Here is a 72,089-nt window from a genome sequence, read left to right as displayed (position 1 = left end):
CGAGATTCTTGTTGCTTCTATCTTGGATTGAGTGCTGGGGACTTCTATCGTAGCCTTCTGCCTTCCAATGGGTTGCGGCTTGACTTTGAACGATGTTCCGCTGTTCTACAGGCGGACCCCTAACTTCTTCAATCTTCGGCGTACAACAACCTCCGCTCTATAGGCAGGCTCCTGACAACCAAAACAAACAACACAAATGAAATTTCCTAACCCAGTTTGCACTGGGAAGGTTTGTGAGTCGTTAGCAAAATCGTAGCCCACTGATACTACTGATGCAGTGCTGAGAGTGAACTAAAGACTAGGCTAGGATGTGCATCTCCTGTGAGTAAAACCAAAACTCTTGCTAGCAAATGTGTCTGCTAAAATAAAAACCTCCATGACTCAAACTAGAAAGTGTGTCTTCTATGGTTGAATCGGAGTGAGCTAAACTAGGAAGTGCGTCTCCTAAGAGTGAAAACTTCAGTGACTAGAACTAGGAAGTGAGTCTCCTATGAATAAAATCTCGATTAGGAAGTGCGTCTCCTACGGGTAAACTTCAAAAAACTGGACTAGGAATTGTGTCTCCTATGGTCGAACTTAAAATAAATCAAACTAGGAAGTGCATCTCCTAGGGGTGAAGTCTCAATTCCGGAAGTGCGTCTCCTGAAATAAAATATAATCTAAAAAGCCAAACTAGGGAGTGCGTCTCCTAAAGCAAAAGTATAACCTGAGTGAACCAGACTAGGAAGTGTGTCTCCTATGAGTAAAATAGTCTTAGGAAGTGCGTCTCCTATGGGTGAAACCTTAATGATTTTGAACTAGGAAGTGCGTCTCCTATGAATGAAAATAATTTAGGAAGTGTGTCTCCTATGGGTGAAATCTTAATTTAGGAGGTGCGTCTCCTATGGGGTAAAAGTAAACTTAGGAAATGCATCTCCTATGGGCAAAACTAAACTTTAAGGAAGTGCGTCTCCTATTGGGTACAATAAACTTAGGAAGTGCATCTCCTGTGGGTACAATAAACTTAGGAAGTGCGTCTCCTATTGGGAAAAACTGTTCTTAGGAAGTGCGTCTCCTACTGGGTGAAACTATTCTTAGGAAGTGCGTCTCCTACTGGGTAAAACTTGCTTAGGATGTGCGTCTCCTTAGGAAGTGCGTCTCCTATGGTAAAACTGAACTTTAGGAAGTGCGTCTCCTATTGTAAAACTGAACTTAGGAAGTACGTCTCCTACTGGGTACAATAAACTTAGGAAGTGCGTCTCCTATTGGTAGAACTGAACTTAGGAAGTGCGTCTCCTATGGTAAAACTGAATTTTAGGAAGTGCGTCTCCTATGGCAAAACTGAACTTAGGAAGTGCGTCTCCTATTGGTAGAACTGAACTTAGGAAGTGCGTCTCCTATGGTAAAACTGAATTTTAGGAAGTGCGTCTCCTATGGCAAAACTGAACTTAGGAAGTGCGTCTCCTATTGGTAGAACTGAACTTAGGAAGTGCGTCTCCTATGGTAAAACTGAATTTTAGGAAGTGCGTCTCCTATGGCAAAACTGAACTTAGGAAGTGCGTCTCCTATTGGTAGAACTAAACTTAGGAAGTGCGTCTCCTATTGGGTACAATAAACTTAGGAAGTGCGTCTCCTATTGGTAGAACTGAACTTAGGAAGTGCGTCTCCTATGGTAAAACTGAATTTTAGGAAGTGCGTCTCCTATGGCAAAACTGAACTTAGGAAGTGCGTCTCCTATTGGTAGAACTGAACTTAGGAAGTGCGTCTCCTATTGGGTACAATAAACTTAGGAAGTGCGTCTCCTATTGGTAGAACTGAACTTAGGAAGTGCGTCTCCTATGGTAAAACTGAATTTTAGGAAGTGCGTCTCCTAGGGCAAAACTGAACTTAGGAAGTGCGTCTCCTATTGGTAGAACTGAACTTAGGAAGTGCGTCTCCTATTGGGTACAATAAACTTAGGAAGTGCGTCTCCTATTGGTAGAACTGAACTTAGGAAGTGCGTCTCCTATTGGGTGAAATAACTTAGGAAGTGCGTCTCCTATTGGTGAAACTTGGCTTAGGAAGTGCGTCTCCTACTGGTGAAACTATTCTTAGGATGTGCGTCTCCTTAGGATGTGCGTCTCCTTAGGAAGTGCGTCTCCTATGGTAAAACTAACTTAGGATGTGCGTCTCCTCTTGGTGAAACTAACTTAGGATGTGCGTCTCCTCTTGGTGAAACTAACTTAGGAAGTGCGTCTCCTACTGGTGAAACTTCTCTTAGGAAGTGCGTCTCCTATTGATGAAATAATCTTAGGAAGTGCGTCTCCTATTGGTACAATGGATCTAGGAAGTGCGTCTCCTATTGGTAGAACTGAACTTAGGAAGTGCGTCTCCTATTGGGTGAAATAAGCTTAGGAAGTGCGTCTCCTACTGGTAAAACTTATCTTAGGAAGTGCGTATCCTATTGGTAAAACTTAACTTTAGGAGGAAATGCATCTCCTATGGGTAAAGACGTGGAATGTATGCCTCTGTTATCTGGGCGGGCTCCCAACTCCAATACTTGAAACGTAAAGACTGAATGTATGCCTCTGTTATTATGGGCGGGCTCCCAACTTCAACACCTAAAAGTAAAAAGACTAAATGTATGCCTCTGTTGTTATGGGCGGGCTCCCAACTTCAACTCTGGAAATATAAAGACTGAAACCAACATATCCTATTTGAGGGCGGATGAACTCAACATATCCTATTTGAGGGCGGATGAACCCAACATATCCTATTTGAAGGCGGATGAACCCAACATATCCTATTTGAGGGCGGATGAACCCGACATATCCTATTTGAGGGCTGATGAACCCAACATATCCTATTTGAAGGCGGATGAACCCAACATATCCTATTTGAGGGCGGATGAACCCAACATATCCTATTTGAGGGCGGATGAACCCAACATATCCTGTTTGAGGGCGGATGATCCCAACATATCCTATTTGAGGGCGGATGAACCCGACATATCCTATTTGAGGGCGGATGAACCCGACATATCCTATTTGAGGGCGGATGAACCCGACATATCCTATTTGAGGGCGGATGAACCCGACATATCCTATTTGAGGGCGGATGAACCCAACATATCCTATTTGAGGGCGGATGAACCCAACATATCCTATTTGAGGGCGGATGAACCCAACATATCCTATTTGAGGGCGGATGAACCCAACATATCCTATTTGAAGGCGAATGAACCCAACATATCCTATTTGAGGGCGGATGAACCCGACATATCCTATTTGAGGGCGGATGAACCCGACATATCCTATTTGAGGGCGGATGAACCCGACATATCCTATTTGAGGGCGGATGAACCCGACATATCCTATTTGAGGGCGGATGAACCCGACATATCCTATTTGAGGGCGGATGAACCCGACATATCCTATTTGAGGGCGGATGAACCCAACATATCCTATTTGAGGGCGGATGAACCCGACATATCCTATTTGAGGGCGGATGAACCCGACATATCCTATTTGAGGGCGGATGAACCCGACATATCCTATTTGAGGGCGGATGAACCCGACATATCCTATTTGAGGGCGGATGAACCCGACATATCCTATTTGAGGGCGGATGAACCCAACATATCCTATTTGAGGGCGGATGAACCCAACATATCCTATTTGAGGGCGGATGAACCCAACATATCCTATTTGAGGGCGGATGAACCCAACATATCCTATTTGAAGGCGGATGAACCCAACATATCCTATTTGAGGGCGGATGAACCCAACATATCCTATTTGAGGGCGGATGAACCCAACATATCCTGTTTGAGGGCGGATGAACCCGACATATCCTATTTGAGGGCGGATGAACCCGACATATCCTATTTGAGGGCGGATGAACCCGACATATCCTATTTGAGGGCGGATGAACCCGACATATCCTATTTGAGGGCGGATGAACCCGACATATCCTATTTGAGGGCGGATGAACCCGACATATCCTATTTGAGGGCGGATGAACCCGACATATCCTATTTGAGGGCGGATGAACCCGACATATCCTATTTGAGGGCGGATGAACCCGACATATCCTATTTGAGGGCGGATGAACCCGACATATCCTATTTGAGGGCGGATGAACCCGACATATCCTATTTGAGGGCGGATGAACCCGACATATCCTATTTGAGGGCGGATGAACCCGACATATCCTATTTGAGGGCGGATGAACCCGACATATCCTATTTGAGGGCGGATGAACCCAACATATCCTATTTGAGGGCGGATGAACCCCACATATCCTATTTGAGGGCGGATGAACCCGACATATCCTATTTGAGGGCGGATGAACCCGACATATCCTGTTTTGCGGGCGGATGAACCCCACATATCCTATTTGAGGGCGGATGAACCCGACATATCCTATTTGAGGGCGGATGAACCCAACATATCCTATTTGAGGGCGGATGAACCCAATATATCCTTAAGACTTGAAAATGTCTTATCTGGAAAACTTGGTGGGGATTATTTACTTACCTGTTGGGGGTTAAATGTTATCAGCTGGGGGTACCTGACTTCCAGAAAATTTTCTAAATGGAAGGAAAATTTTCTGCCCCAGTTTGATAATATCCCTTGTGGCATGCAGTTTTGGCATCAATGCCATTTCCGTTACCTTCTTCAAATCAAACAAAATTTTGTTAGTTTAAAACGCGGTGGTTGGTTGTGATACTCCTGCTGGGATGGTTTTCCCTTTCTCCCTCCTTGCTCTGTGCTCCATAACTTGTTGGGGATGATATTATGTGCTGGGGATAATCCCTTCCTGCTGGGGATATCCCTCTTCTTTTGTGGCATAGCTCGAAAATTGGCATTTTCCCGACCTTTTAGTCTAGTATGGATTTCGCCAAATCATGCTCACTGCTCTCCTTGCTCTGTTAATGGGCCTTGGCCTTTGAGGTTTATAACCTTGGTTTTGGCAAGGATACCTCTCTTGACGCTCGTCAATCCTTTTGTCAATTCCCTTTGCTGGGGATATCTTTTTTGACACTGGCCTCGCGCTTGCTCCTCGCTGACTATACCATTTGGATATACTAGTCAGATCTCATCTTGGAAAGCTGATGGCATATTTCGAAGTCATTTCATACTTGTTCTGACCGGACAGACTCTATTGGGGAAAATTTTTTATGAAAGGAGAAAGATAACAGAAACAAAATAAAAGACAAAGGAAACGATGACTCTTTTACAAAAGAAACTATAAATAAAAACCTATCAAACGCAGATACCGACTCTAATGGCCATGACATGCATATGGGGCCTATCCTTTACCGTCAATCATCTTTCAAGATCCTCAATTGGTGATTCCCCATCTGATTCTTAATCTTATTCGACTTGCAGTGCCCGAAGGGTTTTCACTATCAAGTCTCTCTCATTTTTGGCTTTTCTCTCAGCTTTCATCGCCTTATGGTGCCTGTGAAGGTTTTCACCGATAAGACTCTCTCATTTGTATCACTTTCCAGCTGGGGATTTGGAGTGTCGCCGGTATGACTCTTTCTGCTGGAGATTAGAGTCCTTTCTGCTGTGGAACAGAATGTTATGTTCGCCGGTAAGACTCTTCATTTGTCTGACTTGGCATCTTTTGAAGACTGATCGGAAGGTCTTTCTTTGGACCATAATGTGGGTTTTGGATAGGGCTAGAAAGAAAGGGTATTAAAGGCTCAAAAAATGCATTAATTTTGGGTTATTAGTTACAACCTTCGGAATTAGATTTATTCACAATAAACGCAACCTTTGCCCCAGTTTCTTGCTTGTTGACATTTTACTTAATTTTTTTCATTTTTCAAAACTATGACCGAGCCGTGAAGCGCCTACGTATCTTCTTTGAGGAATCAGGTCAAACGTAGTTCCCAATTCCTCTTTTTCATTTAATTTTCTCTTTTTTTTTCCTTTGTTATCAATTTTCTTTTCTTTTTTTTTTCTCTTTTTTTTCGTTGTTGTTTTCTTTCTTTCTCTTTTTTTTTCGTTGTTACTGATTCCGAACGAGGGGTATGAAAGAAAAATAAATAAGGCTCAAAAGGGGTAACGAAGGATAAAGTATTTAGGTAGCAGAACAAAATGTCTTCGTCATTCCAGTCTTCAAAGTATGCCAAGTGCAAACAACACAATTTAAATTTGTAGTTTCTTCTGATGGTGCTGGACTTTGACAATTATATTCAACATTTGCTTTTTCATTTGTCCTTTCTAAAGCACCGTTGGGCGATACTCTCATTATCATGAACGCCCCTCATGCCAATTTGGCGAATCTTGCTTTTAACGGTTTTTCTTCATATTTTACTTCCCCCAGTTCCATATGACTCGAGCTCTGAATAATCTCAACCGTCCTTATTTCCTTTAAATGGTCTGATCACCTTTTTGGGGTTTTATGATTAACTTTTAAGATTAGGCCCAAACTGGGTGCGCATGTCATGTCCCTAGAATCGGCATCGAACAAAAAATGGTAAAAGGACTAAACAAAAAGATGAATGGAAATAATAAAAGACCGGACTTTGTATTAGACTACCGGTGAAATGGTTTAAATAACAAAACAAACAAAACAATCCAGAACAAAATCCTAAAAACAAACTGGACAAGACAACATCCGACTCATAACCCTAATAATCCGAACAACAGAAATGACAACAAAATGAGCCACCACAAGCTTCTCTCTTGCTGACCAAGGAACAAAACGTCCTCCCACTTTATCAAAATTGGCATTTTAGCCACTGAGCTTTGCATCAATACTGCCGAGACCATTACCAGCTTCAACCTCATCAACCTCCGTCGGCAAATTCTCGAGGAGGTTCGAGTGCTCCATGTCACTGTTATTAATCGCAACCCGCCCTTCTCGGATCATTTTCTCTACTTCCCTTCTCCAGCTATGACAGCTCTCAATGTTGTGCCCTATGACATTGGAGTGGTAGGCGCATCGTGCTGCCGGATCAAAGCTCCTTGCAAGCGGATTTATAGTACATGCGGGGAGTGGCTCAATCGAACCAGCATGCCTTAGCCTTTCAAACAGACTGGCATAAGATACCCCGATGGGGGTGAGAGCCTTTCCTCGTTTCAGCAACCTCTTCATTCTTGCATGTTGACAGGGCCGGAAACCTGATCCAGATGGCTTTTGATGGGCTTGTATGGGTGGGTAAGCATTTCGTGGAGTCGGGTCCCTGGGAAGTGAGGTATGGCTTTTGAGGTCACGGGGAAAGAAATGGTGTTGGGGAGCGGAGAAGCATTGAGGAGTGATGGAGCTACTCGGGTAGCTGGGAAAGCTGCCATAAGTGGGTTGGGATGGAGAGTATGGGGGATCTTCCATTATGGTGTTGGGTGCTTGGGAAATGACCGAGCTCAAGAGACTTGGCGGTGGAGGGGGTGGTGCTTTTCCCGTTATCCATGCCTGATACATGTCTGCCACATGCTGTCTCAGCATTCTCACTTCTTCTACCAACCCGCTGTTCCGTTCGATCAATTGTTGTCGGTCATCAATACCGACCCACTCGGTTCTGCGGTTCTGAGCCATTGTCCTTTGATTTTGCTTTGCAGGGAGGAGTTACCACAACCAACCACTTTTCTATATATGAACACAGCAAAGGGAAGCCATCAACGTTAGTGTTAGGGCATTTGACAGACAATCATATATCAGAGATGCAATGCGCCTAAGCAGTCAGACAATTGTGCCCTTCTGAAAATTTCCCACACTTTCCTTTATTTATTTATTTATATATTTTTTTATTGTTATTATTATTATTTTTTTTTTTTTTAGTGGTGGTCGAATCTTATGGAGATTGCCTACGTATCATGTCCCCGCATGAATCAGACCTTGCGTAGTTCGGACCAATAAAAGCTAAACAATAATACACATTTTTCAATTTTAAAACAAACTAGGTTTCAAAGGTTTGAAGATGACCTGCAAACTTGAAAATCAAACAACCCACATATTCTAATCAAAAGATTTACAAACTCAAAAACAAAAGGCTGACCCCCTTTCTCTGTTTGACAAATGCAACCGAACGGTTATTTTTGCAAACGTGGCCCCTTCCAAATTCCACATGAATTCGAGGCCGAGGAGGATTATTTTATGACACTTTTACAAACTTGTTCGTTCTTTTACGAAAATAACCTTTCGACAACTGAAAGATACTCTAAGGCTATTTCGGCAAGACGGTTTAAGACGCGGCCGAAGCTGGGTCGGCTTATTTTGACCAAAAATCCGAACGGTATTCACCTAACTGCTGACTCTTTGTTTTTTTTTTCAAATTACAATGAAAACGTGGAGTTGCAAACACGGCCCTTCAGCGCCTCGGGGACGAAGTTTTTTAAGGCTGTGCGGGTCAACTGGACCAAACCTTAAATATGACCCAAAAGTGGCTGTTTATGCAAAGTCAGCCTTCCGGCGTCCCTTTCGGGAACATTCGGCTATTTCTGACAAAACAGCATCACCCGACTTATTTATGACTCTTTTTATCGTTTTTCGAATTAGAAAAGTCAATATTGAAAACACGGCCTTTCAACGCCTCGGGGACGAAGATTTTTAAGGCTGTGTGGGTCAACTGGACCAAATCTTAAAAAAATGACCCAAAGGTGGCTGTTTATGCAAAGTCAGCCTTCCGGCGTCCCTCTCGGGAACATTCGGCTATGTCTTGATAAAACAACGTCACCCGACTTCTTTATGACAAAATTAAAATTTGACATATTATTCTTTTATTATTATTTATTTGTTTTTGGCTTTTTAGCAAAAGGTGGGGTTGGACCCGATGAGGGTTGCCTACGTATCTCACATCCGGTGAGAATCAAACCCGCGTAGTTCGGGCCATCAGGAATAAGTAGATGAACTAACTCCTCTTTTTTGTGAATTTGTGAAAGAACTACTTTAAAAGAAGAAATGAAGTATATTTTTTGGATTTTTGATTAATCTTTTTTGAAAGAAATACTTCTAAGATATATTTTTTGAATTTCATTTGCTTTTTTTTTTCTTTATTCTAAAAAAGAAGAAGAAAATATTTTTCGGAATTTTGCTTTTAATAAAAGAAATGTTTCTCAAAATGTTTTTTTGAATTTTGAATTTTCTTTTCAATTTTGAAAAAAGAATCAAAATATTTTCGGATCTGTTTATTTTTTTTATATATTTTTTTTATATATATTATATTATTTTTTGAAAACAATTAGAAAGACTTCCTAAAGAAGTCAATAATGAAGAAAATATTTTTGGATTATTTTAATTTTGTCAATTTCATAACACAAATTTTAAAAACAAGACTCTTTTTTCATTTTTATGGCAAGACAAACTATTTTCTTTTCTATTAATGTTTTTTTTTAAAAAAAAAAGAAAATTTTATGGTAAGAAAAAAAAGAAGACAAAACAATGATTATTTTTTCTACTTTTCCTTTGCTTTAATAAAACAAACTAATAAGACATATTTTTTTTATTTTATGTCCTCAAAATTTCGGCAGAGTTTCGACACTACTTGGACATTTGTTTTTTTTTTTCTAACAATAAGTAGTTATATCTCTACGCTGTTATTTTCTCCTATTTTCCACTATTTTCTAATTTGTGGATGATGATGAAAACATACACAATCTTTTTTTTCGAATTTTCAATGTTTTTTTTATATATATACATATATATTTTATTTTTTATATTTATTATATTTTCAAAAATGTGGCATGGGGGACATAGGGAATTTCAAGACTTCTTGGATTCCGCAAATGTTCCCCATGTGCTTTTTCCCAAAAATGAAGCGTGGGGGACATAGGGAATTCCAAGACTTCTTGGATTCCACAAATGTTCCCTAGGTGCTTTTCCCAAAAATGAAGCGTGAGGGACATAGGGAATTCCAAGGCTCCTTGGATTCCACAAGTGTTCCCCATGCTTTGATTAAAATAACACCATTCTGGAAATGAACAAATGACCCATTCGCCCATGACTAAATACAACATGTAGCACATAGGATGCCAAAAGCTGGTCTATTATTTTCAGGTTGCTTGTCCTAGACGGACCCAACCCCTGTGTTGAGAACCCTAAGTCAAATGCACATGATGCAAATAAACGTTCCTACTAGGGATCCGGCATGTGGCTTTGTTATACTAGGTTCAGAACCTGGGTGTTTGTTCTAGACCTGGCTTACCCGAGCAGACAGCTCGAGCCGAGGGGGGCAGCGTACCGGGAATACAGAAGCTTCACCGGCTTAGCAACTTGTCCGAACCTCGTTCTAAATTGGGATTTGACACTATACAGAAAAGAAGTCATACGAAGTACACCCTTCTTCATGATTTAGAAGACTCAGGGAGGATAGGGGTTTCGGCACAGTTTATATACAGTTCACGTAATATCAAAGCAGTAAAAGCAGCATTTAGCACATTAGGCTCAAAACATGTAAAAATCAGATAATAAATAAAGCCAAATAATAACAATTATTTTAAGCTCGAATTCTTAACCCTGAACCGGTGGTTCTGGGTCTAGTCCCCAGCAGAGTCGCCAGAGCTGTCACACCTCCTTTTTCCGCACCCGCTAGGGCGCGAGGGAGTTTTTTCCAATTAAAGGACAATCGAGACGGGATTGGTTTAATTATTTCAGAGTCGCCACTTGGGAGATTTAGGGTGTCCCAAGTCACCAATTTTAATCCCGAATCGAGGAAAAGAATGACTCCATATTACAGTCTGCGTACCAGAAAATCCGGATAAGGAATTCTGTTAACCCGGGAGAAGGTGTTAGGCATTCCCGAGTTCCGTGGTTCTAGCACGGTCGCTCAACTGTTATATTCGGCTTATTTATCTGATTTTAAATACAATTATGAACCACGTGCAAATTTTATCTTTTACCGCTTTATTATCATTATTTTAAGGAATGTGAACATCGCTTAAAACATGTCTCTGGACTGCGTCACATGAAATGCACCCACAATCCGGAACATATTTTATTTGACGTTTTGGGATTTGGATTTGGGTCGCATGAAATGCACACCAAAGTTTAAGAAAGTAGATTATTAAACACGCGCCTAAAGAGACTATCGTGTTATTATTTTGGGAAGGCCATGAAATTCGCTGAGCGGCCCTCCTGAATTCTAAGTAAATTTAAAACAAGTATTTACTGAGGGCCCCGCAATTTGCATTTTTTGTTTGTCGAGGCTCGTCCCATTTATTATTTTAAAAATGAATTTGCAACGTCATGGAAATGCATCTCAGACCACGTCACAGTCAATGTACCCGTGATTAGAGACACATTTCGATTTCGCTGAGATTTGGATTTGGGTCACATAAATGTGCACCCGAGTTTAGGGAGATAATATCATTAAAGGCGCGCCTAAAGCAACTAGCGCATTATTATTTTTGGGGTAGGGCCGTGAGATTTGCTAAACGACCCGTCCCAGAATCTAAATATTTCATACATATATTTTGTGAGGGCTTCGCAATCTGTACATTTTTATTTGGCGAAGCTAGTCTCGTTTTCTATTTATTTATTTTTTCCTCTTTTTTTTTCTTTTAGAAAAAGGACAAGACTAAAATAACTACGTTTTTCGCTACTTCACGAGATCATGGGTTATAAATTGAACTCATTTGATGAAGCGGTTTTTTTTCTGCGGAATTAAAATTGCTACTAAAATTTTAACATTACTACCACATGTATAAACAACTATTAAGACAAACTAAGCAATTAACACCTTTCAGAATAGGAAATCCGATATTCAACAAATCCGATACACAAACAGTGCATAGGAAATCCATATCATTTCATTCCATTTAAGCAAATATAACAAGTTTGGAAATGTGTATGCACCTGTTTGAAGCAAGAACAACAACCAAACTGTCCCGACAACCATCGGAAACCTCTCCAATGACGGAACGACGGAACCTCGACGTCAAGCTCAACATACCGGACCTCGACGAACCAAAGTCGACCTCGACGGAAAACAGAACGCTCGGCCAAGCAGGCTCGCAGCAAACCCAGCTGCTCGCGAAAGATGAAACAACGTCGACAACAGTAAGGTCAACGCGAGGGGGCTGCTGACGGGCGTTTGAACGGCGTCGACGCGAGGAGGATGAAGCAGAAAAAGGGGTCGTTTGGACGCGAGGAAGGAGCAGCTGTGTGTTGCTTGGAAGCGCAGCAACGACTGCTTGTTGGACTAACAATGGCGGAAGTGCTGGGTTTTGTTCGGGCTGTGCGTGGGGGTGGTGTTCGGACGATCGAGCTGGGTCAGTGGTGGTGGGTCGTTGATGCTGCAGCTGTTCCGGCGAGGAAGCAACAGCAGCTGCTGCGTGATAGCGGCGGACGTGGGGGGTCGTTTGACTTGAAGAAGTCGGAAATGGTGGTTTTACGTGAGGGTTTTGGGAGTAGGGTAGTGTACGCCGGTGGTCGACGAGGGGAAGGTGATGGGTCCGACGATGACAGTGGAAGGGTCTGTTTGCTCGTCGACTGGTTAGTGATGATGGTAGAGCTGGGAGGAGGAGGGTGGTTGGTTTGTTGATGGAGGTGGAGTTTGGGCGTGACAGTAGAGTTGGACGTGAGGATGGGGGAGTCCTGCTAGGGTTTCCTCTTCTTCTTCTCTTGAAGAAGATGCTCGAACAGTGGAAGGGTCGACGGGAGGAAATAAGGTTCAGTAGGTTTTTTTGGTTTTCAAAGGAGGAAGAAGAAGCATCAACAGTGATTTTTTCGGATCAAAAGTCCCCCTTTCTCCAAATGTTTGTCCGTGTATTTGACATGGCTTTGCCCAGGGAAATGAGCCCACGCGTGGTGGGGTTCGAGACTTGTGTCCCCCACACGTGGTGGGGTTCCCCATGTGTCCTGGACTCGGTTTATTATGGGCTAGGTCCGAAATTAAGCCTAAAACCGGGTAGTTTGAACCCGAATATTATTCTTTTGCCCGGACTCGAGAAATAGGAACACGTTGCTTAACTAGTCCTATGTAAGCAAAATAACTACCAAAAATAAGACTAGTATTTAAACAAAACTATATCTTTTTAAATATTTTTCAAGATTTAAAATAGCTACAAAATATTAATAAAACTATTTTTTGTAATTTTCGTTTTTTTTAAATATTAAGATAAAATATGAGGTAATATTTTTGTATTTTTCAAAGTTAAAAATGACTATAAAACCTTAATATAACTATATTTTTTTTGTAATTTTCGAAATTATATAAAGTACAAAGATAAAGTGCAATTTTTGTATTTTTCAAGTTTATGAGAGATACATAAACTAAAATTTATATATATATTTTTTGTGATTTTTTTCTTTTGCGAGAAAAATAAAGTAAAAATAGTCAAAATAGCTATATTAGTCATAAATTAAATATTTAAGCTAAGAATGTAAAAATTCCCGAGGAGGGTCAAAAATCACGTGCTTACACTACTCATATTTTCTTTTTCTTTATATTTACCACTTTGATAAGCACATATTTTTTCTGTGCTCTTATCACTATATTTATTTGGTTTTGCTTTTAGAACTGCTCCCCATCCTTCAAAACTACCGTCTGTTTCTATTATCAAGTAGTCTGTTTCTAGTGGCATATTTAAATCAGGAATATTTTTTATTCTTTCTTTAATATTTTGTGCTAATTTAATATCTTATGTATTAAAATGTTTTTGTCTTGTAGATCCTGTCTTAACATATAATGGTCCTGCTATTTTTCCTAAGTCTTTTATAAAATTTCTCGCATAATTTACTATACCCAAAAACTTTTGTAGCTCTTTGGTACTATCTAATTTATCTGGCATTTCTAGGGCCTTTTTAGCTATATGGGGTTGTAATTTAATTTTTTCATCCCCTGAGATTACTCCTAGAAAATTTATATAATTTTTACATAGTTCCATCTTCTTTTTACTAATTATTATTCCATTATCTACAAATAATCTAAATACTGTCTGTAAATGTCCTAAATGTTCTTTAATATCTTTATTAAATACTAATATATCATCTACATATACTAAAACAAATCTCTTATATTCTCCAAATATACTATCCATTTTTCGTTGAAAAATTGGTGGAGCTATTTTTAGTCCGAACGACATTACTAACCATTCGAAGTGTCCTTCTGGACAAGTAAATGCAGTCCACTCAATGCTTTCTTCATGTATTTTTACTTGTCAATACCCTAATTTACAGTCAAACTTGTTGAATATCCTTTTTCCTTGTATTCTATTTATTAGTTCTGTTTTATCAAGTAACTTATATCCATCTGTTCTAGTGTTATCATTAAGTCTTTTGTAGTTTATTACCATTCTTGTTTTTCCTCTTACTATCTCACTATGGTTTCTAACCATAAAGGCTGCTGACCTTTGTTTAGAAGTGGATCTTCTTATTACTCTTAAATTATAAGTTCTTTAATTTGAATTTTGAAGTCTTCTAGATCTTGATTTGTAGCTTCTATTGAGGCTATTTTAATTATATATTCTGGATTAATTATATCTAGTTTACACATGACTTTATTGTTTTCCCAATGTTTTAAAGGTTATTCTCCTATTATTTCTATCTCATCTAATATTTTTATTATATTATATAGATCCTTTTCGTTCTTTATTATTCCTATTTTTTGTAGTCCTATTTTAAAATTGTATAATTCTGTTTCAATATCTATTAAAGTATAGTCTTTTTCTAATATATCTCTATCTTCATTTTCTTCTAGTATTAAGGTTTTAGATTCTTCTTTAATCTTACAGCATGTATTTTTATCTTTACACTCTTTACAACATTCTTTTTGATCTTCTTTCAGGTTTTTCTGGCTTACGTTTAGTCGTGTTCTTATCCTGGTTGCAGTTTCTATTGTTTGTACGGGTGTTTGTGTAATGTTTTTAAAGAATATTACTCCATCTCTACTGAGTAGGCAGCTACTATTATTGTCATGACCCAAACCCCGCTCCGGTCGTGATGGCGCCTCTCGTGAAGACAAGGCTAACCAACAAACCCATACCGCCTTTTCAAAAGCATTGTCAAGTTTAGCCTTACTCTGGTATCTAGTGGTAGGGCACTTGGGAACATAGTCCTTTTTGGCTTTCCCTCCACCCGTAGCAGCCAAATAATTAATCATAGGTAGGTCATCAAGATCATCCTCACTCTCAGCAGAGTTACACTCAGACACAAACATCATTGCAAGATACTCAATCTCCAAAGGAACAGGAATAGAAGAATCAAATAGGGGTGTCAGCACTGTCCAGGGGAGGTTTTGTAGAACCTGGAGTTTCATCTTAAGTAGGAGCAGAACACTCTAGGCAGATAAACGAGGTCCCTCTATAGGTTCCCCTGTAGTTGTGACGACCTGATAGGTATTTTTGAGTATTAGCCTTTATTTCCGTGTTCCGGAACCTCCATTGGCCTTATTTGATGTTTCCTGGTTTATGTGCGTAGTCCGTGTAGTTTTTCGTAAAGTTTTTAGGAAAAATATTTGAAGAAAATATGATATTAAAAACAACTTGAGTTGACTATGGTCAACATTTTGTGTAAACGACTATCACGACCTAGAATCTCACTCTCGGAACCGTGATGACACCTAACATTTCACTTGCTAGGCAAGCCAACATTAGCTAAATTACTTAACCATTTTTAATAGTTCAAATAAAAATTTTAATAATAAAAACTGTAAAAGTCTGTAATAGAGTGATATAATACTGAATAACGTAATCTAAGCATATCCCAAAATCTAGAATCAGGAATACATGAGCATCTAGAGTGCTGCAGATAAAGTCTGAACGAAATATAACTATTTTGAAGCTAAAATAAACATTAATGATGGAATAGAAGGGGACTTTAGGGCTGTGGACGCCATGCAACTGTAGCTCAAGTCTCCACAAGTAGTTGAATCCGAGCAGTTTCGCTACGCACCACTAGGATCAACTCTGGTATCTACACAAGAAGTGTAGTAGTATAGTATGAGTACAACTGATTCCATGTACTCTATAAGTGCCAAGCCTAACCTCAACGAAGTAATGACAAGGTTGTGGCAAGTCACTCAAAAATAACCTGTATGAGATAATAACAAAAGAAAGTAGGGATAGAAATAAAGCAACAACTCATATGAACGGACCTGAAGGTCAACTACCAGAGAGCCTAGAATAACAAAGTCTCAAGTCTCATATCATAATACTGAGGATAACTCAACAATCATAAACAATTATAACATATCCATTCTGTTGCGGCGCACCACTGTCGACACCCCTTTTTTCTCTAACCGTGGGGTCAGAAATCGGGTGTACGACATTGGGAAGGACAACTCTATTCCCTTTTGAGAATTGGGTTTCGGAATTTGAAGAGCCGCCACCTAATAATTATAGTGCATTAGGACACTTTTTTAGAAGGGTTTGAGTTGGAAAGCCAGAGTTCGGGTAAGGGCTAGAAATTATCTCGAGGGGAAGGTGTTAGGCACCCCTCAAGATCCACTAGTGTGGTTCCCGGCCATGTTACAATTGTGACTTTACAAGTAAACAATCAAGGCTCAAATAAGGACTCGCATATAACATTGCAATTAGGTTGAAAACTTTCGAAGGTAAGTAGAGAGGGCAAAAATTTATGAAAAAAAGATTTGAATAGTTTTACAAGAAGAGATGAAAGCACATAAAGGGAAGGGGGGGGGGGTCCTAGGTTTATAATTAATATGGATCACTTCAATGCAATATCCAGCAATCACTCCTCGGAAGAGGGGTCGCACGTGATATTAGCGCACCGGTCATCATATCCATATTCTACCCTTCCCACCCGTTAAGGTATTAAAGCGTGGAATGGTATCGTTACTTATTGCATGCTACTACCCGCCCCCAATCCTATCAGTCCCGGAGGCATTTAGGACTACTAATCCTAAAAGGGAAGGGATTTGGGGCCTTTGGAGAATTTCAAAGGACAAAATACTAAGGCGCCAATCAAAACACATAATACAAGTAAAAGTGGAGGCAGATAAGCAAGTAAGGCTCAAGTAAACCTCCTTAAATTAGATAAGCCATAGAGTTTAACATGTCTCGCATGTACTAGTTTGGTCTTTAAAATTAAAGCGATAAGCGGACTAATTCAACGCATACTTTTAGACAGGAAGTCCGCATTAGGCTCAGTCGAATACAGTTGTCAAAGACTGAATCACTTTAATTAGTCAACTTTACCTTAAATGCGGGACAGAACTACTGATTGTAAAGGAGTTGCAGAATAAGTTAAGTTTCAGAAAAGATTGCAGACTTAATACAAAGAAAATGTTTTAAAACGAGTTTCAGAAAACATACTTATTTAAGAAAAAGAATTGCCGAATTTTAACAAAATAACTGAATTGCAGACTGATTCAAAAGGTTTATCAGATAAGTATAAAGAAGTGAATTCAGATTGATTTGAAAAATGTTTGTCAAATTATGAGGAAAGCAGTAAGTTTCCAGAAAATATGCATTGATTTGAGAATATTTATCAAGAAGGAAAAAGATGCACTAGTCTGGTTGCAAGAAAAGTTTTAAGGGTTCAGAAAACGTGCAGAAAGTCGCTTGTTTTAGCAAGAAGGGGCAGTACTGTTTTAGACGAGTGAAATAATTCCGATTTGAAGTTCCTATAGGCATGATCTCTACAAGTTACTGATTTTAATACTTTTCAAACGTTAACAGCCTTACAAACATGATATCTATATGCTGGCTTATCGTTAAACCTAACGGTTTGCCTAATGTCATTATAAATGCAGAAATGCAAATCCCTATAGGCGTGGTATCTATATGCATTGTTGCAGAAATCAGAAAGTTAGATCCTATAAGCATGGTTTCTACTTGTGAGATTGCATAGATCAAAAATTAAATCCTATAGGCATGATCTCTACCCTTTGTGCATAAAGTAACCCCCTCCCTTTTCACTAAATCCCCATGAGTTTATACAAATTATTACAGGCCAATAAAAACAAGACAGAAATTAAAAGTACATCAGAAATCATCAACTACATCCGAGCAGCCTAAGTCAGACTTAGTGTCTAACAATATGAAATTGAACCATTTCCGAAATCCAGATTTCCAAAGCCCTCTCTTATCTGGGGTGTTTTGATCCAAGGAGTTTCAGGAACTCCAGGCAGTACTTACACCCCAAATATATTGCTGATTTAGATTATAGTGCAGTGTGGAAATGCCAGCTCTCAGATGTCCAAGTTCAGAGGGAACTCAAGGTCCCAAAGCAAGGCTCAAGAGAGAGGGCAGAACTTAAGATTCTAGGAATAGGTGTAAGTGCACAAGGGGGAAAGGGAATCAAAGAGAGACAGGGCAAGCTAGTGGTCATGCCCAGCAATTGGGATGCTGGCACACCCCTGACCATCCTGCTAGTCAAGCATTGAGAGTTAGGATCTATTGTGGATCAAGCCAAGGCCTGGACAGTAATTAGGATACTGTCAGGCCAAGAACTTAACTCAGCACATAGAAGGGGATAGGGGTAGAGGATTCATAACAGAAATAGAAGCAAGGAAGGAAAATATTTAACACAAATTACTGAACATAGGCAGTACAGTAAACAACAGTCTGAAGCACATAAGGGTGAGACAGAAGATTAAATAAAGGACATACCAGTTTCAAAGAAAATAAGTAAGCAAAAGTAGCCTTGAGAGAACCAAGTTGTAAACAGCAGTTCCAAAAGATCTCAAGCAAAGCCGAATTTAAAATAGTATTGCAAGAAAGTGTTTTTGTTCGTGTGTACTTCAGTGTCTGTCTGTGTATTTCTGATTTCTGAGAATTGATTCATGATAGAAAGAGGGAGGACTAGGTCCTTATATAGTTTTTGAAAGCAAGTAAGGCAGGCAAAGAGTGCACAAACATAGAAACCAAATCAATTAGTATCAATTAAGACAACTAGACTCCTTTAATTAAGGGGTCTAGGTCAAACGGCTAGTCAAGATGGAATAAGGAGGGAAAAAATCAATTTACTAAGGCTTGATTAAGGTAAGGAAACCATATAGTGCACAATTAAGGTCAAGTACAGAGTTGGTAATTAAGAAAAGATGGAATAGTGGTGTTCTATATAAAGTAAAAATAAGGTATCAGTTTGAAAATCAGTCAAAAAAATCTCCGATCCAATTGTAATCATAAAGAACCTCAGGTAAATAAGGAAAGAATAATTCAAACGTTGGTAAGGAATCACAGAAGAGATACACAAGACCAAGTATTTAAGGAAATCATCTCAAGCCTAGGATTTTACACGCAAAAGGATCAAAATAAACAGCTAGTAGGGTAAAAAGGATTTAGTCGAAAGAAATCAGGGATGAATCACTAGCATGATTAAAGGGATTTCAAAATCAATTCTGGGTGAAATCTTTGAAAGGGAAATTTTCCTCATATATGAAGCATACAGTCCAAACAAAAGAAAAGCTTAACAATGAAAATTTCATAATCACAAGCAAGTAGGATTCCGAATTCAGTTCCAGGCTCACAGCGAGTCTGAAACCGAGGGTTCCAAAGTGAAACCTTAGTGCCATCTACTCGAAGGGAAACCCCCAAATTTTAAGGTTTCAAATAGAAACATAGGTGAGAAATCGTTCAAAGTCATTGAGAGAGGCAGACATACACAAACAGAAGCAAGAGAAACTATGAGTTTTAAGACAAAAGGTAGGCAAGAACATGCTGAGCAGGAATATCAACGAAACTTAGTAAAGTGAAACAAAATCAAAGCATGAACTTAAAAATACATAGCAAAGAGTGAGAAGCAATGACCTAAGTTAGCACGTGAACAAAGAACAGAAAAGAATCTTGCAAAATCAGTAAGGAAATAAGAGAACAATCTTGAACATAACAAGAAATAAACAGGTGAGCATAAACACACATAGGAGAGAGCAAAAAAGTCAAAAAACCTTTAAAGAAGTTTTTTTCCAGAAACCCTAAAATTGGATTCAAACAAATTTTGAAAAGAAAATTTGGGGAAAAGCCCTAAAACGTCTATTAAAGACCTTACACGTCACAGGTCTGAGAGAGATAGATGAGTACATAACCTTAGAAGGCTTAAAAATGGCAGAGAAGACCCTAGGATGAGAAGGTCTCGAGGAAAGTCGTATCTTTAGTCGGAGAGACTCATATTGCTTCGAACATTTCGGAAAATAGCCGGAGAGGCCATGGATCTTGCAGATCTGAGATAGATCTAAAGGAGACCATAGAAGTCAGGCCTCCAATCTTCGAATAACTTAAGCTAGTGGTGAGGGAGAGTGAGCACAGGCCACCTATGGCATGGGCTTCCATGGATTTCGGTGGGAATGAGACGGAGATCAGTGGAATAGGGTTAGGGTTTTAGAGGGATAGAGAGGTTTTGGGAGACGAAGGGAGTTTGGAGGCGACTGTCTTTGGGTAAATGAACTGGGGTTAGGGGGTTAGGGATTTAAAAAGGAAATGATAGGTTATGGTCGTTGATCAAAAATGATCAACGACCAGGATTTAAAAGAAAAAATCGAACGGGTTTAGCAATTGGGTCAAGGGGTCGGGTAAAAAATGAAATTGGGTCGTTTAATTGGGTGGTATTGGGGTTTAATTTTGGGCTAAAATTGAAATGACAATGGCTATGTGTTAAATAACCAATTTCTCCCCTTTTTAATTTATATAGAATAGTTAAAATGATTTGAAAAACAAATTAAAAGCACTGAACTAATTAATAATATATAAACATTAATCTAAAAATATTGGGAATGATTTTATAATTGTGAAACGCTATTAATCGTAATATAGGCTATAATTACAATTTTATGCAATTTAGCTTAAAAATATCAAATAAATTTGTAAAAAATATGCAAAAATCACATTAATTATATTTTGGTGTAAATATGAGGATGGAAATAAATTATTCACAAAAATAATAATTTTGGAAATAATTATTGGATTTTGTACCGTTAAAATAGACAATAAATTGGTTTAAAAATCATTAAAAAATACCAAACTCTTGGGTGTGCTGATATATGCACATATATGCTATTTTGAAAGTATTTTGAGTGTAAAAAATACTTAGAGAAAAATTGGGTATCAACAGCTGCCCCTCTTTACCCGGGAAGGATGAAAGAGTTGTTGGGTAAAGATAAGATGGCCAATTTTGACCGAAAGAAACGATTTGAAAAGAATTCTGACCGAGCTATAGCTCTTGAGCTGCCTACATATTCCTGGTCTTACAGGAATCAGGCCATATGTAGTTCAGGATCCATCGGCGGAATATGCCGATGGAGATTTGAAACGGACGGACGCGATGTTTTAGATTGAGAGAGGTTTTTCTGAAAACCCGATAGACTGTGGGAACCGGAGCGGGATCGCTCCTGCTGAGACGGTCATTGCCAGCCGGTGCACCTGCAAGTAAGCAATACGAGTGCCTATTGTGCGTAAATTTAAACGTGATGCAAATTCCCATTGGACCATGAATGCTGTCCTCGGACGGTTACGATGACGTCTTCGAACCATGACGTCCTGGGCCATGAGGCGTATGGTAAAGGATTCGCAGGCTATGAAATGATGTTCTCGGGCTATGAGAATGGTGCCTCTGAACCATGATGCCTTTGAATAATGATGTGCAAAAGATAAAATGGGGTCCTCAGGCCATGGCATGGCATTCTCGGGCTATGAAAATGGTGCTTCCGAACAATGACGCCCTTGGACAATTTGGCGATCTTTCAGCCCATGAAATGCAGCAGGTGGCGATCTTTAAGTCGATGCAAGACGTAAATAAAAGGTGGCGATATTTCAGCCGTGCAAGAAAAAATAAAGTGGCGATAATTTAGCCATGCAGGATGGAGACAGAGCTTAGTATCGGAAGGCAGAAAGGAAGCCTTATGTAGATGATGATGGAGGTAGAGCTTAACCTCGAAAGGCAGAAAAGTAGCCTTATGCAATGCAAAAAAATGCAGATGGAGACAATGCTTAGTCTCGGAAGGCAGAAAGGTAGCCTTATGCAGAATGCAGATAGAGACAGAGCTTAGTCTTGAAAGGCAGAAAGGTAGCCTTATGCAATGCAGGAAATGCAGATGGAGACAGAGCTTAACCTCTGAAGGCAGAAAGGTAGCCTTATGCAATGCAGAAAAATGCAGGATGGAGACAATGCTTAGTCTCGGAAGGTAGAAAGGTAGCCTTATGCAACACAGGAAATGCAGATGGAGGTAGAGCTTAACCTCGGAAGGCAGAAAGGTAGCCTTATGCAGTGCAAGAATGTAAAAGGATGATTAGTAGTAAGATATCTTAGCTGATAGCCGATTACGACAATATGACTGCTGGGGAGATTGTGTACGGATAACAATTACGGGCAAGTGATGATTCTGAGAAGTTGCATTCTTGGGAAAGTGTGCGTACATAAATATACCTGACGATATTGCAAGTCGAGTGCCTGCATCCAAAGAAAATTGTGAGTTCTGTGAGGGGAAAGGTTAGTTCGTCTTTCCCGGCTCTTGACGTTGTGTGTCATTGGGGTAGCGTCGCTAAACAACAACAATTCAGATAATAGTTATGCATGCTTTAGTAAATATATAATCAAAAATAGTTTTCTTTAGATGAACCAACGACTGCGACGTGGTTCAAGACATTACAACCTCTTTTGCTCCGAAATTTTGAGGGTCCTCCTCAAAATTCCGTCCCAGTTTACTGGCCTGGCGCTTCTGGCGATGCATGGACTAAAATCAACTTCGGAATTTTGAGGGTCCTCCTCAAAATTCTGCCCCAGTTCCAATAATGGGGAAAAATGGAATTTTTATTGAATTGTGACCGAACCCATAGAGCTGCCTACATATCCCCTCTTAAACGGGAATCAGGTCAGGCGTAGTTCAAATTACAACATAAAAGAAAGCATAAAGGTTACACATAGTATCGCTTGACTGCGTCTGAATTGATTGGCTTTGGCCAGACTTCTCCGTCCATTTCTGTGAGTATGAGGGCTCCTCATATTAGAACCCGATGACTCTTTTGTTGAAGGCTCTGAACATCCTGTTCTGATAAAGTTGACCACGGCAAACCGCATTCATCCTTTTCCCATATATAAGGGCTAACTGCTCGTAGCGACCTTTTACCCATTCTGCATCATCCAATTCTACTTCTTGTATGATCCTTAAGGAGGGAATTTCTACCTCGGTGGGGATGACCGCCTCTATACCATAAACCAGCATGTAGGGAGTTGCTCCGGTCGATGTGCGGACTGTAGTGCGGTATCCCAATAAGGCGAATGATAACTTCTCATGCCATTGTTTGTGCCTTTCGACCATCTTCCTTAGTATCTTCTTGATATTCTTGTTGGCCGCTTCCACAACTCCATTCATCTGAGGCCTGTAGGCTATAGAATTCTTGTGTTTGATCTTGAAAGTTTCACACATTGATTTCATCAAGTCGCTGTTGAGATTGGAACCATTATCGATGATGATTGATTCTGGAACTCCGAACCGACAAACACTGTGGTCGCGGACAAAACCCGCCACAACCTTCTTAGTGACCGCCTTGTATGATGTTGCTTCGACCCATTTGGTAAAATAATCGATTGTCACTAAGATGAACCTATTCCCATTTGATGTGGCAGGCTTGATAGGTCCGATAACATCCATTCCCCAAGCGGCGAATGGCCATGGTGAGCTTGTTGCAGTAAGCTCGTTTGGAGGCGCCTTTATCATATCTGCATGTATCTGACAGCGATGACATTTACGAACATACTGGATACAGTCTATTTCCATAGTCATCCAAAAATACCCTGCTCAGAGTATCTTCTTTGTTAAGACAAAACCATTCATGTGCAGCCCGCAGGTCCCTGCATGCACTTCGTCCAATAGCCTGGATGCTTCTTTTGCTTCGACACACTTTAGTAAACCCAAATCGGGAGTTCTCCTGTACAGGATTCCTCCACTGTGAAAAAAGTTGCTGGATAGCCTACGAAGTATACGCTTCTGAGTAGTGTTGGCAAGTCCTGGATATTCCCCTGTTGTCAAGTGCTCCTTGATGTCATGGAACCATGGTTTTCCATCCGCTTCTTCCTCAATGTGGGCAAAATAAGCTGGCTGATCATGAATCTTTACTGGGATGGGATCAATGAAATCTGTATCTGGATGCTGGATCATGGACGATGAAGTAGCTAATACATTAGCAAACTCGTTCTGGACTCTGGGGACGTGCTAAAATTTTGTCTTTGTGAACCTTTTCCTCAACTTCTGTATATGATGCAAGTAGGGAAGTATCTTAGAGTTCTTGGTTGCCCACTCTCCTCGAACCTGATGTATGAGGAAGTCTGAAGTCCCGATCACTAGCAACTCCTGAACGTTCATGTCAATGGCCATTTTGAGCCCCAAGATGCAGGCTTCATATTCGGCCATATTATTGGTGCAAGGGAACCTGAGCTTGGCGGATACCGGGTAGTGCTGGCCGGTTTTTGATACTAGGACTGCTCCTATGTCAACTCCTTTGAAATTTGCAGCTCCGTCGAAAAACAACCTCCAACCATCATAGGATTCTGCAATATCTTCTCCTATGAAAGATACCTCTTCATCGGGAAAATACATTTTTAGGGGCTCGTATTCTCCGTCCACGGGATTCTTGGCGAGATGGTCCGCCAAGGCTTGCCCTTTGATTGCTTTCTGGGTCACGTAAACAATGTTGAATTCACTTAGCAGGATCTGCCACTTGGCGAGCTTGCCAGTGGGCATGGGCTTCTGGAAGATATATTTCAGAGGGTCCATTCTGGATATGAGATAAGTAGTGTAAGCACATAAGTAATGCCTCAACTTCTGCGCGACCCAAGTCAGAGCACAACAAGTGCGTTCTAAAAGAGAATATCGGGCCTCGTATGGTGTGAACTTCTTACTGAGATAGTAGATGGCTTGCTCCTTTCTCCATGTTTCATCAAATTGTCCTAGAACACAACCGAATGCTCTATCCAATACCGCAAGGTAAAGCAATAGGGGTCTTCATGGCTCAGGCAGAACCAAGACCGGCGGCGTTGACAGGTATTTCTTAATTCTGTCAAAAGCTTTCTGATAACCATCAGTCCATTTGGTAGCAGCGTCCTTCTTCAACATTTTGAATATAGGTTCACAAATGGCCGTGGATTGGGCTATGAACTGGCTGATATAGTTGAGTCTTCCTAGGAAACTCATCACGTCCTTCTTGTTCTTTGGCGGCGGCAATTCTTGGATAGCTTTGACCTTTGATAGATCCAATTCTATTCCTTGATGACTCACGATGAAACCCAATAATTTTCCAGCAGGAACCCCGAATGCACACTTGGTGAGATTCAGTTTCAGATTGTACCTCCTCAGTCTATTGAAGAACTTTCTTAGATCTGCCATGTGATCCCTGGCTTTCTTGGATTTGATGATGACATCATCCATATATACCTCGATCTCCTTGTGTATCATGTCATGAAAGATGGTAGTCATGGCTCTCATGTAGGTGGCACCAGCATTCTTCAAACTGAATGGCATCATTTTGTAACAGTACATTCCCCACGACGTGATGAAAGCTGTTTTCTCTGCATCTTCCTCATCCATCCATATCTGATGATACCCAGCGAAACAATCAACAAAAGACTGCAACTCATGCTTGGCGCAATTGTCGATAAGAATGTGTATGTTAGGCAAGGGGAAGTCGTCTTTAGGACTGGCTCGATTAAGATCCCGGTAGTCAACACAAACTCTAACTTTCCCATCCTTTTTTGGCACTGGCACGATGTTGGCTAACCATGCCGGATACTCTACTACCCTGAGAACTTTGGCTTTGACTTGCTTGGTAACCTCTTCTTTGATTTTCAAACTCATGTCGGGTTTGAATTTCCTGAGCTTCTGCTTTACCGGCGGGTATGTTGGATCTGTTGGTAGTTTGTAAGCTACAATGGATGTGCTGAGACCAGTTATATCATCATATGACCAGGCGAATATGTCTTCATATTCCTTTAGGAACTCCGTGTACTCTTTCTTTTCTGATGGTGACAGGTGAATACTGATGCGTGTTTCTTTGACATTCCCTATATCTCCCAGATTAATGACCTCAGTTTCGTCCAAGTTAGACTTAGGCCTATTTTCAAAATTCTCAACTCCTCTGAGACCTCTTCTGGTATATCATCCTCTTCTGAGTCCGTATCGGTTTGTTGCGTTGTCTCGTTGCAAGTCACAATCGTTGGTTCATCATCAAGGCAAGTAATAGTAATGTTGTGTAAAATAAAGTGAATGATAGAAAAATAATAAGAGCGAGATATATAATAAACTGAAATGCTTCGATTAAATTCGTAATTGTTTTGAATATCAGAGCTCTTTTCAGAATTAAAGACAATGCGGAAATAAAATTAGCTAGTAAAAAGTAAAATGTGATGCATGGTGCTTTTGTTTAGCCTTGCTACCCCGAAGCTTTCGGGCCCTAGTGGTTCTGATTGACCAATTGCTAAGGCGCTCTCCTCGGTTCACAACTTGTATAGAAGGGCCTTCCTCCCCTTCCTCCTCGAAAATAACACAACAGTCCATATCATCATCCTCCAGGAACAGATTCTTCACGGCTGCCAATGCTTCATCTTCCTCCGACCCATATATAGTATCTGCCGGCTGGAAAGTCTGCTCCAGGTGAGGTATCAGATGCTCAAGTGGGTAGTAGGGACCGCACCATGGTGGCGACCAGTGATTGAACTCCTCCCAAGTGTACTCATACCCCAAACCAAATGTAGTTCCATGTTTCTTCAGCTTGATGGGTTTGGCGATTCCCTGGAGGTTTTTGCAGAGTCCCTTTACAGGTTTGTATCCATACAAATTCAGGCTACTTTCAATCTTGTTATCCCACCATTTATCTTTGTCTACAGCGTTGACTCTTTCAATGTGGTAGTATGTTTCTCTGCCTATTCTCCTTCTACCTCCAATCATCGGGATGGTCTGGCGACTATATATGGGGTTGCTACCATCGCCATGAATGATCACCTCTTGGTGATTCTATTCAAACTTCACTACCTGATGCAGGGTCGATGCTACAGCTCCAGCGGCATAGATCCATAGTCGTCCCAACAGCAAATTGTAGGATGCTGGGACATCTATCACTTGAAAGTCAACGTCGAACTAGGTTGGCCCCATTTGCAAGCATAGGCTGATCTCTCCGATAATAGACCTTTGGGACCCATCAAAGGCTTTGACATTGATGGCCCCATCTTTGATCTCGTGCAGGTTCTTTCCCAATGTTCTAAGAGTTATCAACGGACAGATATTGAGGCTGGAGCCTCCATCGATCAAGACTCTAGTGATGAAGTAATCCTTGCATTGCACGGTGATGTGTAGGTCCATGTTGTGACTCAGTCCTTCCGGCGGCAGCTCATCTTCGTGGAAGGTGATTTTGTGGCTTTCCAGTATTTGTCCTACCATATTTCCCATTTCACCCCCATTTATGTTGTTGGGCACATAAGTTTCGCTCAATATCTTCATCAAGGCATTTTTGTGTGCGTCAGAGCTCTGTAGAAGAGCTAGGATGGAGATCTGTGCTGGTGTTTTGTTCAACTGCTCAACGACCGAATACTCCTTAGCTTGTATTTTCCTCCAAAGATCATTGGGACCAGTTTTAGTAGTCCGTCCCGAGGCTTGCTTACTGGACTCAGCTAGGTGCTCTGGAGTGTAAACCCTGCCTATTCTGGTCATACCCTGCGCAGCAATTGCTTCTCCCATCTTGGTCTTTCCTTTCCTCCTTGCTTCAGCTTTGTAATCCCATGGTATGGCATTTGAGTGGAACGATGTTATGTCTGACATTGCTACAGGAATGGGTACCCTCGGTGGTAACACAACAACTTCAAAGAGTACAGGTGCCTTTGGAGCCCCAAACTCAACCTCAATTGGCCCGGTCACCTTCGTAGAAGAAGGTGCTTCAAATTCGAGAGGTATAGACATGTTTACTTCATTGCCCCTGGAGGGCTGGTTCTGCACAACAATCGGGTTAAGTGTGACTGCCGGTTTCTTTGGCTCATCATCCTCAGCAATTAGTCCTATCGACCCCTTGGGGTCCCGGTCATCTTCGATCTCGATCATGTGAATGTCCCCACCTCTGTGATCAGGTAGAGGGTTGCTGCGGACATTAGGAGTAGGCTCCTTTGCTACAATAACCTTATTATCGATCAGAGTTTGAATCTTGTCCTTCAACGAGCGGCACTTATCAATGGTATGTCCCTTCATGCCGGAGTGGTAAGCATAGATCTTATTAGGGTTGACCCAATGGGAAGGATTTTCTGGAGTTATGGCAGGGATAGGGGAGACGTAACTAGCAGCTTTAAGCTTCTCATACAGCTGGTCAATTGGCTCAGCGATGGTTGTATATTGTCTGGGAGGTCTGTGGTCAAAATTTGGTCTGGGTCTAGGGAAATTTTGGCGAGTGGGAGGTGATTGGTAGTGAGAGGGTTGGGCATTTTAAGCTTGGTAAACAGGTGCAGGTTGAGAGTATCGGGTGAAGTGGGTTGATATGTGAGAGGTGGAGATGATTGGTAAACGGGTGGTGGATTTTGGTAAGAGGGTACGGGTGCTTGGTAATTCAGGATAGGCTGATATGTAAGTGGAGGTGACGGGTAAGTGTGGTATTTTAGTGGTGATTTGGCTCCCTGTGCGACTATCACAACATTGACATCCTTCTTCTTGGACGTGCCACCAGAATGTAAAGCCTTGTTGGTGGCCTGTAATGCTTCAAGATTAGTAACCATACCATTCTTAATGCCTTCCTCAATTCTTTCTCCCAGCTTGATGATATCGGAGAATTTCTGGCCCTCGATCAGCATCAACCTCTCATAATATTGTGGGTCCTGAGCCTGAACGAAGAATTTGTTCATTTGTTCCTCTTCTAAGGCCGGCCTGACCTTAGCAGCCTCTGATCTCCAATGAGTAGCATACTCGCGGAATGTCTCGGTAGAATTTTTTTTTAAGATTCTGGATGTAGAATACATCCGGTGCATTCTCTGTATTGAATCAGAACCTATCCATGAAATCCGATGTCATACCTACCCAGCTTGTCCATTTCTTGGGGTCCTGACTGATGTACCAGGATAAAGCATCCCCCTTCAGGCTTCTCATGAGGAGTTTCATACAGATTTTCTCATTCCTTCCGACTCCGACCAGCTTATCACAATATGTCCTCAAATGGACTCTGGGATCTCCTGTGCCATCGAACATTTCGAACTTGGGAGGTTTGTATCCATCCGACAGTTCAACATCTGGCTGAATGTAGAGGTCCTCATAATTCAGCCCCTTTATGCCTTTGTTTCCTTCCATGCCCTGGACTCGGCTGGTCAACTTCTTGAGTTCTGCTGCCAAGTTTCTGATAAGAGAGTCCTTGTCATCAGACTTAGGTGCACTTGAGATTGGTTGAGTGTAGTGGGGTATGGTATCTACATAGATGGGAGTGTTGTGGCGGTGGTCGTTTGTGGTGTTCAGTGGTTCAGGAATGAGTAGTGGAGTGTGGCATGTGTTGCAGTGTTGAGCATGAGTGGGTTGCATCTGTGGTTGTGGGATGTTCTGTGGAGGTGCAGAATTTTGAGCATTTGGAAAGTTGACATCAGGAGCGGTGAGAGTTAACGATAAATTTGCCAAGTTCCGAACTTGATCCAGTTCTTCTTGGAACTTCAACAGTTTCTGCTCAAGTTGGGCAACAGTTTCCTTAGCAACCGGGGTACCCTGAGGAATCTCAATTCTTTCAATTTCCTTTCTGGCGCTTAAATCTCCCATTCTACCTTTGTTCTTGTTCCGGATAGGACTCGGGGGAGGAGGAGGAGGAGGGCCCTTGGATCTCTTACTGTGTGATGATGGTGCCAGAATGCACGAACTAACCTTTGGGGAGGGGAATAAAAATAAAGAAAAACAAAAAAAGGTAACAAGTTAGTGCGGGTTATGAGAAGAAAATGTTGCAATATTTAAACACATCGTGCAAGAATATAAATCGCGTCCTAATTTGGGTGCCTCGTTGTGCCTGAGGTAGGCCTAGCGACAAATTAACTTGGAGAACTTATAATGCTAAATGCCTCATTTTATTGATAAAAATAAGACGAATCCAAAACGACGCTAAATAATAGAAAATAAAATGTCACTAGTGGCCATCAGCCTTATTACATCATTAAAAGCAAAATAAAAGACTCCTAACTACTTGGTCTCAGAAGGACCTTCCCCAGATTCGGTATCTTTATCCCCCTCGAACAGCTTCACCAGCTCGTGCAGTCCTAACAACAGATAAGCTTGGGCCAAATGTCCGCCTACATTCCCTTCAGCGTTTCGACAATCTTCAATCCTTTTGAGGAACTTTCCTTCTAGCTCCAGTAGACCCCGCTCCAAATACCCTAGTCGCTTGTTGGCGCTGACAGCCATATCCTTCCATTCCTCGATCAATTTCTGATGGGCTTCTTGTATTTCTTGATGCTTACTTTCACACTCTCGAATCCTCTTGCGCAGTTGATTGTACTTAACCCGTGCTTTAGCTTTCTCGTCGATGATTCTGTGTCCGTGAATGAACCCGGGTTGACCCATACCATTGTGATTATCTTCCAACCAACCCGAATAGTGCGGCACGCAACCAGCGTGATACATGTCTGGCTCAATAGATTCTTTCCCCAAAATGAGCTTGCAATGCCACATGTGTTGAGCTTGGCATTTGTGAGGGCTATCATCGTCCTGGAAATCAGCCCTAAAGTGACTCATTTTGTCGACCCTTGGTATGATTTGCTTTCTTCCCGCCTGCCTCATGGCTCGGAGGGGAACGTAGGGATAAGTTCCTCTTAGACCAATGAGTATGAGAAATGGTACGTCTCGGGATCGAATAATGAATTCTTCCGTAGGGAACCATTCGACCATCCACTGTACCTGGTCTTCTTTTAGATTCTCAAATAACTCCACCCATCTTCCAGCGTCCTCTGGCTGAGCGAACATATTAGGCATATAATTCATACGCCTTGGCTGGTGGAAGGCAATGTGATCATCCCAGTCTCTGCGTAAGATCTCTCATTGGTATTCTCCTTTCTGGAGGTGCTCCATGAGCCAGAGCTGAAGTAATAAATTGCATCCCTCAAAATGACTGGCTTTTCGCCGACAGTTGTCCAGAGCCCGGTATATCTCAGCAACAATCATGGGCACTATACTGAAAGGCTGTCCGCCAATTCCTTCCATCAGAGTCTTGGTTACCATGGCCAGTCTGGTGTGGATCCTAGCCTTCTTCATAGGGAACACTATCATCCCCAGGAAACAAAACATGAATACAAAGACCCTTCTGTGAATATGCCCCAATGAGGTGAGGGCAAATTCATCTGAGTAGGTGCAGTATGACTTGTTGTGGCCGTACCTCTCATACAGATAGTCGAATGGGATGTAGGAGTCTTTCAAACAGGTCAAGTCTGGGTTCTTCTTCAGTCCCATCATCTTAAGGAAACCCCTACCCTTGCGATTCTCTGGCATAAGCAAACCCAGAGTCTCCCAAGGAATACCAGCTAAGCCTCCTATTTCTTCGAGCAAAGGAGTCATTTCAAGGTCCCCAAAGCGGAACACGGACCTGTCACTATCCCAGAACAGAGTTGCAGCCTCTATGATTTTGTTGTGAGGCTGGATTTCTAGAAGAGAAGGCAGATTCCCTAAGTATTTGCGGACGAGTGTCTGATCACTGGAGTGGAGATCTTCCCACCAATTTAGCAGCCTTGGATGAATGTTGGTTACCATGCCAAATCTGGGGACTTCGTGCCTCATTTTCTGCAAAACAGAGTATTAGACCCTTACCCCGCCAGACTCGACTATTTAAACCAATAATTAGCATAAAAAGCATTTAGTTCTCCAAATAAATGCACAGAACATGTAGGTGTCTGTTTGGGTTTCAGGGAAACCCAATGGACTTTGGACAAGGCTATCTTAATGAGTCATTACGTGGACAACATAACTGACTCGGCTAGGTTTGACCATGATACATGCACAGTTAGACAGAGTAAGGTTTCTATCGGGGTATTAGACATGTACCCTTGAGCGGACAACTTAAGAGGGAAAGGCACGGAACCGTCGACTGCACCGCTGATCGACTGATTTTACCACAAATACGCCTTTGCTAAATTTAAAGGGTGATAATATTGGAAGAGCGCAACCACTCATTATAAGCGTTGCTATGGTATTTGTTTGTCATGAGTGGAATATGATGTTGAAGATGTAGTTTACAAGAATGAAACAAATCGACATGTATTTTCACGTTCATAAGATAAATGATTACAATAATTGCAGTAATTACAACAGTATTGAAATAAAGAAGTAAAGGAAAGCAGCTAAAGGAAAGAAAAGACATGAAGAGCCAAGTCAGTTTCGTAGTGAAAGAATAAAAGACAGTAAATAAAGCAATTAATGAGATAGTAAAGTCACAAGCAACATGCAATGGTAAAAGCCTAAAGAAGATCCCCAGCAGAGCGCCATGCTGTCGACGCCCCCTTTTTCTCTAACCGTGGGGTCAGAACTCGGGTATACGACATTGGGAAGGACAACTCTATTCCCTTTCGAGAATTGGGTTTTGGAATTTGAAGAGCCTCCACCTAATAATTATAGTGCATTAGGACACTTTTTTAGAAGAGTTTGAGTTGGAAAGCCAGAGTTCGGGTAAGGGCTAGAAATTATCTCAAGGGGAAGGTGTTAGGCACCCCTCAAGATCCACTAGTGTGGTTCCCGGCCATGTTACAATTGTGACTTTACAAGTAAACAATCAAGGCTCAAATAAGGACTCGCATATAACATTGCAATTAGGTTGAAAACTTTCGAAGGTAAGTAGAGAGGGCAAAAATTTATGAAAAAAAGATTTGAATAGTTTTACAAGAAGAGATGAAAGCACATAAAGGGAGGGGGTCCTAGGTTTATAATTAATATGGATCACTTCAATGCAATATCCAACAATCACTCCTCGGAAGAGGGGTCACACGTGATATTAGCGCACCGGTCATCATATCCATATTCTACCCTTCCTACCCGTTAAGGTATTAAAGCGTGGAATGGTATCGTTACTTATTGCATGCTACTACCCGCCCCCAATCCTATCAGTCCCGGAGGCATTTAGGACTACTAATCCTAAAAAGGAAGGGATTTGGGGCCTTTCGAGAATTTCAAAGGATAAAATACTAAGGCGTTAATCAAACACATAATACAAGTAAAAGTGGAGGCAGATAAGCAAGTAAGGCTCAAGTAAACCTCCTTAAATCAGATAAGCCATAGAGTTTAACATGTCTTGCATGTACTGGTTTGGTCTTTAAAATTAAAGCGATAAGCGGACTGATTCAACGCATACGTTTAGACAGGAAGTCCGCATTAGGCTCACTCGAATGCAGTTGTCAAAGACTGAATCACTTTAATTAGTCAACTTTACCTTAAATGCGGGGCAGAACTACTGATTGTAAAGGAGTTGTAGAATAAGATAAGTTTCAGAAAAGATTGCAGACTTAATACAAAGAAAATGGTTTAAAACGAGTTTCAGAAAACATACTTGTTTAAGAAAAAGAATTGCCGAGTTTTAACAAAAGAACTGAATTGCAGACTGATTCAAAAGGTTTATCAGATAAGTGTAAAGTAGTGAATTCAGATTGATTTGAAAAATGTTTGTCAGATTATCAAGAAAGCAGTAAGTTTCCCAAAAATATGCACTGATTTGAGAATATTTATCAAGAAGGAAAAAGATGCACTGGTCTGGTTGCAAGAAAAGTTTTAAGGGTTAAGAAAACGTGCAGAAAGTCGCTTGTTTTAGCAAGAAGGGGCAGTACTGTTTTAGACGAGTGAAACAATTCTGATTTGAAGTTCCTATAGGCATGATCTCTACAAGTTACTGATTTTAATACCTTTCAAACGTTAACAGCCTTACAAACATGATATCTATATGCTGGCTTATCGTTAAACCTAACGGTTTGCCTAATGTCATTATAAATGCAGAAATGCAAATCCCTATAGGCGTGGTATCTATATGCATAGTTGCAGAAATCAGAAAGTTAGATCCTATAAGCATGGTTTCTACTTGTGAGATTGCATAGATCAAAAATTAAATCCTATAGGCATGATCTCTACCCTTTGTGCATAAAGTAACCCCCTCCCTTTTCACTAAATCTCCATGAGTTTATACAAATTATTACAGGCCAATAAAAACAAGACAGAAATTAAAAGTACATCAGAAATCATCAGCTACATCCAAGCACCCTAATTTAGACTTATTGTCTAACAATATGAAATTGAACCATTTCCGAAATCCAGATTTCCAAAGCCCTCTCTTATCTGGGGTATTTTAGAGATCCAAGGAGTTTCAGGAACTCCAGGCAGTACTTACACCCCAAATATATTGCAGATTTAGATTATAGTGCAGTGTGGAAATGCTAGCTCTCAAATGTCCAAGTTCAGAGGGAACTCAAGGTCCCAAAGCAAGGCTCAAGAGAGAGGGCAGAACTTAAGATTCTAGGAATAGGTGTAAGTGCACAAGGGGGAAAGTGATTCAAAGAGAGACAGGGCAAGCTAGTGGCCATGCCCAACAATTGGGATGCTGGCACACCCCTGACCATCCTGCTAGTCAAGCATTGAGAGTTAGGATCCATTGTGGATCAAGCCAAGGCTTGGACAGTAATTAGGATACTGTCAGGCCAAGAACTTAACTCAGCACATAGAAGGGGATAGGGGTAGAGGATTCATAATAGAGATAGAAGCAAGGAAGAAAAATATTTAACACAAATCACTGAACATAGGCAGTAGAGTAAACAACAGTCTGAAGCACATAAGGGTGAGGCAGAAGATTAAATAAAGGACATACCAGTTTTAAAGAAAATAAGTAAGCAAAAGTAGCCTTGAGAGAACCAAGTTGTAAACAGCAGTTCCAAAAGATCTCAAGCAAAGCCGAATTTAAAATAGTATTGCAAGAAAGTGTTTTTGTTCGTGTGTAATTCAGTGTGTGTCTGTGTGTTTCTGATTTCTGAGAATTGATTCATGATAGAAAGATGGAGGACTAGGTCCTTATATAGTTTTTGAAAGAAAGTAAGGCAGGCAAAGAGTGCACAAACATAGAAACCAAATCAATTAGTATCAATTAAGACAACTAGACTACTTTAATTAAGGGGTCTAGGTCAAACGGCTAATCAAGATGGAATAAGGAGGGAAACAAAATCAATTTACTAAGGCTTGATTAAGGTAAGGAAACCATTTAGTGCACAAATAAGGTCAAGTACAGAGTTGGAAATTAAGAAAAGATGGAATAGTGGTGTTCTTTATAAAGTAAAAATAAGGTATCAGTTTGAAAATCAGTCAAAAGGATCCCGGATCCAATTGTAATCATAAAGAACCTCACGTAAATAAGGAAAGAATAATTCAAACGTTGGTACAGAATCACAGAAGAGATACACAAGACCAAGTATTTAAGGAAATCATCTCAATCCAAGGATTTTACACGCAAAAGGATCAAAATAAACAACTAGTAGGGTAAAAGGGATTTAGTCGAAAGAAATCAGGGATGAATCACTAGCATGATTAAAGGGATTTCAAAATCAATTCTGGGTGAAATCTTTGAAAGGGAATTTTTTCTCATATATAAAGCATACAGTCCAAACAAAAGAAAATCTTAACAATGAAAATTTCAGAATCATAGGCAAGTAGGATTCCGAATTCAGTTCCAGGCTCACAGCGAGTCTGAAACCTAGGGTTCCAAAGTGAAACCCTAGTGCCATCTACTCGAAGGGAAACCCCCAAATTTTAGGGTTTCAAATAGAAACAAAGGTGAGAAATCATTCAAAGTCATTGAGAGAGGCAGACATACACAAACAAAAGCAAGAGAAACTACGAGTTTTAACACAAAAGTTAGGCAAGAACATGCTGAGTATGAACTTAAACATATATAGCAAAGAGTGAGAAGCAATGACCTAAGTTAGCACGTGAACAAAGAACAGAAAAGAATCTTGCAAAATCAGTAAGGAAATAAGAAAACAATCTTGAACATAATAAGAAATAAACAGGCAAGCATAAACACACATAGGAGAGAGCAAAAGAGTCAGAAAACCTTTAAAGAAGTTTTTTCCAGAAACCCTAAAGTTGGATTCGAACAAATTTTGAAAAGAAAATTTGGGGAAAAGCCCTAAAACGTCTATTAAAGACCCAACACGTCACCGGTCTGAGAGAGATAGACGAGTACAGAACCTTAGAAGGATTAAAAATGGTAGAGAAGACCCTAGGATGAGAAGGTCTTGATGAAAGTCGGATCTTTAGTCGGAGAGACTCATATTGCTTCGAACATGCTGGAAAATAGCCGGAGAGGCCATGGATCTTGCAGATCTGAGATAGATCTAAAGGAGACCATGGAAGTCAGGCCTCCAATCTTCGAATAGCTTAAGCTAGTGGTGAGGGAGAGTGAGCACATGCCACCTATGGCATGGGCTGCCATGGATTCCGGTGGGAATGAGACGGAGATCGGTGGAATAGGGTTAGGGTTTCGGAGGGCTAGAGAGGTTTTGGGAGACGAAGGGAGTTTGGAGGCGGCTGTATTTGGGTGAATGAACTGGGGTTAGGGGGTTAGGGATTAAAAAAGGAAATGATAGGTTATGGCTGTTGATCAAAAATGATCAACGACCAGGATTTAAAAGAAAAAATCGGACGGGTTTAGCAATTAGGTCAAAGGGTCGGGTAAAAAATGAAATTGGGTCGTTTAATTGGGTGGTATTGGAATTTAATTTTGGGCTAAAATTGAAATGACAATGGCTATGTGTTAAATAACCAATTTCTCCACTTTTTAATTTATATAGAATAGTTAAAATGATTTTAAAAATAAATTAAAAGCATTGAACTAATTAATAATATATAAAAATTAATCTAAAAATATTGGGAATGATTTTATAATTGCAAAATGCTATTAATCGTAATATAGGCTATAATTGCAATTTTATGCAATTTAGCTTAAAAATATCAAATAAATTTATAAAAAATATGCAAAATCACCTTAATTATATTTTGGTGTAAATATGAGGATGGAAATAAATTATTCACCAAAATAATAATTTTAGAAATAATTATTGGATTTTGTATTGTTAAAATAGCCAATAAATTGGTTTAAAAATCATTAAAAAATACCAAACTCTTGGGTGTGCTGATATATGCACATATATGCTATTTTAAAAGTATTAGGGAAAAATTAGGTATCAACAACAACCTGAACCCATCATATTATAATCTGTTCATATCATATTCTGTCCTTATTCCTTCTTTTTATTTTAGTACTATTCAATTCCGTTGTAGCGTGCAACCCACATCCCAAACAATTTTTAAATTATCAACATAACAATTTAACAACAATATTTACAAAATTACTGACATCAAGAAGGTGAAGGTACAAGACAGTAAAGAACCACATAATAATAAGAGAAACAACACTGTACGGTGCATCAAATAATATAAGAACAACAAAAACAGGTAAAACAAGTGACAATCAAAAAATATAATTAAATTAAGTAGAAATAGGTAACAAATAAGTAGAAATCATGTGAGAAATGAATAAATTAAGGTAAAGTAGTAGTTGAATGATAAGTAACAAATATAGCATGAAATTCAAGTAAAAACATGTAACAATTAAAGCATATAACAAGAGATATCATGGAATAAATGAAAACATAGAAATAAATGTCCAAATTCTACATGCTAAGTTTCATGAAAGCGTATTTACACTTGTCACCTCACATATACGCCGGTTTTCACATAATTCACATAGCAATTAATTCAACAAATCCTAGTTCCCTCAAGTCAAGGTTAGACACAATACTTACCTCACTCAGCGAATCAAAGCAATCAATCAATCACATATTTGCCTTTTGAACATGCCTCAAAACCTACCAAATCTAGCAAATTATCGACCAAATAGTTCAAAATAAGTTTTAGAAACTACTCATTAATGAAAAAGGTTAAATTTTGATCATTTTTTAAAAAAGTCAACAAAAGTTAACCCCGGGCCCGTTTGGTCAAAACCCAAGGTTCGGACCAAAACTCAATTATTCACTCATCCTCCCCCTCCCCCTCCCCCCAGAGGTTATGTAATTTATTTCGACATCCGACCTTGAGGTCAAAATATCAATTTTACAAAATTCTCAATTTCTATACAAATCCCTAATTTCTTCCACGAAAATCCTAGATTTGATATTGAAATCTCGTGAAAAGTAATGGTAAATTAAAAGAAAGTGGACTAGAGTTTCTTACTGTCACGATCCCAATTTCTCACCTTAGGATGTCACGATGGAATCTAGTCTCTAAAACTAGGTAAGTCTAACAAACAAGATATTAAGAAAGAAATTAACGACTAAAGCAAGATATAAACGAACAAGTTTCATAAGAATCTCAATATTGAACCACAATACAATATGTTCCCAAAACCCGGTGAGACTGATTCATAAGCTATACAGAAACGTACTAAGATCTCAATATACATTACTGTATTAATAAAGGATAAACAATAATAAGGGACATCAGAAGGTGATTCCGAGGCCTGCGAAGATCGAGCGGGTGTACATTGAAGTCTCCACTACATTGAAGTGCAGCTGTTTCACTTTGCTCATGGGCCTGTGGTTCAGCCCCCACGTCCTCCTGCTCGGCCTCCTCTTCCTCCGAGTCATCAGAGCCACTAATATCCTCCCCACCTACAGCCGTCAGATCCTTACCCATGGTTACCTTGTCAGCCTGGAACTTGCAGTCTTTTGGCACCAGCCCATCCACCGCCAGATTTTCCGGCACCCAAGCTTGCCTTCAAAGTTTAGTGACCAAAGAAGGTAAAAAAATCCATACCTTTTGACTAGACAGCGGATGAACATCTCCTCATGAATCACTTTGGCCACGTCGAAGTTGTGACCATTGATGAAGCACCAAATCAAGGCCGCTCGGGGGCCATTCACTTCCGTAGTGTTGAGGGACGGGATCAGACTATTGTTGATAATATACAACCAGCACTTCCCTTTAAAGGTTAGTGCCGAGGAGTGAAATTTCTCACCATACATCATCCAGATCACCTCCTTCCCGGGTACACAGATCGTTTCAAAGAACATCTCCCACTACGTGTATTTTCTGCCATACATCTCATAAAAGTCTTCATATGGGTCCACAGGAGGGGCAGCTGGTACATTGTCCGTATAGCCTCAATAGAGGCATCCACCGATTTTCTGCGCACAGTGACTATACCATTGACATGCTCCTTCACATTGGCGTAAAATTCTCTAACAACCATTACATTGCCCTCGCCTGGCTCGTCAATGAAAGTTTGCAACCCCCGCCGCACCAGCTCAGTGTACATGTGAGGGCAGTGTAGCTGAACCGATCCTATGTCAATTCCCCTCTCCGAATTCGGCTTTTTAGAGGCCTTATCCGCAAAGCAGTCCTGAGCCTTGCAGAGACAAATCTATTACTATCAAAGGGGCGGGCAGGGGCTGCCCCGCATGCCCTGGACGAGCCGGCTTGGCTGCTAGAAGAGGCACTTGTGGCGTGGCATTTCTGAGATGGAGCCATAGTACCTGAAAAACGAGAGCACATTAGCACAACCCAATACAAAGTTATGACGCATTGCGGTTACTCAGACTTCACACGCATAAGTGGTCACAACTACACAATTACGTTCACAGAGGCATTTACACAAACACCTTGTGGGTATTCTACCCTCATACCCCATTTCACACATGTTACAACCTCAACCCACCACAATATCCTCTAAAATCACAAACCACGTGAAGCAACACCCCACCAATCCTACCACCTACAAACACTATAACTTATGCGACAGATTTTGACTAAACAGAGGCACGAACAACAACTACACAGATACAAAAATAAAAATGAAAATCAGAAAAGAAAAGAAAAAAAATGGTACCTAGGAGTCATACCTATAGTGGGAGATTGTTAGGAGAAGCAAAGATGAAGAGAGGGGAGTGTGCTTGAGACTTAGAGAAAGTTGAACAGGATGGAATTGAGTTGAAGAGGAGGGGAGTGTGTGAAGAAGAAGGGGTTAGGGTTGGGGAATTTTCGCTCAATGTGGTAGAATGGGTGGGATTTGGGATTAAAGAGAGGGGGGGGGGTTATTAGAAAGGGGGGTAGTTTAGGCTATATTAAAAAAAATTAACATGAAAAAAACAAAATAAAAAAATAACACAAAACGCACAGATGTCGGCGGGACTAGCATGGCCGCGCTAGCCCAGGCAGAATACAATGCAATATGCGCAGCTACTAGTGTGGCCAGTAGCGTGTTCACTAGCGCGGGCGCGCTAATATTTTTTAGCCCAGACAGAATGTTTGCCCATATGCACGTCCACTAGCGCGGCCTGTAGCGGGTGCGCTCCTGGACAATGGCCTTATCACCCGCCCATTGTCACCTGCATTGGTTAGCACGTCCTAAAAACTCACAATGGTTGCCTCCCAACCAGCGCCTTAGTTAATGTTGTGGCACGATCATTACAACAATTCAATGGGTTGCCACCCATGCAACGCCTAATTTAACGTCGCGACACGATGCAGACAAGCGCATTTAAGGCTCGCTCGACCTATTAGGTTCCGTCAGGTGGATCTCTGACACTTCTTTTGGTTTTTTTTCATGCCTATGTATAGCTTCAATCTCTGCTCATTGACTCTAAATGCGTGAGAGTCTTTCTCTGAGGCAATCTCTACAGCCCCTGAAGGGAATACTTCAACCACTCGAAATGGCCCAGACCATCATGACTTAAGCTTACCCGGGAATAGCCTTAATCTCGAATTATAGAGTAGTACCATGTCCCCGGGTTTGAAATGTCGCTCAACAATATTCTGGTCGTGCAACCTCTTCATTCTTTCCTTGTACAACCTTGTTCTCTCAAAAGTAAGATGTCAGAACTCGTCAAGCTCATGCAATTCAGTGATTCTAGTTGTGCCCGCAACCTCAATGTCTAGGTTCAGCTGTTTCAGTGCCCACCAAGATTTATGTTCAAGTTCAATTGGCAAGTGGCAGGCCTTCCCGGACACCAACTTATATGGTGACATACCAATTGGTGTTTTAAAAGCAGTTCTATAAGCCCAGAGTGCATCATCTAGCTTTTTTGCCCAATCAGTTCTTGTGGCGTTCACTGTCTTGGTCAATACACTCTTTATCTCTCTATTAGACACTTCCACCTGTCCACTTGTCTGCGGATGATACGATGTTGCCACCTTGTGATGCACAACATACTTCATTAGCAGCTTCTCAAAGGCTCGATTATAGAAGTGGGTGCCTCCGTCACTGATAATAGCTCTCGGTGTCCCAAAATGGGTGAATATGTTCTTCTTCAAAAACCCCACCACTACTCTTGCATCATCAGTGGGAAATGCTGCAGCTTCTACCCATTTGGACAAATAATCTACAGCAACAAGTATGTACTTATTTCCACTGGAGCCGACGAAGGGTCCCATGAAGTCAATCCCCCAAACATCAAACACTTCCACCTCTTGAATTGGGTTTCTGGGCATCTCATGGCGACGGGAAATGTTCCCGGTTCGCTAACATTCATTGCAGCCCTTCACCTATTGGTGCACATTTTTGAACACTGTTGGCCAAAAGAAACCGGCCTCTAGCACTTTTGCAACTGTCCTAACTCCTCCAAAATGCCCTTCATACGCCGATGCATGACATGCCTGCAAAACAGAAGATTGTTCTATCTCGGGGACGCACCTCCAGATCATATTGTCAACACATATTCGAAACAGGTAAGGTTCATCCCAATAATACATGCGGCAGTCACGATAAAACATTTTCTTTTGTACAGAGGAAAGGTCGTAGGGAACTATACTGCTGGCCAGGTAATTTGCAAAGTTTGCATACCATGGCACTTCCTCAAGACTAGTAGCGAGCAGTTGCTCGTTTGGAAAGGTTTCTAGAATATCCTCAACCTCAACTGAGCTTTCAGCTCCCTCAAGTCATGATAGATGGTCAGCGACTTGGTTCTCTGTGCCCTTACGATCACGAATTTCGAGGTCGAATTCTTGCAGTAGCAGCACCCAATGAATAAGGCCCGGCTTAGACTCCTTCTTCTCAATCAAGTACCTGAGAGTTGCATGATCAGTGTATACAATTACCTTAGAGCCAATCAGGTATGATCTGAACTTGTCAAAAGCAAACACTATAGCTAACATCTCCTTTTCAGTCACAGTGTAGTTCAGCTGGGCTCCACTCAGCGTTCTACTGGCATAATAGATTGGATACATTAGCTTGTCTTTCCGCTGTCCCAGCACTGCCCCGACTGCATAGTCACTAGCGTCACACATGAGTTCGAAAGGTTGCTCCCAGTTGGGGGCAACAATGATGGGTGTTGTGACTCAACTCCTCGAATGCTACCCTGCAATCATTAGAGAACAAGAAAGGGTGATCTTTTTCTAACAACTTACAGAGAGGGTTTGCGATTTTGGAGAAGTCTCTAATGAATCTCCGGTAGAAACCGGCATGCTTGAGGAAGCTCCTGATTGCCTTGACTGAAGTTAGAAGGGGAGCACGATCCACCTCGATTCCTTTACTTGATACTCGGTGTCCCAAGACTATACCCTCTTGTACCATGAAATGACACTTCTCCCAATTAAGAACCAGGTTAGTCTCAATACAACGTTTCAGCACACGAGTGAGGTTTCTAAGGCACTCCTCGAATGAGTTTCCCACCAATGAGAAATCATCCATGAATACCTCCATTATGTATTCTACCATGTCGGTGAATATGGCCATCATGCCCTTTGAAATGTGGCGGGTGAATTGCATAGGCCAAAGGGTATCCTTCGAAAAGCATAAATGTCATATGGGCAATTGAAGGAGGTCTTCTCTCTGTCCTCTGGTGCAATGGAGATCTGATTGTACCCTGAGTACCCATCCAGAAAACAGAAGTGTGACCTCCCTGCTAATCTGTCTAGCATCTGATCAATGAAGGGAAGTGGGAAGTGGTCTTTCCGGGTGGCCAGATTTAACTTTCTGTAGTCCATGCAAATTCTCCATCCTGTGACGGTTCTTGTTGAGATCAGTTCATTGTTATTGTTTTTGATCACCGTCATGCCACCCTTCTTAGGCACACATTGCACCGGGCTAACCCAGCTGCTGTCAGAGATGGTAAAATGATTCCCGCATCTAACCATTTTATCACTTCTTTCTTCACCACTTCCTTCATGTTGGGGTTCAGCCTTCTTTGGTGTTCCCTGGAAGGTTTGTGTCCCTCTTCCAACAGAATCTTATGCATACAATAGGCGGGGTTGATCCCCTTAATGTCTGTCATGGTCCACCCAATGGCAGTCTTACACTCTTTGAGTACCTGCAAGAGTTGTTGTGCCTGAACATCTAACAAACTAGATGAGATAATAACATGTAATGTGGAGTCAGGTCCAAGGAACTCATACCTGAGATGGGCGGGCACTGGCTTCAATTCCAGCTTTGGTGGTTCTTCAATGGATGGCTTGGCTGGAGGAGTTTCTCTATTTTCCAAGTGCAAGGGCTCAAATTCAAGAGTTCTATCCCATAACCCTCTGCCCTCTAACGCCAACACCCATTCTGCCAGTTCTTCTCCATTCGCCTCATCTAAATTCATCAAACATGCAGCAAGAGAGTCCTCAATATTCAACATCTCATCATCAGTTTCCACAATTACATCCACGACGTCAATAAGAGAGCAATTGGCGAATTCACTTGGTCGCCTCATAGATTTTGCACATTGAATGTTATCTCTTCATCGTTCAATCTCATCTCCCCAGTCTTACAATCAATGAGAGTGCTCTCAGTGGCCAAGAATGGCCTTCCCAAAATTATGGGAATTTCTTTATCCACCTTGCAGTCTAAGATCACAAAATCTGCAGGGAACACAAATTTCCCTACCTAAATCAACACATCATCCAGGATACCTGAGGGTCTTTTTACAGTCCTGTCAGCCAGCTATAACAACATAGAGATAGGTCTAGCTCTTCCAATCCCCAGCCTCTTATAAATCGCCAGGGGCATAAGATTTATGCTGCCCCTAGATCACAAAGTGCTTTAGCAAAAGCAAAATTACCAATGGTGCAGGGAATCGTGAAACTCCCCGGATCAGACAGCTTCTCAGCAATTAGTCTAGTCACCACCGCACTGCAGGTCTGAGTAAGAGTCACTGTGGCCAGGTCTTGGAAATCGAATTTTCGGGATATCAAGTCCATCATTTTTGCATAACCAAGCATCTTCTTCAACGCATCTATCAATGGAATATTTACCTGGATTTGTTTCAACATCTCCAAGAATTTCTTGTATTGTTTCTCTTTTTGGTACTTGGCCAGCCTCTGAGGGAATGGTGCGGGAGGTCTCTTTTTTCTAATGATTTGGGATTGATCTTTCTCAACTGCCACCTCAAGTACTTGTTCCTGGGCTGTCTTAGCTTCTTTCTCAGTCTCACTCTGACTGTTATGTTCTTTCTGGGCAGGTTGGACTGTTACCTCTATCAGTTTCGTTGACTCATCTAGCTCAATGGGCACTGATATGAGTGTCTCGGCCTGTCTGCTTTCTCGAGCTCTCTCTTGCTCTATGTCTAAATCTCTACCATTCAGTAGACTCACTGCCATCAGCTGCTTCGGGCCTTGATCTTTTGGATTTACCTGAGTGTCTGCAGGTAATGTCCCATGAGGATGATTGTTCAGAGACATCGAAATCTGGCCCATCTGCACTTTAATATTCTTGATAGCTGAATCATATGCATCTACTCTTTCATTAATTTTTGCATTAGACCCAATAACCTGCTGCATCATTGCCTCAAGTCTAGCAAACCCATCTTCTTGTCGTCCACCATGCTGCTGCTGAGGATGATGATACCCCTGCTGCTGATTTTGATTGTTATATCCCTGTGGCCTTGGGTAAGGTGCCATATTGTTAGGAGGTCTCATACCTCCCATGTTACCATTTTGAACTGTGGTTGGACTGGCTTGTACGACTGATTTTGTTGGCCCCAATTCTGACCACCCTGTCTCTGGCCTCCATAATTAGACACATAATTCATGTCTTCAGGGTAGTGATGATGATCATGTTCTGCATTCCACTGGTTACCAATTGGCTGACTAATGCAAGATGTACACAAGCCCCCATTGGTAGTATCTACGATGTGTACCTGCTGCTTCTGCCCTGACTCTTCCACCTTTTTGGTGAGTATACTCATCTGTGTCAATAAGGTGGCCATATTTTCAGCCATAGAGTTGGATGGATCTAAGGGCACTGAGTGAACCACTGGAGTGATAGGTGCATTCCTGGTTGTCCATCCTGAATTCTGTGCCATCTTATCAAGCAGAATCTGGCTTTCTCTCCATGTTTTGCTCAAAAATGCTCCACCAGCTGAAGCATCAACATTACCCTTTACGCCATCTGCCAAACCCATGTAAAACCACTATCCCAACATTTGATCTGGAATCCCGTGGTGCAGACATATAACTGACATCCCTTTGAATCGTTCCTATGTTTCTTGCAGTGTCTCTATTGGTCTCTATTTGGAACTCAAGATTTCATCAATTTGTTGGGCAGTCTTATTGGGTGGATGGAACTTGTTCACAAATTGCTTGACTAACTCCTCCCAAGTTATTATGGAATTGATGGTGAGTGAGTCTAGCCAGGTCTGGGCAGCTCCTGTCACTGAGAATGGAAACAATAACAGCTTGATTGCCTCCTGAGTTGCGTTGGGCTTCCTCTGAGTTTTGCAGATTGTCAGGAAGTTCTTCAGGTGCTGTTGAGGATCTTCGATTTGTGACCCCAAAAATAGTCCCTTGTTTTGCAACAAGTGTAGCATGTTGTTCGTGATTTGAAACGACTCAGCCTGTATCTGCGGGACTAAAATCGTTGTGGCCAAGTTCTCTGTTGTGGGTTGTGCCCAGCCATATAACGCAGCCTCTGGCGCTATCGGCGCAGCTGGGTCTACTATGTGATCCCCCATGTCTGGATTGAATTGTTCAGTTGTTTGTTGTTGTTTGTTTTTCCAGTTGGCCCAATTCAAGGCCTTGAAAACTTTCTCGGGATCTGATAATACTTCAAGTACTTCACCAGTTCTTGATGAGTTTCTAGGCATGCACCTGTACAACCAAGTCAACAAACGTTAAAGTTTCGATGTATGGATTAAGTATAGAGAAAACTGACTATACTAAAAAAAATTGTACTTCTTTCAATTGTAATTGATAACACCGTAAACTCCCCGGCAACGGCGCCAAAATTTGATCACGCCCAACTATGCCTTATAAAAAGGTCACGCGGACGTTGCAAATATAATCTGAATATTTAGCCTAGAGTCGAACCCACAAGGAATTAACCTATCAATTACTCTCGTTAGACTTACTAAATTCCACAGAATCAACTTCCCAAATGTTGTGTATAACAATTGAAGATGTTTCTACTAACTAAGAATGAATGTAAATAAGCAACTGAAAACTAACTATGATTAAGTTGTAACCAATTAAGAGAAGGTTCTAAGGTTATGATTTCCCCTATTGATGGAGTCTCTTCCGGTTATGTTTCACATAGAGTTGCCTAATCATCTCTATCAATCATGAGCACTTTTATTACCGTAAATCTCTCCCGAATAATCACAATAATTTACTAGACGCACTCTCCCGAGATACGCTAGCTGACTTTGTTTATTACTGCTCACTTTAGATTGCATCCAAGGCTTCGTTATCCCTAATTCCGCCTTTAAACCCTCAGTTATTGATCCCTCATATACTTTGGGAGTGGTGTTGTCCAACTATTACCTAAATATGCACTCTCTCCCGAGTTATGCACACTAAATAGGCACACCTAATTGAGGATCCTATCAATTAACTACAACAAGCATATAGTTGAACAAATAGAGATTAAACTAGGCAAACTATATTAACATAACAAGAAGTTCATCCTTCAATAGGTTCCATCAAAACCTTAGACTAAAATATTTAGCTACTCATACTAGTGTTCATCAGAACAATATTCAAATTCATCACAAATCGTAAAAATAAAAGGCAGAAAGGAATCGATGTTGAATTATCCTCCTTGCCTCTTGCCTCTCCTTGCCTTGAACTAAGCTATGAAAACCTTGATAATCAATCCTTGGGCGAGCTGGACCTTCTATAGGTTAAGTGGATTTACCCACGAACTTCCAAGTTTACCCCTGAAATTTACTTTTCCGGAATTGAGCTAGCGTGGTCGTGCTAATGGACGTGCTAGTGACCGCGCATATGCCCTATCATTCTGCCTCGACCATCTGGGCTAGCGTGGCCGCGCTAGGCCAGGTCTTCATTTTGTTTCTTCTTTTTCTCGTCTTCCCACGTACTCAGCTCATAGGGGCTTTTCTTGCTTCAATTTAGCTTTAATCACAGCTTTAAGTCCTCATACGTGCTACTCACTCCTGCAACGTGTGAAATTCACAATTAGATCCAATTTATCATCATTTAGCTATATTATCACAGTGAAACATAATCAAGCTGGGGCATAAACAATCTCCATATTACATAAATCTAGCCTATTATTAGCTTCATTATACATTTTTCTTTTTGGTTAATTCTCAATGACTTGAAATGGTTTGATTTTAGTTTGGGTATGCCATTGATTAGCAGGCATGTGTTCATATTTGGACCTAAAATATCGTAATTCAGATGTCATTCGTAATCTTTTACCTCATTTAGATATCTGTTCCGAACATTAATTTTGAGGATTCAACTAAACAATTTTTTCTTCATTGGAGATTAAGCAGAATATATATGCAGCAGTACCTAACAAGTGTTTCAGATATGCAACAGTCCTGACCAAGAAATAATTAGCAGCAGCTGAAACGATTTACGTGATGAAGCAGTGAAGGAAACAGATAATAATTTCTCTACACATGTTTGTTCTTCTACAGTATGTTGCCGTTAAAATTAGCAATGATTCTAGCTGACAATGTTTTATGCTACTTGTGCTATTGATGCATTTGAACATATTAAGATGGATTCAAAGTTCTTCATTAGTACCTATGTTATCAAGCACTAAATTCACCGTTAAGGTTTAGTTGAATGGTTGTTTACTAGTTTAAAAGATAACATTTCTGTGCAGGAAAGAGTTGATGTTATGAAGGGCTGAGTGTAACTTAAACTTAGTTTACTTCTCAGTACTAATTGGTGTCAGGTACTTTGGCAAGCTTATTAATCCTTTGGTTGAAAAAGTTGCAAAGGTTGTATGGAGAATGATTCTCAGATCTGATTTAGGCATCGCCACCCACTTGTGCATATGTCAAACTAGTTTTGCAATGAGAGTGAGAGAGCGATGACAAACCTCGGTTAAAGCTTTATTCCTATTATTTATTACCAGATTCACTTGAGAGTTATTTTGCATTCAGTTTGTTAGAGCTTGGCTAGTAGTATTATAGGAGTTTTCAGGAATCAGCTTTTCCATATCTGTCAATTCAGAGACCCAGGGCGCTGAGAAGGTGCTTTTCTTCACTTGGTGGCAGCGAAAGAGAGATTTTGACAGCTCAAAACTTGAGGAAGAGGAGGATTACATATATTAGTTGGTAAGAGTTTGGGCGAAGACTTGGACTGCCACCATTTATAGTGAGATAGTACCTTGCTTGTGATGGAAAACCTTTAGATGGTTCGAACTTCAATGGATGATGCCACGTACCGTGAAGGAAGCACTGTTCCCCTAGACATTTAGAAGAAGAGGAGAAGATAGAATGTGTGGGATGATGTTGCCCCACTAGAACTCATGTGGATTGTATGGAAGGAACAAGAGAGCTTGAAGGAATATTAAATGAAATTCATATTTGAGGAATAACCCCTTGTCCCTTATTTCTTTTCGTGCACCCATAAGATTCCAGTTTGTATAGAAGATTGGATGTCTATCTTAATGAATCATCTCTTTGTAGATCTTGTACCTTTTGGTATACCACTTTTATACAGGAGTTCCCTCCCTATCATCAATGAAATTATTTTACCTTATTTAAAAAAACCTTTGTTATAGGAGTTCTGACCTTAACTTTGTGTGTCCTTAATTTTGTGCGGCTTAGGTGGTTTGGTCATGTGAGGAGCAGGGGCGGCCGTACGAGTTCTGTGGCTTAAAGTCAAACTTTATGAGGGGGCTTAACTTTTAAAAAAATTATTTATATATTTAAAATCTATTTTTCTAGTGTTTCTTAGATACAAAATTATTAATAATTTTCTTATAATGAATAACTCCTAATAAGTCTTTCTTAATTGACAATATAACTAATCCATTTAACCTTTCTTGAGACATTGTTGATCTTAAGTAAGATTTTAACAATTTTAATTTTGAAAATTTCTTTCCGCTTTCAACTTTCAGCGACGGTAACAAGAGTTATTAACATTATTCCATAATTAATATAGGCATTGAAAAAAGAATCAAATCTTTTTATTTGACTGAGTGTATAAATTAAATTGTTATCTTCTAATTGTTCTATTTTTCTTAATATTTTCAATTCCGAAAAACAATCTAAACCATCAATATCAAATTGATTATTATGCTTTAAGGAACATTCAAGATTAAGGCAATATTTTTTCAAATTTCCATCATCTAGTAATCTTAATTTTTACCGCTAAATAGTAAACCAAAAATATTTTCATATGCTTCGAATTGTTCAAATCTATTTTGAAGTGAAAAAAATAGTCTTGTCTACTATGTATAAAGTAATCAACTCCAAATGACTCTTTGAAATTTTTTGAGATTTTATTATCAACATTCTTATCAAATTGTTACTTCGTATAGTCTTACGAAATTCAGGTTCGATATTCATTTCAAGTGCAATATTTGTGGCAGAAATCATAGCAGTTGGAAATCCTTATTCTCTATGCTCGTTAAGGAAAGAAATCAAACATTTTCACTTCACAGAACCTTTTTTTAAACTTATACATAGCCTATTAAGTGTAACAAAAAAGGGGCCTAAAGTAGTTGTTTTACTTGTTTTATGGAAGCGTTGCCCCTGGTGAGGAGGAGGAGCATAGACGCCCCGGTAAGGAGGTGTGATAGGTTGACATTGGAGGGCCTATGGAGAGGTAGAGGTAGGCCAAAAAAGAGGTGGGGAGAGGTGATTAGGCATGACATGACGCAACTTCAGCTGACCGAGGACATGACTCTTGATATGAAGGTATGGAGGTCGAGGATTAGGGTAGTAGAGTAGGTAATCTAGAGTGTTCACAACAGTAGTATTGACATGCAGTCTCGCTTTCTGTTGGTAGTAGGTTTTTATGCCTAACCGTTGTTTTCTTTCATTGTTGATCACCTTACTGTCTTGTTTTTATTCTGTTTTTATATGGCTTTTTGGTACTGTCCCTTCTTGTCTATATTTTCATTAATGTGGTGCTTATGCTTTCCTGAGCCGAGGGTCTATTAGAAACAACCTCTCTATTCTCACAAAGTAGGGGTACGGTCTGCGTACACACTACTCTCCTCAGACCTCGTGGTGTGGGATAATACAGGGTATGTTGTTGTTGTTATTGTTGTTTGTGTGTACTTTTTATCCTTTCTATATTGATACATATAAGTCCCTGTGTGGTACAAACAGGGCACAGCTAGAACATTTTGATTTCTTGTCTCCCTTCTTATGTGCTAACTTTGATGCTAATATTATTTTACTGCTGCATTAGTGTCTTATTTTATCTTGATTTCTTTGGACGCTTGCTTGGTTTGGTGGATTTCTTCCTATGTGTGGTCTCAGTTGTCAAGGATACATGGTTGGGTATTTTAGATTTGACTCAAGGGTGCAAGTGGCTCTAACGGAATGAGTGTCATGCTTTTGTGTCTGTTGGGAAAGATGCAGAGCATGAACATTTTCTTTTTGTGTCTTGAAGCTTTCTCTAAACTGCTAGTCTTATGGAAGTTCTCGATTAAGGTACACGTAGTCTTTATTTTCCGTGTGTAAAGTGTGCTCAGGTGTTACCCCAGATGCTTATTTTCTTCAACGATCCAACCGATGGGACCTCTTGGTTCTGGAGACCTGATAAATATTCAATTCTGCCACATAAAGTTCTCCTCTACATTGGTATTCTCATAGGCGGATGTAGTGTTCTCAGGACGGGTTCAACTGAACCCATAATTCTCGACGCGGAATAAAAATTTGTATGTAAAAATTCATTAAAAATTGTAAAAATAGTAGATATGAACCCATAACTTTAAAAATATAATGAGTATCTTGGATCTACCTCTGAGTATTCTCTCTATTTATCTTCTCGTTTCTTTTGTTTACCATGTCAGCTTGATTTTGTTTGTTTGATGTAGGGGTAGACCACACAGTGACACCATAACAGAGAACTAGATTTGGAAAGGTTAGTGTCCAGTTATGCACTACTGACTCTCTTGTTTCTTGGTCTTTTTGGTGCTCGCACTCTGATGAGGATCTTCAGCTTTGAGGAAAATCGGGTTTTTTTTGCATCTCTAGTGATTTCCTCTTTATGGTATAGGCTTTTCCAGCTTCTCACTTGACCGGGCCTTCAGTTGGTAGTGATTTCAGATTGTGGGATATTATTTAATCCTGAATTACACTGTTATTTAACACAATACTTTTATCTTCATCATCAAACTCTTGCCTCATTGTGAGAAGTCATGATTGATTTAAATTCTCACAGCTTAGTAGAAGTCATAGTTGATTATTGGAATTGTTACCTTCTTGGCTCGTTGAATTCGCTATGATCATCTAATCCTAACCATTTACTGTCTTATTAAAGATTAGCGAGGGACACATTGCTTGATATATAGATATCAAATGAGCAAAAGTGTGCGTAATTTAGATTTCAGTGTTTCAAAAATCCTTTCAAGTATTTTACATTGTATTGTTCCGATTTGATTTCTATTTCAAATTGATCGATATCAAGATGTTTTGCTGCGTATTTCTTCTTTTCTCTACCCAGAGTTGTGTTGATTTAACAGTGGATACCTGAAACCATTGACAGCTAGATCATGCAAATGTGGGTTGAATTAGCAATATTTCTTTTCCGATCTTAATATTTCAGATGTAACTGGTTCGATCGTATAATTGCATTTGCTTAGATATTCTTTTAGTTGGAGTTGGGTTTATTCTCTGTAGCATCTGAGGTATCTAGTTCATAGAATTTAGAAGGTAGTTGGATAACTGGGCTTACTTTCCATGGAATTGGTAAGGGAGGAGACTTGTGGAAAGGACTGATGAAGGTAAGAGAGGAATCTGATAACAACATCAGATATTAAGTTGGGAAATGAAGCTAGCATTGACATTTGGAAATCAAGATGTTTTAGGGATGATGCCTTGTTTAGAACTTTCCCGGCATTCTTTTGTATATCCTGTCAAAAGATCTCACCGCGATACAAGTATATAAAGAAGGAGCTCTATTCCACAACATTGGGATCTTGAGGAGTTCCATAACTTTCTGTAGTTTCTACTGTACAAACAACGCATCACCAGTGTAGATCAAGACATATTGAGGTAGGAAATCTGAGCAATGAATGATTTACTGTGACATCCTTCTATCATATGTTACTGAAGGGAGACAATATAATTTTCTCCCATCCCTCAGTATGGGTACACGTTAGAAATGCAAACTCAAGCTTGAATTTGAGCAACCATGGCTGAAATTTACAGTAATCTACCAAAGAGAGTTTTCAGAGAATGAAATGTTCTAGAAGAAGACCTCCGTTCTTCTCTGTACAAAAATGACCCGCTTATCCTAACTAAAATGGAAAAACATAAATATAATTGGGCCAGTATCAGTTATAGAATATAAACCAAACTAATAACTAACAAGACTAGCCCACAACATTATCCCACATCAGTATTATCACAATTAGTTATCCGAACACCCCCTTCAAGTTGGAGTGTGATAAAACACCCAACTTGGACAAATGGGAATGATGGGCAGCACCGGGCAGACTTTTGGTGAAGACATCAGCCATTTGAGTGGAACTGGAAGTATGGAGCAGGGTAACCAAACCATCAACGAACTTGGTGCGAACAAAATGACAATCCAGCTCAATATGCATGGTCCGTTCATGGAACACAGGGTTCTTGGCAATGTGAATTGCAGCCTGGTTATCACAATAAACAGGAATAGAAGATATGTCAGTCAAGCCAAAATCAGCTAAAAGTCTAGCTAACCATGTGACCTCTGCCACAGCCTTGCTCAAAGACCTATATTCAGCTTCAGCTGAAGAAAGAGAGACAACTGGCTGCTTCTTAGATTTCCAGCAAACTAAACTGCCACCCAACAAGATGCAAAAACCAGTCACTGATCTTCTGCTATCAGGACAAGACCCCCAATCACTATCACAATAAACCTGGACAGAAAAATCTGAGGAGTTATTAAGGAAAATCCCAAGATCAGAAGTACCATTCAGATACCTCAACAAGTGGAGGGCAGATTTCATATGAGGAACACAAGGTTTCTGCATAAATTGACTAAGGTGTTGCATAGCAAATGAGAGGTCTGGCCTGGTGTGAGTGAGAAAGTTCAACTTCCCTATGAGACTTCTGTATACTTCAGGATTGGGCAAAGGTTCACCAACAGATGCCATCAGTTTCTCATTCAATTCAAGAGGGCATACAACAGGGGTACAAACATCACAATGAAACTGTTTTAGCAAATCACTGATAAACTTTTTCTGATGAAGGAAAACACCAGTTGGAGTGTACATCACCTCAATCCCAAGAAAATAATTGAGCAGCCCCAAATCCTTTATTTTAAATTGGTCATGAAGAAAACACTTTAAAGCAGTAATTTCATGCATATTAGTTCCAGTTAAGATAATGTCATCCACATACATAGCTATAATAACCAAGGAATCACCTGAACCCTTGGTAAACAGAGAATAGTCATTGTAGGAATGATGGTACCCTCTAGACTGTAATGCTTGTGATAGTTTGGCATACCATTGTCTGGATGCTTGCCTCAAATCATAAAGAGATTTCTGCAATTTGCACACTAAAGGGACAGAAGAAGAAGGGGAAGAAAGAGACAAACCAAGAGGAAGTCTCATATACACTTCCTCATCCAAATCACCATGCAAAAATGCATTATTAACATCCAATTGAAATATGGGCCATCCCTTCTTAACTACCACAACAACAAGAGTCTTGACAGTAGACAGTTTTACAACTGGAGAAAAAGTTTCATGAAAATCAATACTTTTAACTTGAGAATCGCTCTGAACCACTAACCTAGCCTTATACCTTTCAATTCTACCATCAGCTCTTTAACCTTATAGACCCATTTGCAACTTATAGGCTTCTTCCCAAGGGGCAAAAGGACAACCTGCCATGTGTTGTTAGCTTCCAAAGCCTCAAATTCAGCTCTCATTATAACACTCCTCAAATTTATAAAAGTTTCAAGACATGCTAAATATAGAACTTAATTTTTTTTAAAAGAAACTTAAATTATACTTCTATTACGGATTTAAACTCGTGTGATTAATTTTGAGTTACTTCTCTATTTATAAATAATTGGACATACAATTAGGGAAATATTAATAACTTTAGTATTATTAATTATTAAAAGTAGGTATAATTAAATACTAGTTAAGTCAAAACAAAAAAAAAGAAACAAAACAAAACAAAAGAGAACTAAAAGGAAACGGGCACGTGAGACTTAAGCCCATAAAGGAGTCTTGGCGTACAAAGGCATGAAAGCCATTCAAATATAGGAGTCGACTTTCTGATCAAGAAACAGAAGCCGTTTCAGCGAGATACTCACGCAGGCAACGAAAAATTCTAGGATTCTTCATAACTCACTTATTCTTGAATTCAGGTATATAAAATTCCCTATTCTCAATTACCCTACAGTAGTAATAGGTAAGAATTGAATAGTTAATTCAATTCTTTCTCTGTATCAATAGTAAATCCCATGTTTAGGTGTGAAACTTTAAATTTAATTAAAATGCACTGGTTGTTGTAGAATCAATTGTTTGACGAGTATAAATTGGACGGGGGTCTACGTATTGGCTTGAGGAGTATTGAGGTGAGTTGATATAACCCTTTACGAAAGTGGTTTAACTTACAAAAGCACGCACACAAGGTGTTTGATGAATTGCATAAAAGAGTTAATATATACTTAATTGGAGTAGTAAGTGCCTATTAGCTTAGAATTATTTTCTAGCTAAAGTTTAGATGATTATTTGGATATATGTGCATAAATTTCAGATTTTTATGTTATTCTGATATGCCACCTTCATGTTGAAAATTCATGAAGGATCAAGAACCTTTGTAAATACTTTTGAATGTTTATTTCATTCTTATGACATGTCTTACATTTAGAGATACCAGTATGAGTATGTATAAAAGATTTAGACTTGAAAAGTCACAAGAAGAAGTTTTAGAAAGAAAAGATTTTTGGGAGTATCCTTTATTCTGAGAAGGGGTCATCGTCCAGGCCTAGGGTCCTGACCAAGGCGTTGACTTTCTGAAACTACTTGTGCCAAAGTAGGGAGCAAACGAGCCGAGGGTCTCGTTGCTGAGAATTTACTTAGCCATGCTAAGGTATGAGACATGAGCGTTGAGAACTATGAAACGAGTGGCACCTCGTGGATTGGGCCTATTCGATCAGGTTGGGATCGAACCCATGCCGATCATACGGTGACTGAGACAGAATTAAGTCAGGATAGTTGGAACTCCCAAAGTATAAAGTGAAGTATATTTTTTGTTAAGAAAGAAAAAGAAAAGAATTTCTTTTAGAATATTCAAAAATAGCTATTATGCAATTATTTAGAAATATTCTTATAAGCTTTATGTTTTACATGCATTTAGAACCTTTGCTCATAATGTATATGTTATTAAAGTTTCGCCCCCTATTGTTGAGACTTACTGAGTACAATGGATGGTACTGACGTTCTCTTTTGGGAACCTACATTGGTCTGCGGTACAACGTAGGAACCGAATTTGCAGGCGAGCAGGCTATGAGTTAGGACTTCCTTCTCTTCCAGTGCTATTGGTGAGCTCCGCTTTTGTTCGTGGAGTATTCCTTAGAGTCATCTTTATTTAGTTATTTCTTTGTTACTTAGAGAACTGGCCAGGAAATCTCATGTCCTGAGCAGTGCGTCAGTTTATCAGTAGAGGCTTCATAGACATAGTTGTTGGGTTAAGATTCAGATGTTTTTGATAATAACTTAGCAGTATTTCATTGGTTACTATGAATAAAGTTTTGAAGTTGATTTATTTAAATGTTTAAATTAATTAAAAGTATGTGGTTAGAGTATTGCCTTGTTGCATATAAAGTTTGAAGTTATAATAGATTTGATAAGCAGAGATGGTTCGCTCGGTCATGTTTAGCGATCGAGTGCCGGTCCCGGCTTGTTCAGAAAATGGGTCGTGTCAAACTTGGCATCAGAGCCTCAAGTTTATGGAGTCCTAGGGGTCTATGAAGCCGTGTTAGTAGAGCCTTGTTTATGGGTATGAAGTGCGCCATACTTATAAATAGGAGGCTAAAAGCATTTAGGAAAAATCTCATTTTGTCATACTTTAGATCGTGCAGTAGATCCTACCTCTATGAAATTGTCTAATGTATTTGTTCTCCACATCTCGCAGAAATGGCTCGTAATCGCAACTTTGACACCGACACTCAGGATGCTGCTCAAGAAACTATTGCTACTATTGTGGCTCAAGGCAGAACTAAAAAGGCTTCAACTCAGAAAAGGAGAGGTAAATCCACAAAGGGTGTTCAAGTACCCAGGTTGAACATGTAGAAGGGGTGGAGCATGATGAGCAAGTACCTCAGGATCCAACGCCACCCCCAACAGTAGCTCCGACTCAAACAACTTTATCCCCAGAGGTGGGTCAGATGTTTAATGCAGTCAACAGTGCTATGAAGATGTTTAAAGCCTTTATGTCCAACCAGAACGAGAGAAAAGATGAGATTCCACCTCAATCAAATAGACAGAACAATTCTGAGTCATCAAGATGAATGAATTTTTGAAGTTGAGTAGTGTTCCATGGATCTATAGTTGATGAAGATCCAATGTTATGGATGGAATGTGTTAAGTAATCCCTCCGAGTGATGAAAGCATTTGATGATGAAGCTGTAGAGCTAGCTGCTTACCAGCTTAGAGATGTGGCCGGCGCTTGGTTTGAGATGTGGAAAAAGGAAAGAGATGAAGATGATGGTCCGCCCACTTGGGAAGAATTTGAAGAGTCCTTCATGGCTAACTTTATCCCAGAAGAGGATAGAGAAGCTAAGGCTACAGAGTTCGAACAGCTCAAGCAAGAGAATAAAAGTGTGCAAGAGTACTACATGGAATTCATAAGGTTAGCTAAGCATGCTCCTCACATGGTGAAGACTGAAAAAGCAAAGATTCGTAGGTTTGTTGGCGGTTTAGCTTACCACATTAAGGATACGACATCAGCTACAGCAGTAGGGATGGAAGCCTTCTCCTCTGTTGTGGGATTTGCCAAGCACTTAGAGAAAGACAGACAACTAAGGAGAGAAGAAAAAGAGCATAACAAGAAAGCCCGGACAACATGCAAGTTTAATGTTACATCCAGTGGAGGTGGAAGGGATTCCTCTAATAGGGAGTCATTAGCACCAGCTCAATCCAATCATCAATCAGGTGGTGGGCCTTCCTTCAGACGTACTCAGAGTTATGGAAATCAGTCTCGCCAGAATCAGAATTTTAGGACATCATCCTCACATAGCCAGAGTCATGCTGAGCAACATTCACACCAGCAAAGTCTTTGTGGAACATGTAAGCGGCAACATTCAGGTCAGTGCAAGTTCGGGTTTCATGGTTGCTACCATTGTGGAGACATTAGTTATATAAAGGCCAACTGCCCAAAGTTGCGACGCAATTTCAGTGGTGGATCAACTCGTCCTTCTAGTTCCTCAGCTACTGCAGTTGCACCCCCTCAGGCTCATGGTTCTCATAATCAGACCGGGCATGGAGTAGGCAGAAGTGCAAACCGAGTTACTCAGGGAGGGGGACAACCCCATTTGTTTGCTACACTTGATCGTCAGAGTGCAGAAGCATCTGCAGAAGTCATTACAAGTATACTTTTAGTCTGCTCACGTAATGCTTATGCCATAATGGATCCAGGTTCAACGTTTTCATATGTGACTCCCTACTTTGCAATTAACCTCGGACTAGAACCTGAACAACTTAGTGAGTCGTTCCTCCTATCTACTCTAGTTGGCGAGTCGGTGAAAGTCACCAGAGTCTATAAAGGTTGTATAGTTTCGGTCTAAGGTCGCAACACCAAAGCCGATCTCATAGAGTTAGAAATGGTGGATTTTGATGTGATCATGGGTATGGACTGGTTGTCTTCCTGCTATGCCATGTTAGATTGTCATGCCAAGATAGTCAGGTTCCAATTTCCAAATGAAGAAGTATTAGAGTGGAAGGGTAGTTCAGCATCGCTTGTAGGTAAGTTTATTTCTTATCTTAAGGCACAACGAATGATCGGTAAGGGGTGTCTCGCCTATTTGGCTCACATTATTAATCCAGAATCAGAACCACCAACTCTTCAGTCTGTGCCAGTTGTTAGAGAATTTCCAGAAGTTTTCCCAGATGACCTTCCCGGACTTCCTCCCGAAAGAATCATAGACTTCGGCATTGCTCTCATGCTAGGCACTCGGCCCATATCTATACCTCCTTATAGGATGGCTCCAGCAGAACTTAATGAGTTGCGAGAATAGTTGAAAAACCTTCTTGACAAGGGTTTCATCAGGCCGAGTGTTTCACCGTGGGGTGCCCCGATCCTGTTTGTCAAGAAGAAAGATGGGTCTCTCAGAATGTGTGTCGACTATCGACAGTTGAATAAAGTCACCATTAAGAACAAGTACCCACTGCCAAGAATTAATGATTTATTTGATCAACTTCAGGGTGCAAAGTACTTTTCAAAAATAGACTTAAGGTCGGGGTACCATCAGTTGAGAATCAGAGAAGAAGATATATCTAAAACAGCCTTTAGGACTCGCTACGGGCACTATGAATTTCTAGTAATGTCCTTCGGGTTGACAAATGCTCCAGCTGCATTTATGGACCTCATTAACAGATTTTTCAAGCCATTCCTAGATACCTTTATTATCGTATTTATAGACGATATTTTGGTATACTCTAAGAGCAAGGAAGAACATGCAGAACACCTTAGAATAGCCTTGCAAACCTTGAAGGAGAATGAGCTTTATGCCAAATTTTCAAAATGTGGGTTCTGATTGCAGTCAGTAGCATTCTTAGGCCACGTGGTATCTAGTGAAGGAATCAAAGTAGACCCTCAGAAGATAGAAGCAGTCAAGAACTGGCCTAGGCCAACAACGCCAACCGAAATCAGGAGCTTCTTGGGGTTAGCTGGCTACTATAGAAGGTTTGTAGAGGGGTTTTCCTCACTTGCAGCTCCATTAACTAAGTTAACTCAGAAAGCAGTTAAGTTCCAATGGTCAGACGCTTGTGAGCAGAGTTTTCAAGAGTTAAAGAAGAGGTTGACCACTGCACCTGTGTTAACCTTGCTGACAGGTTCGGGTGGGTTCACAGTGTATTGTGATGCCTCCAGAGTGGGCCTTGGTTGTGTTCTTATGCAAAATGAAAAAGTTATTGCTTATGCTTCCAGGCAGTTAAAGAATCATGAAAAGAACTACCCCACACATGACTTGGAGCTTGCAGCAGTGGTGTTTGCATTAAAAATATGGCGACACTACCTTTATGGCAAGTATTTTGAAGTGTTTACAAATCACAAAAGCCTCCAGTACATTTTCAAGCAAAAAGAACTAAATTTGAGACAAAGAAGGTGGCTCGAGCTATTGAAAGATTATGACATCAATATCCTTTATCACCCGGGCAAAGCTAATGTGGTAGCAGATGTACTTAGTAGGAAGTCAGTGGGTGTCTTGGCCCATCTTGGTGTACAAAGGCGATATTTGGGTCGAGAAATTCAAAAACTAGCCAATGATGGAATTAGATTGGATGAGACCGAAGAAGGAGATATAACTGATTATGCCTTAGCACAATCCTCCCTTGTTGCACATGTTAAGGCTAAGCAAGACGAAGATCCGTACTTAGTGAAATTAAAAGAAGGAGTCAGAACCAAAGAAATCACTGCTTTCACTCTAGGAAATGACGGAGTTTTGAAGTTGAATGATCGGTTATTTGTGCCTGATGTAGATGGTCTTAGGAAGGGCATAATGGAGGAAGCTCACAGTTTGAGGTACTCTATCCACCCAGGTGCTACCAAAATGTATCTAGATTTGAAAGAGTTGTATTGGTGGAAAGGCATGAAGAAACAAGTAGCAGACCATGTGGCTAAATGTTTAAATTGCCAACAAGTCAAAGCCGAGCATCAGAGGCCTGGTGGCCTAGATCAAGATATAGAGATACCATAGTGGAAGTGGGAGATAATTAATATGGATTTCGTAGTAGGTCTACCTCGCACATACCGTAAACATGATTCAATTTGGGTTATTGTAGACCGACTGACAAAGTCCGCTCATTTCCTACCAGTAAAGACGACAGACTCCGCAGAGCAGTATGCGTAGTTGTACATCAAAGAAATAGTCCGATTGCATGGTACTCCAGTTTCAATCATATCTGACAGAGGCCCTCAGTTCACAGCGCATTTTTGGCAGGCATTTCAGAAAAGATTAGGTACCAAGGTCAATTTAAGCACCACTTTCATCCATAGACCGATGGCCAAGCAGAAAGGACCATTCAGGCTCTCGAAGATATGTTGCGTGCGTGTGTTATAGATTTTGGAGGTAATTGGGATGATCACTTGCCACTTATAGAATTTGCTTACAATAACAGCTATCAGGCCAGCATTGGTATGGCTCCTTATGAAGCGTTGTATGGGCGAAGATGTAGGTCTCCAGTAGGTTGGTTTGAATCAGCAGAGGTGTCGTTGATTGGTCCAGAGTTTGTTTGTGAGGCCTTGGAGAAGGTTCAACTAATTAGAGAAAGACTTTAAGCGGCTCAGAGTCGTCAAAAGTCTTCTTCTGACAATAGGCATCGTGAGTTAGAGTTCATGGTTGGTGATAAGGTGTTTTTGAAAGTTTCACCAATGAAAGGAGTTATGAGATTTGGTAAGAAAGGGAAACTTAGCCCTAGATTTATCGGACCTTATGAAATTCTAGAAAGGAAAGGAAACGTGGCTTATAAGCTAGCGCTACCCGTTGAGTTATCCTCTTTTCATGGTGTCTTTCATGTGTCTATGCTTAGGAAGTACATTCATGATGAGTCGCATATAATACCTGCCGATACCATAGAAATTAAAGAAGGTTTGACTTATGAAGAGGTACCTATAGAAATTCTCGATAGACAAGTAAGGAAGTTGAGAACAAAAGATATAGCATCGGTAAAAGTTTTGTGGAGTAATCATGATTCAAAAGAAGCTACGTGGGAGGTCGAGGAAGATATGAGGAAGAAGTATCCTTATTTATTTGAGTAACAAGGTATGTAAACCTAGGTTTGGCTTGACATTTATATTTCATTTATTAAATACAAGTTAGCAAGTGTTTATGTCCTTCCTAGATTATATTTAGTTGTTGCAGTGACTTAGTTTGTGCCAGAGTATATTTAATTCATTAAAGTGATTTACTTTTGCGAAAGTGTTGTGCTTTAGATTCTTGATAGTTATTGTGGTACCTCCTTGCCGGAGTGTGAGTAATTAATTTATGAGTTGTGTATGGTGCCTATGAATGGCCTGTTATGGTATATTTGATTGTTGGTGGTATAGTTGTGGTATTTGTGACAGGGATTTTTTTGGGATAGTCTAATTTACAAGGGAAACTCTGCCGAAATTTTTGAAAATTTAGGGAGTTAACCAAAATTTTGAGTCCCTTGGAAGAGTGAGTAGTGCTAAGAAAACTTAAGAGGTTTAAGGACCTAAGGAATGATTGTTAGCTTAAGAATAACGCCCTAGCAACATTCGAGGACGAATGTCTTTAAGGAGGGGAATTGTAACACTCCTCAAATTTATAAAAGTTTCAAGACACGCTAAATATAGAACTTAATTTTTTTTAAAAAAAAACTTAAATTATACTTCTATTACGGATTTAAACTCGTGTGATTAATTTTGAGTTACTTCTCTATTTATAAATAATTGGACATAGAATTAGGGAAATATTAATAACTTTAGTATTATTAATTATTAAAACTAGGTATAATTAAATACTAGTTAAGTCAAAAAAAAAGAGAAACAAAACAAAAACAAACAAAACAAAAAAAAAACTAAAAGGAAAAGGGCACGTGAGCCTTAAGCCCATAAAGGACTCTTGGCAGACAAAGGCGTGAAAGCCATTGAAAGATAGGAGTCGACTTTCTATTCAAGAAACAGAAGCCGTTTCAGCGAGATACTCACGCAGGCAACGAAAAATTCTAGGGTTCTTCATAACTTACTTATTCTTGAACTCAGGTATATAAAATTTCCTATTCTCAATTACCCTACAGTAGTAATAGGTAAGAATTGAATAGTTAATTCAATTCTTTCTTTGTATCAATAGTAAATCCCATGTTTAGGTGTGAAACTTTGAAATTAATTAAAATGCACTGGTTGTTGTAGAATCAATTATTTGACGAGTATAAATTGGACTGGGGTCTACGTATTGGCTCGAGGAGTATTGAGGTGAGTTGATATAACCCTTTAGTAAAGTGGTTTAACTCACAAAAGCACGCATACAAGGTGTTTGATGAATTGCATAAAAGAGTTAATATATACTTAATTGGAGTAGTAAGTGTCTATTAGCTTAGAATTATTTTCTAGCTAAAGTTTAGATGATTATTTGGATATATGTACATAAATTTCAGATTTTTATGTTATTCTGATATGCCACCTTCATGTTAAAAATTCATGAAGGATCAAGAACCTTTGTAAATACTTTTGAATGTTTATTTCATTCTTATGACATGCCTTACATTTAAGGATACCAGTATGAGTATGTATAAAAGATTTAGACTTGAAAAGTCACAAGAAGAAGTTTTAGAAAGAAAAGATTTTTGGGAGTATCCTTTATTCTGAGAAGGGGTCATCGTCCAGGCCTAGGGTCCTGACCAAGGCGTTGACTTTCTGAAACTACTTGTGCCAAAGTAGGGAGCACACGAGCCGAGGGTCTCGTTGCTGAGAATTTACTTAGCCATGCTAAGGTATGAGACATGAGCACTGAGAACCATGAAGCGAGTGGCACCTCGTGGATTGGGCCTATTCGATCAGGTTGGGATCGAACCCGTGTCGATCATACGGTGACTGAGACAGAATTAAGTCAGGATAGTTGGAACTCCCAAAGTACAAAGTGAAGTATATTTTTTGTTAAGAAAGAAAAAGAAAAGAATTTCTTTTAGAATATTCAAAAACTGCTATTATGCAATTATTTAGAATTATTCTTATAAGCTTTATGTTTTACATGCATTTAGAACCTTTAATCATAATGTATATGTTATTAAAGTTTCGCCCCCTGTTGTTGAGACTCACTAAGTACAATGGATGATACTGACGTTCTCCTTTGGGAACCTACGTTGGTCTGCGGTACAATGTAGGAACCGAATTTGCAGGCGAGCAGGCTACGAGTTAGGACTTCCTTCTCTTCCAGTGCTATTGGTGAGCTCCGCTTTTGTTCGTGGAGTATTCCTTAGAGTCATCTTTATTTAGTTATTTCTTTGTTACTTAGAGAACTAGCCAGGAAATCTCATGTCCTGAGCAGTGCGTCAGTTTATCAGTAGAGGCTTCATAGACATAGTTGTTGGGTTAAGATTCAGATATTTTTGATAATAACTTAGCAGTATTTCATTGGTTACTATGAATAAAGTTTTGAAGTTGATTTATTTAAATGTTTAAATTAATTAAAAGTATGTGGTTAGAGTATTGCCTTGTTGCATATAAAGTTTGAAGTTATAATAGATTTGATAAGCAGAGATGGTTCGCTCGGTCATGTTTAGCGATCGAGTGCCGGTCCCGGCTTGTTCAGAAAATGGGTCGTGTCACTCATGGCATCCTGCCATTCTGGAATAACTGCTGCCTGAGAATAAGTTGAAGGCTCAAGAACATGCAACTGACTAGAAATAGGAGGTGGAGGATCAGATGTGGAGTCAACTGAAGTTGAGTTGCAGACATAACTTTGAAGATATGCAGGCTGTTTGTGTTCCCTAATGGACCTTCTTAAAGGAGGAAGAGTAGGAGAAAGAGATAATACAGCAGGAGAATGAGATGAAGAAGGTGAAGGTGAATGTGTAGAAGAGGAAGAAGGAGGAGTGGAACCAGAAGGAAAAGAAGAAGAGATAGGGCTTGCACCCAAGGAAGGGGTAGGAACAGGGTGAGATGCAGGAGGTAAATCATCAAAACAAGCAGAGAAAGGGAAATGACACATACTAGAAGAGACAGAAGAAGATTGGAGAAAAGGAAAAATGTGTTCATGAAATACAACATCCCTAGAAACAAAACAAGAATGAGACTCCAAATTGTATAGCTTGTAGCCTTTCTTGGCAAAAGGATACCCCACAAGCACACATGGTACAACCCTTGGTTGGAATTTATCTCTATGAGGCTTAGGCACAATAGAATAACAAAGACATCCAAAAGCTCTAAGATGTGAGTAAGAAGGAGGCTTACCATAAAGAAGTTCAAAAGGACTCTTGTAAGACAGAAGGGGAGAAGGAAACCTGTTGATCAAATAGGTAGCTGTCAAGATACAATCACCCCAGAATCTAATGGGAAGATGGGATTGAAAAAGTAAAGCCCTAGCAGTATCAAGTAAGTGTCTATGTTTCCTCTCCAGCACCCCATTTTGTTGAGTATGAGGACAAGAGGTTTGATGCACAATTCCTTTATTAGAGAAATATTGAGAACCAGAAAGACTAGATCCCAATTCCAATACATTATCACTTCTTACAGTGTGCACCTTGGTGTGAAAATGGGTCTCTACATTGGCAATGAAGGATTTCAACATATCAAAGGCATTGCTTTTGGACCCTAGGAGATGGGTCCAAGTAGCTCTAGTATAGTCATCAACTATGGTCAAAAAATATTTGGATCCAGTATATGTGGGTGCATGGTAGGGTCCCCAAGTATCTATATGTATTAATTGAAAAGGGGCAGTTGATTGTATTGAACTATTAGGAAATAGTAATCTAGTTTGTTTGGCTAAAGGGAAAATAGGACAAGAGAAAGATTGTTTAGAAGACAAATGTGGACTGCATGCAGAAACAGATTTCATTTTGGAAAAAGACAAATGCCCATGTTTGTAATGCCAAACAACATCCTCTTTGTTCACTTTATTAACATGTGCATCAGTGGATACATTAGTATGATCAATAGACAAGCTTGCATTACTACTAGGTGCACTAGGAAAATCAGTAGAGGAAGGATTACAAGGAATAGAACAAGGAAAAACATTGGGTAAAATAGCATGATAACATAAAGGGCCAGAATTTGCAGGAGTTGAAACAACTTGTAAAGCCCATTGTGTGGTCTACCAAGCACCATTGACTTCTTCAGTGAAGGGCCCTGTAGAGTACAGCCAGTGTTGGTAAATTGAACTATATCACATGGCTTTTCAACTAACTTATAAACAGAAATGAGATTGTGTTGAAAGCTAGGGACATAAAGAATATTATGAAGAGTAAGATCAGGGGATAAAGTTAATGAACCAATATTGGTAACTCTAACTTTATAACCATTAGGAAGAGAAACTAAGTAAGGAACGGGTAGAGTCTAAATATCAAAGAGAAGGGACTTATCAAAGGTCATATGATTAGATGCTCCAGAATCTATGATCCAAATAGTATTCTTTATCTTAGTAAGTAAACAAGTTCTGAACAAACCATTCTCAAGCAACAACTTACTAGCAAAATTAGCAGAACCCAAAAGATTTGGAGTAGCAGGAGAAGCAGAAATGTGTGACTGTTGAAGCAGAGTGATCAACTGGGAGTATTGATCCTTAGTCAACCCAGGCAAAGTGTAAAGCTGCTCAGATTCAGCATGCATGACAGGACTACCATCATTTCCAGTAGCATCAGAGTTAACAGGAGATTGAACCTCAACATGTGCGACAGTTCTCCTAGGTGTATTACCTTTAGTGAACTTGAAATTCTGAGAAAAACCATGCAGCTTGTAGCACTTTTCAATAGAATTGTCTGGTTTCTTACAATACTTGCAAATGATAGAGGACCTTTGATTGTCTGGTCTTTGAGGATTGAAATTCACCTTAGAGGGGAAGGATTGTTTGGACACTCCAGCATTAAAAGAAGCAGAGTTTGAGTTTGAAGGAAACTGAGAAATGGAGGATACTTGCCTTTGTTTCTCATCACTTAGTAGAATCCCATAAACTGTACTCATAGATGGAAAGGGCTTTATCATCAAGATATTGCTTCTGACTTGGAGGTAGGTCTCATTGAGTCCCATTAAGAATTGGTATACCTTCTGCTCTTCCTCAGCCTTCTTATTGCCCCCACATGTGCATACAGAGAGGTGATTAACAGAAATGGAAGCTATTTCATCCCAAAATTATTTTATTTTGTTGAAATAGGAGGCAATGTCCAAAGGACCCTGAGAAATGTGAGATAACTCCTTCTTAAGTTCAAAAATTCTAGCACCATCAGCCATACCATATCTCTCCTTTAATTCATGCCAAATGTCTTTGGCTAGTTCTGAATACTCAACACTACGAGAAATCTCCTTGGTGAGAGAATTGGTCAGCCAAGACACAACTAAATCATTACAACGTTGTCATTGCCTGACTAGAGGGGAACCAATAGGTGATTTTTCAGTAGTGCCATTTATAAAATCCAATTTATTGCGTACAGACAGAGCCACCAGAATATTTCGACGCCAGCTTCCATAGCTAATGCCATCAAAAAGAGTGGAAACTAGAGAGGCTTCTAAAACATCGGACGGATGTACATAAAGAGGATGGCACAGGTGAGTATAGTCATCAGGATGAAAAGCACTAGGACGAGAGGAAGAAGAGTTTTCTCTGTCAGCAATAGGAGTAGCATCGTAGGGAGGAGTAATCGTCATAGCGAATGAAAGGCAAATCCCACACAGTATCAAATAGAACAGCAACAGTTTAAGAATAACAAAACAACTAATTGACTTTACGGCTTACAAATCTCGATCAACAAACAGAGGTAATAAAAAAAACAGACGATGAAAGAGACGATGTTACCAACACCTTCGCGACCGGAAGGAGACGGCCTTCTAGCAGCAATAGAGGAACCCTAATCTTCGAAATGAGCTCCAATAAGAAACCCTAACACACTAGATGAACTCAGCCAGATGGAATTCGACAATCGAAACCCTAGATATCCGAACAATTCCAATCGACGCAGAGATTCTCACAATTTGATGAAAAATCTCACAATTTATGAAGAAACCAGGATGTTCGAACCTCAAATCGAGAGACGGGAGAATGAATTTGAAGGAAAAACAAAAAAACGATCTTAGGTATGAAGTTAAGAAGATTCGAATGAAGGATTACGAGCTTAGCATCGAAAAAGGATTGAAGGACCCGAATTAATGCTTCCCGCTCTGATACTATGTTAGAAATGCAAACTCAAGCTTGAATTTGAGCAACCATGGCTGAATTTTACAGTTATCTACTAGAGAGAATGAAATGTTCTAGAAGAAGACCTTTGTTCTTCTCTGTACAAAAATGACCCGCTTATCCTAACTAAAATAGAAAAACATAAATCCAAATTGGGTCAGGCCCAGTTACAGAATATAACCCAAACTAATAACTAACAAGACTAGCCCACAACATTAGCGCACATCAGTATTATCACAATTAGCGCACCAAACAGTACAAGAGTGCGAAAACAAAATTCTTTATGGTGTTGTCAACAGACATGTGAAGGCATACTTTTCTTTGTTTTGGTAAGAAAGAAATAAGTAAATTTATTCATCAAAACATCTGTATCAAGATTGTACTGAGAGTATAATACAAAAGCTTGCTGGACATGAATCCTTTATGACTGTAAGGATTACATGAAATCTAGCATCATATCAATATCATAAATTTACAAAAGAAGCCTTACACCAAAATTTCAAGTTCTGGGTACGTCTATATTTGTCAAAAGTAACAGTGTCCTCTTTTCCTTGAAACACTTATCTCTAACCATATCCAGAGTCTTCCAAATCTGTTTTTGCTTCTTCCTCATCTTCCACCTGCTCAAAATTATAATGGGACTCAAGCTGTGTCTTTTTTCTTTTTCCACTTTCAGGCGTTTGCTTCTTAGTCCACTGTTAGATATAAGTCAGATGAACTTTGGGAAGTTGGAGTATCATTTGAGGTTGAATTACTACTGCAGGAGAGGTAGTCTACCTCTTTGCTATGTGTACGCCAATGGTCAATTTTTGCCAATTGATCTGGTGCTGAACTTGGAAGTGGCTGTGAACGAAGAATTTCTAGAATACTCTCTGTTTTCCCCAGAAGTAAGACGGCAGAGCGAACACCTTTTGCTCTCTCTTCAATAGTGCTATGGTGGCATTGCAGGGTTATAACTCTTTGTAGGTTGGTAAGACAAGCACCTGTTATATCCACGATCATGGTTGACAATCTGTCAAACATGATTTTGCTGTTCTCTAACTCTTTCCTATCAGAACTTTGCAGAAGAGTTTGACATACTCTGTACATACAGTTTGCTGCCAACATATTGGTAGGCCATCTTGAGGGTGATTCCTTTAAACAAGCATTCGAATCTTTCTTTCCAAATTCGACGAATCTTTGCTTTGCTTTCTCAGAGAGTCCTTCAAGCACGTCGTTTGGATTTTGTCTTTCAGTGGCTGTTGTGCGGAGATCGACATCCAGCCACTTGTAACATAAGTCAACTCCTACCCACACCAACTCTGCCGCCTTCCTGATGTATACTAGGTCTTTTCCAGCATCCAGGTTCTCTTCCACAACTTTGATGTACATGAGACCGTCATACACACACCTTATTAATTCCTTGATTGAGTGGAGATCAATGTCTGGAAGTGCAATTGCGATGCTTGTCAGCGTCACTACGGGAAGAGCCCAGCAATTAGGAGGTTCTTCTGAATCTAAAGAAGGAATTTGAGCATGGTCAAATTCATACACTCCCCTGAATCCTGGTGACTTCACCTTCTCCAGAAGTTGTATAAGATGTTTAGGCTGCTCCTTTTTCCCCATCCCGATCCAGTGACCTACCACATCATGGTTGCTTTGCATCATCAAATCAATTAATGCTTCCTCTCCTTCAAGGTGTAAAACATAGTGGCTAAGATCTGGCTTTAGACTAACTTGCGACTCTATATCATGACTCTGACACCATATTGTTGCATTTCAGCATCCTGATTGCTTTCCGACAGCTTATCAATAACCAACTTACAGAGAAAGTGGAAATGAGCCGAACTAGCTTACTGAGTGACACCATCATAATTTGCATCCAAATACAGAAATCTAGAAGTCTGTTCTTTGTTTTATGAGCAAATTTTCTACCATGCCGGCCACAAATTCTGAATTCCAACGGGGATTCTTTCCATTGAAGCAGGATGCGGATCCAGTAGTTCTCCAGTTTGAACAACTTGGCTTTGCAGGCATTATTTGTTTTTTTGGGGCAGTTGTAATTTATGGCTACGAACCATCTAAAAGCTGGTGCAATTGTTCCTACTCCTATTGCCACAGTCTGAGTTACAAGAATCAAGGTTGTGGACCACTTGTATTCAGAGTCTCCATTACAAAAGTTGAAGCTCCAATGAAGAAAGTAAGACCTAAGCATGGCTTCAGCATAAATTACTGTGCTCAGAAGGCAGAAACCTCCAGATGCAGTGCATGTTGCTAAGCGCCCCGCCACGAAGTGGGGGCTAGCGGTATAGGCCATGGTCCAGAATTTCATCAGCTCGTCCTTCAGGTTCTCAGTTGTGCATTTAGAGGTGATCCCACATTCTTTGTTTGCTAACTTGTACCTCTTGTTATATTTCAGGTCCAAATAACACTTTGTAGTTGGTATTGCCACGGCTGAGGAGATCAGTAGCAGAAGCAAAACAAGCATAAGAAACATGAGGGCGATATGCTCTTTGCAGAAAACATAGATTACACCTGTAGCTAATTGTATACCAATGTTCACAATGGCTGTGATGACGAAAATACCCAAAGCCATTATGTTCATCAACAGCTCTTTGTTCTCCATGAGTCCTAAAGAAGGCATAAAATTAGAAATTACCGTGCAGATTAGAGTAGCACTGCTAAGTTTTGTCAGCTGATCTTGGCGACGAGGCATGGAGGTATTTAGATCAACAGACAACTTGGTGGCGACAGCTAGAAGTGTCAAGGTTGTAGCATTGAGAGAGAAGTAGTTGCAAGGAAACCAGAATTTTCTATGGCGCAGGCCATGAAGGACATCCATTGCCATAGCCAGCGCACAAACTGCAGATGCTCCTGCAACATAGATACCGATCCATGGCATTGGCTCGCTGAATTTTGAGTCATCTAGGTTGCCATCTATGGTGCAACCAATCTTCCCCATCTCGTTTCACTTCTTCTCTAGTTATCTCTTAATGTAAAGCTGAAATCTTTATCAGTGGTGGAGCTTTTGTATGCTATTCTGAGGAGTTCTTGTGGGTGTTTCTACCTCTTGGTGTTTGTCTAGGTTGCTGTTTTGGATGCAACCATATCTATTTGATTGTCTGACTATCTTTCAAGCTATTTCCAGTGTTTTCCAAAGATTTACTATTTCTGGATCTGGTAAACAACTTCAGTATCATTCTTTGGTCATTGATGATTTCACGCGTTAAAGGCTGCTGCAAAAGTCAGCAAGATGGATGAGGGACTTTGACATGATTTTTTACTTGAAAGCTGGCGGGATACGATTGGCATTAGCTACTGGAGTGATAATCACTGTTATATTTTCTATTCTTGTCTTTACGAATACCTTAGCCTCACAAAATTTTTACAATCGTCTGACTTGAAAGGGAAAGAGTATCTGTTAAAAGTCAAGCGCATGTTTAGAATTTTTTATGTTTCTCTGAAGACCCCCACATGAGTGTGGTTCAAAAGTGGCTGCTAAGATTGTCTGCTAGTAAGGTGGACAGAACGTATAAAATAACTTGGTGACTACGTTGATTAGCTAACTTGATGTTGATGGGTCCAACAGAGTGATTATTTTTTTTATATAGAAAAATAGTTTTCTCCAGATTCATTACGCCACCTTCTAATTGTTTTAAGGTATTATTATAAAATAGAAATTATTCCCCACCCACTATGCAACCATGCTAACGTCCCTAAAAAATAAATACATCAAGAAGTTAAGAGGATTAAATATTTATAAAAAATATTTTAAACCTTATATATATATATATAGTATAATTTCCGGTGAAGAGAGTTCGGATGAACTCTTTTCGCCACCCTAGCTTTGTCCATGCCTGTGCTTTTAATCTCATGTGAGTTCTATTTTTACAGATCCCATGTAATAGGAGTTTTTCCGTAAAAAAAAAGAATAGAAAAGAAAAAAGAGAAAAAGTTCTAAGCTTATTAGTCAATACTCAATAGTATACAAACAATACAAGGTGTGTGTTCGATCTTATTGTCTTTTTACTCCTTTGAAGGAAGCCTACCCACCCCTGCAACAAACTCCTGTCTTGTGTGAGGGAATGAGTTGACTTTTCAGTCCACATCTTGCTCAATTGACTTTTCTTGTATGCGCCTCTAACATCACTAGAAATTGCCTTTTGAAAAATCTAGATCAAATGACCAACTATTTTGTGACTTTTCTTTACGGGTACTAGTTCTACAATATTGAATTATTTTTCTGTTTTCCGTTTTTTCACAACTCTGAATTTTTATATTTATTAAAATTAATTAACCATGTATTACTTTCTGGGAAAATATATGCATTAAGAGTCAATACTCTTACACTCACTACAAAATTTATATCAAAAGTTAAATATCCATAATGAGCTCGACAGGCATTATTGTTTTTGGACACCCATCATTTTTTATTTGTAAAGCTTTGGAAGACGGAAACCTTTTGTTAGAAGAGTGGCACCATCAACTCTTCCACCCTCCAACTCTTCCTCCCCAAGATATGGATTGGGAACCACTAGCACTAGTTTTTCTCCTCTTGTCACGACCCAACACGAGGTCGCCACCCTAGGACTATAATTCCACCTTAATCCCTATAATAATATAAGTAGTCTTTTTACACCAAAAGAAGAAGAAATTGAAATCCCAACAAAAATACTAAATTCTTCCCATGTATTCAAGTTATTACCCTTTGCACGTGGCTGGATATATGGTGAAATTAGTCGGTTGCACATAAACTAGCCCGGATAAATTTTTTTTAGATGGAATCATAATCCTAGTGCACGATTCTTTTTTGTATTGGGAAAGTATTTGTTGCCACTAAAAAAAGAAAAAAAGAAAATTTAAAGTAAATGGCGACGAGGAG

General features: G+C 40.0%; 4 protein-coding genes and 1 pseudogene across 7 annotated transcripts in view; 2 read left to right on the top strand and 3 right to left on the bottom strand.

Moving 5' to 3' along the window:
* Positions 1-40,681: 40,681 nt before the first annotated feature.
* On the bottom strand, positions 40,682-41,296 carry LOC138876268 (uncharacterized). The gene has a single exon (XM_070155176.1). It carries the CDS (start codon positions 41,294-41,296, stop codon positions 40,682-40,684), a length of 615 nt encoding a protein of 204 aa, XP_070011277.1.
* Positions 41,297-43,493: 2,197 nt separating this feature from the next.
* Positions 43,494-44,710, bottom strand: LOC138876267 (uncharacterized). The gene is made up of 2 exons (XM_070155175.1): positions 43,846-44,710; positions 43,494-43,645 (listed from the first exon to the last, which is right to left on the bottom strand). The coding sequence occupies exons 1-2, from the start codon at positions 44,708-44,710 to the stop codon at positions 43,494-43,496; spliced, it is 1,017 nt and encodes a 338-aa protein (XP_070011276.1).
* Positions 44,711-56,770: 12,060 nt separating this feature from the next.
* On the top strand, positions 56,771-60,663 carry LOC138876266 (uncharacterized). Its single transcript, XM_070155174.1, has 4 exons — positions 56,771-57,907; positions 58,928-59,184; positions 59,314-59,907; positions 60,504-60,663. The coding sequence occupies exons 1-4, from the start codon at positions 56,771-56,773 to the stop codon at positions 60,661-60,663; spliced, it is 2,148 nt and encodes a 715-aa protein (XP_070011275.1).
* Positions 60,664-67,518: 6,855 nt separating this feature from the next.
* LOC104211847 (uncharacterized) lies at positions 67,519-70,395 on the bottom strand (annotated as a pseudogene).
* A 993-nt stretch (positions 70,396-71,388) lies between these two features.
* LOC104211842 (uncharacterized) overlaps positions 71,389-72,089 on the top strand; it is a 9,398-nt gene continuing 8,697 nt past the window's right edge. For all 4 annotated transcript variants that reach the window (XR_707240.2, XM_009760965.2, XM_009760971.2 and 1 more), the window contains exon 1: positions 71,389-72,089. This exon is cut by the window's right edge and continues 74 nt beyond it. Coding sequence is in view for 3 of the 4 variants with exons in the window: in XM_009760965.2 (XP_009759267.1) it covers positions 72,076-72,089 (14 nt within the window). In the remaining variant the exon portion in view is untranslated.

This window comes from Nicotiana sylvestris, chromosome 8 (assembly GCF_000393655.2).
Source record: "Nicotiana sylvestris chromosome 8, ASM39365v2, whole genome shotgun sequence".
NCBI classification, from domain to species: Eukaryota; Viridiplantae; Streptophyta; class Magnoliopsida; order Solanales; family Solanaceae; genus Nicotiana; species Nicotiana sylvestris.
This window is presented reverse-complemented; position numbering and strand designations above follow the sequence as displayed.

Coding starts and splice junctions, on each gene's coding strand:
- LOC138876267 (XM_070155175.1), bottom strand. CDS start 44,710: ATGGGAGGTATGAGACCTCCTAACAATATGGCACCTTACCCAAGGCCA. Junction 43,646..43,845: donor CACGATTCCCTGCACCATTG/GTAATTTTGCTT, acceptor TGTTCCCTGCAG/ATTTTGTGATCTTAGACTGC.
- LOC138876268 (XM_070155176.1), bottom strand. CDS start 41,296: ATGCCCAGAAACCCAATTCAAGAGGTGGAAGTGTTTGATGTTTGGGGG.
- LOC138876266 (XM_070155174.1), top strand. CDS start 56,771: ATGAAAGCATTTGATGATGAAGCTGTAGAGCTAGCTGCTTACCAGCTT. Junction 59,185..59,313: donor TTTCAAGAGTTAAAGAAGAG/GTTGACCACTGC, acceptor TTATGCTTCCAG/GCAGTTAAAGAATCATGAAA. Junction 59,908..60,503: donor GAGGAAGCTCACAGTTTGAG/GTACTCTATCCA, acceptor TTACAATAACAG/CTATCAGGCCAGCATTGGTA.